Genomic DNA, 71699 nt, shown 5'->3' with positions numbered 1-71699 from the left:
GCCACTTAGGAGTAGTAAGTAGAAAGTAGTTGAGTAGAGTAAGTGTAGCAGTAGAGTGGTAGTAGTAGAGTAAGAGCAGCAGCCACTTAGCAGTAGAGTGGTAGTAGTAGGTGCTATAATGACAGATTATATATAAAAAAGAGTAGTGGCAGCACCCATGACAGGAGATGCAATAGATCATTGAAACTACAGTCTGATCAGCCGTACTTAGCCTTCAGGATGTGCAGCTCAAGCACAAAACGTAGCGATGTCCAATGTGTCGGACAGCCCTTTTCAACACCATACACAGTCTCCTTCAATGTTTTTGTCACCCTTTCCAAATTTTCTAGACCTTTCGGGCTATTTAGTAAAATCTCTGGTCCAAGGATTCGAATCATGTCCTCCAAATCATCTTCATTCCCGATACGTGCTCTACCATCATTATTGGCACCACCTTCGTCGTTACCATCCCAACCACCAGCATCACCACCTTGTTCATTGCCAAACTCGAAATTTATTCGTGCATCAAGCTCTGCTGAATATTGGGACATGGATTCTATGGTTTCGTCGTCGTATTCCTCCTCATCCTCATCGTTCACAATAACCGTTTCACCATGATAAATTCACACTGTGTAGTCCTCAACAAATCCTCGCATAATCAAATGTGATCTGATGATAGTCACACATGTCCATGCCACACGGTTCTTGCAATCTTTACATGGGCAAATAATTGTATCCTTATTCTCTTTCAATGTCGTTGCATGCTTCTTTGCGGCTTCAATAAATTTATCTACCTCTTCACAGAAACCTACCTTGAACCTTAACGAACCATACATCCAAGAGTTCCTGTACTCCATATTTTACAATAACAACAAAACAAACATTAAAGGACTACTTATTCAGATATATATAAAAATAAAACAAATTAATAATTACTTGAGAATAATTGTATATACTTCAGATATATATGAATATAAATCTAATATAATTACATGAAGCATACAAACACACCATGGTAAAGGAAAATTAATTAATGGCCAATTTATCCATAAATAATTAAAATACATATTTATTGATTACAATAAACAATTTCAAAGACAACAATTAGCAACAATTATACTTTATCCAATATCTTTCATATAAACCCTAGTCCAATTTCATCAAACATAAAATTACAAAAACGAAATTAATAAAAAAAACCAAACCCTAGATCTAGATCCACATGCATATGAAACATCCATAAAACTAACTAATTGTTCACTAAAATCAAGAAACATGGACCAAATTAGGGTATGATCTTGTTCCCCTCCCTAATTTATCCTAGTACATTTAAAACTTGGGTCTAATTTGCTTCATAAGTAGCTCAAGCACCATAGAAGAGAGAGAAAAACAAAACTCTAATTACTCACTAACCAACCATTAAAACTTCAAAAAAAGTATGAAATAGTATTTTCTTACCTTCTACAACCTCTCCACCAAAGGATTTGAGACCAAAACCTTCCCCTCTTAGTAGAGCAATTTTTGGGAGGTGCCCAAGGCCTCCCCACCTTTTTTCCACGGGTTGGAGTGAGTGACCCGAGGAGGAAGAATGTGCTGCATCTGTTTTATATGGGGGGCATTTGTAGGGGCGGCTGGTGATTGAGCCGCCCCTATAAATCGGAGCTATAAATACAGGGCCATTTGTAGGGGCGGCTCAATCACCAGCCGCCCCTACAAATAGCATTTCCAGGGGCGGCTAGTTTTTGAGCCGCCCCTACAAATCAGACCCCATTTGTACGGACGGCTCGTAACACCAGCCGCCCCTGCTGTTCCATTTGTAGGAGCGGCTGGTGTCTAGGCACCCGAGCACGTCACTATAAGGACGGCTCCATCACCGACCGTCCCTAAAAAAAAATCGAACTGTCACTAAAAAATCGTTTTTTACGCAGTGGCTGGCCACTTCCCAGTCAGCTTAGCTCCGCCACAGCGGCTGAGCGTGGCCGCCCATCATGGAACGCGCGCCGCAACGAGCTGCCGGTTGAATCAAGACGAGGGGGAGAGAGACCGGACCGCCGGTGGTTGACAGAGTTGGAGATGGCGGCGGCGGACACGAGCCTGGGCGACTTTAGCCGAGCGTACAGGGCCTGACCACGTGCGAGCCGATTGGAAGTCAAGTCGAACCAATCAAGGATTCAAGGGTGAGCAGCGGATGCATCGCATGCGTCGATTGCCGTGGGTGTCCACGCGGCAGTAGATGGCAGATTGGGAGGGTATATGTATATGCACAAAGTATTTTAGAAGTATATGTTCCTGCTATACTGTGCTTTTTATATTTTTTTTTACCATTGGAATTTCCGTGTAATGGATGGCTTACACGAAGTAAAAGACAACGGTAATTCTTGGTATATACTAGGTAAATGCCCGTGCGTTGCAACGGAAAAAAAATAATACCACTTATTATAAAAAATGATACTGCAAGTGTGATGTTTAAAACATCAACTTTACGTAATTCTTCAAAAAAAATGAACAATTAAAATATAACTTAAGTTTTGATGTAACTAAAACAATCAAGTTCATACCGTAACAACCTAGTTCATTATGACCATCTAGCTATTATATCACTTGTCTACGACACCTAAGATAACCCTGTAGTCCTCAAGGAAAAATAGTTCTCCTAGAATTTCCTTGGTAAGCCAATAGCTAAATCATAGTCGTTTGGTAATGCAACGGTAACATTTGTTAATGCAAATATCTATTACTGAAATTTAGATGGCATATTTAGCTCCTAAATCCATGTACAATACAGAGTGCTTTACTTCTTGATCTCCATATACTCACTGGAATTTTAATGTCAAGATCTCCACCATCCTGCTGCTCAATATAGTCTGTCCATTAAATTTAAAAAAATCGAAACCCTCGTCAATGCTATAACACTCTTGTATGCATTGCTTCTGCGGTTACCAACAATGGTTCATTCAGTTTTTATAACTATACCAGATCTATCGATGAAAAAATTAGTACCCAAAAACTAAAAGCTGTCGTACCTGTAATTCTGCAACATGGCATGGACTGCAGCTCGTGCAAATTAATCATTCTGTTATAATATTTCCCGTCCCTAAAATTTCTTACTGATATAGAGAAAATTCATCATTCTATATATTTTAGGAAAAAATCTACTTAACCCCTCACCTTTCATATATGGTCTACTTCACCCTCCAACTTTCAAACCGTCTGTTTTACCCCCCTGAATTTTCCAAAACCGTCTATTTTACCCCCCGGTGGTTTCGACAGCGGTTTTGCTACAGTAACAGCGGTTTGCGACAGTAATGGTGGTTTGAATTTTTTGTTTTCGGTGAATCTTTGAAAAATCACAGTAAATTATAAAATAAAAAAACTAATTTTGTTGGATTCCACATGAGTAGATCTACATAGTGAATATATAATACGGTATGCTTTAGTACAAAATTTTTACTGTAGCCTTAGATTAATTGGAAAATCTAATTTTGTCTGTAATTAATTGGAATAATTCATAGCTGCAGCTTCTATGGTCCAATTGTGGTGAAATTTTTATGGTACGCTAATTATTGTATGCTTGAACTATAGTAAAAATTTCGTGCTCATTGGACTATGTATAACTTAGTTATAGATAAATTCTAATTAATTACAGACAAAATTGGATTTTCCAATTAATCTAAAGCTACAAAAAAATTTGTACTAAAGCATACCGTATTATATATTCACTGTGTAGATCTACTCATGTGGAGTCCAATAAAATTAGATTTTTCATTTTATAATTTTTCTATGATTTACTATGATTTTTCAAAAATTCACCAAAAATAAATAAATAAAAGAAAATTCAAAACCACCGACACTGTAGCAAACCCACCGTTACTGTAGAAGACCGTTGTTACTGTAGCGAAACCGCCACTGAAAACCGCCCAGGGGGTAAAATAGACGGTTTTAGAAAGTTCAGCGGTAAAACATACGGTTTCATAGTTGGAGGGTGAAGTAGACCAAGTATGAAAGGTGGGAATTAAGTAGACTTTTTTCATATATTTTACCCAGAATTATGCAAATAGGAGCCAGCCCCATATCCAAGTGAAAAGTGAGAATAGATTATCTTTCATCAAACTTACAAGTATGAAAGGTGTTATAACAGCAAGGCCGACCGGGCGATGAAAGAGCTGTGGGTACATGTTCATTGCACTATGCTGATAATAACATCACATTAATTGTATATTACTGACTGTATTTGCTTGTAGGATTACTACACCTTGGCGGAGGGAGTACGTAGGGAGGACGCGGATGACATGGTGAACAGAGTCTGTGTTCACCGAGTGCAGGACCTCTTCTATGAGACAAAGCTCCTGTGGAGAAGAATTTACCATGGCCGCAGAGGACACAGAGTCACCAGAGCACAGGCAGTGCACCTGCCCCTGACTAAGGAGCAATACTTGACGGTAAACATGAGATTACATCGTCTGCGATTAATTGCACTGAAATTGATTTATGATTTGTCATATGCTCGTGTACGTGCAGGTGCCTCCTGCTTGGTGTGCGGGGATGGACAACTGTTGGGAGGCTATTGTGGACAAGTGGTTGAGTGAGGAGTACGAGCAATATCACGTCGTACACTCACGTTGCCGTGCGATGATGCAGGGTTCCTCGCACAAACAAGGCCCCACTACCCTCAAGGAATATGCAGCCAGATATGTACGCGGATTTCATTTCGTTGTTGCTATGCTAACTTCTGAATGCATAATATCTTATTGTTGTGCTTCTTCCTGCAGACGCGGTTCCACCCCGGCCAGGAGTACGCCTCGTTCAAGGCATATGCCTTGGCACACAAGGGCAAGGCAAAGGACCCCGACCTCGTCTACAACCCGGAGGACCCGCCCGAGGCATACAGCAACCCGAGCATGCACAGGCGCCTCAGCGAGTACACGGTGATGGCGAGAGAGATCCATGGGTCAGAATTTGATCCGAGCACCGCTGACCTCGAGGGTGACATCGTCATGAGGTTGGGACTAGGTAAGCCACACGGGCGGTACTATATGGGCAACAGCACCATAGACATGGCCAACACTCAGACACTCGCCCAGATTAGAGCTCGGAGCACGAGTTCGAGTCTGGCCATATGCCCACGCTCACAGCCCCAGGTGGTAGCACTCCAGGTTAGTTCTGTTGCATTCGTTGTCCATTCATTTTCTACTCGTTCTTTATTTGCATTCTAGCTATGTGATAAATAATTGTAGGCCCAGATTGAAGCCCTGCAGGAGTCACAGCAGGCCTCACAGAGCCAGCTTCAGGCCCTCGAGCTGTCGCACCAGGCCGAGTTGGCACAGGAGAGGGCGCGAGTGCAGACCCAGCTTGAGGCCTTCCAGCAGGCGCACAAGGACTGGTACGAGTACATGGCCCATTTTTCTCAGAGCATGGGCCAGCCTCCACCGCCTCCGCCGCCACCGATGATACCGTTGGTGCCTCCACCTCCGCGCGACGGCACTCCTGTGAGTCACTTAGATGCACTCTTCACTTTCGTGTCATATAGAGCTACCTTCGACTTATACCTTAGTTTGACCTACCATAGCTTAGACCTTAGAATTTGCTTTGATCCAGATAACTCACATGTGCAATCTCATTCTAGGGACCTTCTACAGCTGGATCGAACAACGATATGCAGGGTGATCAAGACCTGGACTTGACTCCATTTCTCCGCAGGCCTCCGACCATGTGACAGGCCATCCGACCTTGTTTGATAGTTTTGTATGTTGAACTGTGGACTTGGTTGAACTTTGTGGACTTTGGACATATGTTGATGGTGTTTGTGGACTTTGCATGGTGCTTGTCGACATATGTTTGTTGTTGTGAGTGGATGTAACATTTGTGGACATATATGTGATATATATTGCCTATCTGTCATGTTATTATAATTTCCTATGATTTTGTTGCTTATTGTGACTGGATATGCACTGAAACAAACAAAAAAAATTCTGTGGACATATTTTACCGAGTGTAGCACTCGGTAAAACAGAGATTCTGTCAGTTTTACCGAGTGTAGCACTCGGTAAAACAGCGAACATAACCAAATTGGTTCTGATTCTGTGAATTTTGCCGAGGGTGCCATTTTTTACCGAGTGCCGCTTCCCCACTCGGAAATATTTGACTACTTTTTACCGAGTGGGAACACTCGGTAAACATTATTCCTGAAGACTATTTGCGGAATTGTTTTAATCACGAAAATGGTTATTATTTTACCGAGTGTTAGGAGCTACACTCGGTAAACATTATTCAAAAAAATTATTTGCGGAATTGTTTTAATCACGAAATGCTAATTTATTTACCGAGTGCTGCTAGTGACACTCGGTAAACGTCGCTGTTAACGGTCAGTTTGGAGGCTGACGACCGTCAAGTCATAATTGTTTACCGAGTGTCATTGTAGCACTCGGTAACTCTCTGCTCCGAGTGCGCCGATATTAGACACTCGGTAAAATAACTTCACCGAGTCATTATTTGCCGAGTCCACTTTACCGAGTGTGGCACTCGATAAAGAGTTTGCCGAGTGTGTAGCACTATTTGCCGAGTGTTACTCACACTCGGTAAATACACAATATCCCGTAGTGTATGCAAATAGGAGCCAGCCCCATATCCAAGTGAAAAGTGAGAACAGATTATCTTTCATCAAACTTACAATCAAGGTGACTTGTCTGGTCTCTTCATATATCATAATATTCCCATATTGGTCATTATGGCAAAATCCTACTGACTGTTTGATCCCTAAGAGCACCTTCTCCAGCAACGCAATCTCATTGCCTAGCTTATTCAGCTAAAATTGCTTCCTCAAGCCACCACTTGATTCATACAGCACCAAGCGATTAGATTCAAATCACAATTCATACACATTTCCTCATCTAGCAACATGAACTACTGAGGCAATGCAATCTCAAACGTGTTTTCTTAAGATACCACAGATAATATCGTACATAATAAGAGTTCAGACATATAGGTGAAATCTCACCAATGATCACAGACAAGCCCTTTTGTGCTTACATGATGCATGCTCTGATAGAAACCCTTCCAACCCTGAACCCTCCACATCCAAGCCAAGATTATTGGGTCCCTCTGTCTCTATGCATGACTGGTGACAAGGACTGGCCAACACGAACTTCTTCCTTAGTGCCGCAGAGGAGGCTTATTGCAGATGGCTCGTTGGGCTCACAGGCCGCCGTGCGCGTGCTTGTGGCTGTCGTTGCCGCCTCCCTGATAGCAGCAAACTATCCCGCCACGGACATCCTTGTACTGGTAGCCACCACCGACGCCACAACTTTTCAGGTAGCCGCCACAACCTCAGATGTAGGCGATGTGCAGTGGCAGCGATGGGGACGAGGCGAACTGCTAATCGGGGAAAAACAAAAAAAAGGTGCCACACACCCTTTCAGAATACATTTTTTTTTGTGAAAACAGCAACAATAGATAGTATGTACAATTTTTAATACCCAATTATAGGAGTGTAAGCAAATCAGTGAACCCACATATCATAGAAAAGTTGTTGAATCAAACACATTGCTGCAATCAAGGATTCTTAAACGTCCAAATCTATAATTGTCATAGCCATTGGCCAAAGCTAGATAAGAAGAAAATTGCCATTGCACCAGGAGGATTACACAAGTTTTAGATGCAGTTGAAGGTACACACATAATAATTAAGCCAATATAAAATCATGCTAAATAATTAATGTTTATACTTACATGCCTCTAGGTTGAATATAACATGAATAGAACACTTAAAGAAAGCTCCAAAAAATGTACAATAGGAAGATGTTACTGGAGAAGATGCAAGCTCATGGAGAACATACTGCAGGTACATCAGACATGTATACATTCATACAGTGGGAAAGCAGGAAGAAAAAAGTAATGGAACTCTATAACATTAATCTTTATAACAACATGATGATAATTAGTTAATGCAGAACATTACCTCTGCAGAGTCATATTCTTGCAATCTCCGGTCAGCCTTCTCCACATCTCTGCAGCTTGACGCAAAATTGTGTCCACCTTTATTCCTGCAAGTTTTTTATTCACATTTCAGATTTATATTCAAAGTTCAGATTAAATTATTTCAAACTTTGAAGCTGAAAACAAGAACAGTATTTCAAACTTTTTCTATATAACATAGAACCCCAAAGAAGAAATGTCTTCAGGCTGGATAGTCGAAACTTTTTTTCTGAATCTACAAATTTTACCTTGCAGAGTCACATCCAGTTTGTATTCACGTATCTATATGCTTAGAAGCACCATTGAAGAAGCTAAATTCAGATTTCGGCAAACTGAGCAGTCATCTCTAGATAATGAAACAAAAGGGCTATCTCTACCTGGGCCTCTACCACAAATGACACGTTCCTGATCCAGGCATGTCGAGATTGTGAAACTCTCACGGCTTCTTAGCGTGGATATACGTGGGTCGTGCAGATCGGCCATAGAAAGTGTCTGACAACGAGCAACGCAAGAATGAGCCATAATACTCCTCAAAAAGACAATGAGCCATAATAATGGTAAACAATACCCCATTAGCGCAGACGAAGAGCACCTCGACACCATGGCCGTAGGCAAACAACGCCACCATCATTTGGTGCTCCCCACGGTCCTGACAGCAGCCAGAGCACCCCCAAGAACCTACATACACAAATCCACCTAAATCATACACTAATCAGGGCCGTAAGTGGTGAGCGCCTCAATGAATTACTAAGAGGAGCATGTACTCGCCGTTCTTTCTCCTAACAGCTAAGACTTACAGAAGAGCGGAACATAACGCAAATTGGAGACGCCTTGATTGTCAATGAATCTGATAAAGCCTCAATCGGCATGGAGGCGTGAAAAGGGATGATATGGTCACGGGGTCGGTGCCATGATCGGCGAGGGAGGTAGCGACGTTGGCGCGGCAGGCGTCGGGCGTCGGGCGTGCCCCACGACGTCTCGATGTCCCTGGCGGCGCCGGTCTGCTTAGCGTCAACCACCATGGATTCGAAGAAACGTGGCTCTTGCCAACTCCATGCTGGGATCGCTGGCAACCAGAGGGAGAGAGCCACATGGGGGCGGCGAGACTGGGGATTGTGCGTTTTGGAAAGAGAGGAGGCCGGATCGTGCGAGTGACCAGGAGATATCAGATGGGGACGTCGTTGCTCCCAACTTGAGACTGGATCATGCGTTTTGGAAGGAGAGCAAAAAAAATTTTCATGAAACAGGAGGGGCTGATGCCCCTACTGGAATTTTATTGAATATACACAATCAAAATTACAGAGTCTTACAGAGCCAAAATCAAGAAACATAAAAGGTGAGGAAAAAAATAGCTAAGATTATACAAAGTTGTCTAGCCATTGATCTATAAGAGGGTGAAAGCGTGCTTTTGCTCTTAGAATAACTAAGGCAAACTCATTTCTGAAGACATTCCTGCATCTGTGAACCGAGTGCGCTAGATTTCTGAAAATAATATCATTTCTCATCATCCAAATAGCCCAACACATTGTGATGATTATTTCCATGAAGAAAGGGACCCTTAACTGATACCTGAGACTCTCCAGAATAATTGAAATATCCTCTGAATTAGGTATGAGGATGTGTAAGCTGTACCAGCAAGCCATTGCAAAAGGGCAGTGAAAAATCATATGAAGCAAATCTTATTCAATGTTGAGGGTGCAGAAGACACAATTATAATCCTCTAGGTGCATTCCTCTCCTTCTGAGCAGAGCTCTGATGCTCAATCTGTCACTTAAGACTAACCAGAAAAAAAAACTTTTCTTTTATTCTGACAAGCAGATGTCCATAACCACCTGTATGAACGATGAACCTGTCGCTGACCAATTAACTGTTTATATGCCTGTTTAGAAGAATAGCAAGGAGAACCCCAAACATAGGACCAAACGTCATTAGAATGATTGAGTTGTAGGGACTGGAGAGAATTAGAGAGGTCCTGAAATTGCTCAAATGCTTCAATGGATAAAGGCTGTAAAGGTACAGTGGAGACTGCATCACTTAGAGGAATGCATTGGGACTTAGCATATGAGAAAAGCTCAGGGTAAGACTGATGACAGATTCACTACTACAGATTGACTTATCACTATCACTATTTTCACTGCCATAGCGATAAAAGCGTCGGTATGATACTTCTACCATCGGTTGGACCGATAGAGAGGCCTCCTAAGGATGGAAACTGGCAGTTGAAAACCATCAATGCGGAGGTGGTAGTGGGGTTGAATTCCACTGTCATTTGGAACGCCGAGCCGACTGGGATAGGCGTTATGGCCGCCGGCTCTACACAACCATTTGGTGTACCGGCGGTAGTAAATTCAACGTGAGTTATTTCCCTATTTTCCAACTACCCGTAACACAGTTGCATCACCATGGAGTATTGCCTCGTCTTCCCTGATGCTTATATTAACTGCTCCTCTATGCTTCTCCATCTTCAAGATTGGTCTATTTAAGCCGAGGCTGGATGCGCTTCTTGGCAATCCACATACTCCTTCCTCCTTAGATACAGACAAAGCTCTTGAGCCAACCACCTATATTTTCTTCATCGCCATGGCGCTCCTTCTCCAACTCCTCTGGCGGCAACAACGGCGTTGGGAGAAGGATTTCAAGATTGGGTACTACCGGCATCTAGGTGTAGCGGGGGCTGCTCCATCTAGGTGCTAGTGAAAGTTTTGCGATTAAGGAGGTTCACTTATTTGGGCAAGCCAAGGGGTACTGAATGCACTTTGGTGTATCCTTGGTTTGCCCTGCGCATTTCTTGTGCCGATTCACCATCCCGGCGCCCTGGCGATCCTCCTTCCTCTGGAGCAGCAGCGACAATGGCGACGCTTCTCTTCCACGCCCTCTTCGCGACCATGAGACATGAGCACCACCATATCCTAATCGAGAAGGAAGTTACTAAACAAGAAAGGTGGACAAAAAATGGTTTCCTTCATTTTTTTTCCTACTGCTAAACTTACATGTTGACAATTAGTCATCCTATGCAGGAATGCACATGCTCGCGACCATGAGAGGTGGAGATGCTCCTCTTGTTCTCTCTCTCGACCATGAGAGGTGCAGCAGGGAAGGTAAAGCACCTCACTAAGATGCTCCTCTTCTTGCTCTCTCTCTCTCTCGACCGTGAGAGGTGCAGATGCTAGTGGAAGTTTTGTGAGGTGTTGCCTCGTCCTTAGCTTGCGCTGCCTGTCTCTAGACTCGACTATGGGATGTACCAGTACTCAACAGGTCTTTGTTATTGTACAACTAGAATGTAACTAGAGTTATCAATGAAATTGCTGTGATGATTGTTACCGTGTCGTTTATATATAGTTTTTTGCCTTAAAACAATTAATAATTGAAAGGTTGTGATGCTTGTTACTCCATTTTTTGAAGTGTCATAGTAGTTGCCTTGGCTATACAGACGTGAGCTAAAGCACCTCACTGAGATGGTGTTGGGGTGGAAGTATTTGCCTTGGTTTATTAGCAAATTGTCATTATTGCAGCTCCCGTCGCCGTTTCATACGGTGATTCAGCGTTAGTTTCAGATCGCAAAGTGCAGGCAATCAAATGGTCCGCGTCATCTTCCCTGCTCCATCATTCGCGACTCGCGTGGGTGGCCATGGATGTCGCGCAGATCTTGACTGTTCCCTTCCCCGCTCGTGTTTATTAGGGGAGATGACTTGAATAAATTGTATTAAGAAATTGGAAACATGTAACGAGTTTAGAAAGGAATCGTACTTACGTATCATTGAATTAAGGAGAATGAAGAGTTTATCATACAAAAAAAAGAGTTTATCATACAAATCCTGTCATCCAGATATATACATATCAACATTGATCTGCACATAATATACCACATTGATCTGAAGAACCTATCACACTCATAGCGGATCCTACACTCCTCGCTACAGAACACAGCCCACTCCTCCCAACCTTACCATCCTGCGTGGACACCGCGGCCTCCGCTTCCGCACTAATGTCCATCCTGGCAACGCACCGGCATGGCTAGAGGAGGCAGAGGACTAGACTGACCCAGTGCTGGCCGCCCAGCAAAGTCCTCCAACACGAACATGGCCTATTGGAGGCACCATGTCCATATCTCGTTCTTCCACGTCACATTCACCGTCGGGCCCGCTTCATCACCTTTGACCTTCCTCAACCACCGCCGGGTAATGTTGTCATTGCCGGCACCACTATTGGACTTGTGGAGCACAAGGAACATCAACATCATGGCCTGTCGCGGTGGAGCGCTCAAGCATGTCGAGCTACGGCTTGAGCACGGTGCAGTCTTCCACGAATATGGCACGCATCCCAGCGTGAAGTAGGCCTTCGGGTTGCCAACGCTAGCAAGCCTAGCGATGACATTGGCGCGGTACTCGTGGTCGTAGAACCTGTTCCAGGTCCCAAGGTGTATCCCACATAGCAGCACCCGCCGCAGTGGTATGCTTTGTCCCACTACGGCGTCGCCGCACACCCTACGCATCTACGAACAGGTTGCCCGCTGCCAAGATCTTCCATAGGATCCGCTGTAGCCGTAGCGACGCAGCTATCAATCTCAATAGCCATATCCTTCGGGAGCTTCTCCATGGAATGAGGACACGTGTGGTGGCTATAAAAGATGGATCCTCGGGTCGGGGAGCGACGTCACGGCAGAGCAGAGCACTGGGGAGGGGGATCTGAGCGGAGCAAGGTGAGTTCCAAAAAACCCTCTTGGGATTTTATGATCGCTCTATTCTTGAAGGTTCCGCGGCATGGGGATGTCGAATATTTTGGGGAAGTCAATCATCATCCTCCGTGTGAATTGCGTAAATCATGTATGAAAATGGGAAAAAATTAGAATGAAAAAATCTTTTATCTTACTATCTTACTATTACTAATTAGAGGCCCCAACGGTGTGAACCGCGTATGTAAACCGTGTGAACCCCCTAATTTTGCATGTAAATTACCCACCTCTGCCATTACAAAAGATAATTCAAAGCAGTCGATAAGAATAAAATAGGCTAGCGGTTCGTCATTTCGTCTCCCCTAAGATCGTGGTTAGCGTTAGAGGGGCCAAGCCACGTGGTCGAGTCAATTTTCTCCGTCCAACTTCCAACACCGTTTCATCACCATTACTTCCGCTAGGAGCAGCTGATCACCGCATAGGGCGAGGCAGCAGAGGCGATCCACCTTCACTAGGTAGCCGAGGACAACGCCTGTGTCTCCTCCCGAATGGTGGCCGAGAGCAACAGGCGCTACCAGGACCTCCATGTGGCAGTAGGCAACGCCATCCGCGTGCTTTCGCCTCATGCGCCTACGAGGATGACCCTAGCGGATCGCCTCTGCACCATGTCACCGTGGGTCATGGAGGTGACCATGTACTACATTCTCCTAGGGGCCGCTTCGGCCATGGCCTCCGCCCAGCTTTGGCTGGGTGAGGACCTGACCGTGGTGGAGCTGGGGTTCCTAGGAGAGATGAGCTATCGGCAGCGCTAGAACTTGATCTCGCCTTGGCCAATGGCGTCCTGGATGCGATGGATGTAGAGGACATCGTTTGTAATGCTCCCCGTGAGTAGTTTGATTGTAATATGCCTCTGCATTCTAAATAAAAATGTTCATAATATTAGTAGTTATTACTTTGAGTTCATCTCTGTTTGTTGTGACTTGAACATTCCATTTGTGCGCCTTAGAGTTCACAGATCGTATGACATGTCCGTCGTTAGTAGGCGCTAACATCTCCCAATCGTCACTGTCGGTAGCCTTCACCATCGCTTTCATCAATTTCCAAGCCCGCGCTTGAGTCCTACGCATCACTCCCGCACGTATTTACAAAGTTTTTTAGAAATTTGCATTCCCGCATCTAATATAGTTGCTTGCAAAGGATGCTCCCCACCGTATCTTTCTCCTCCTCAGTGCTGCTATTCCTCATCACCGCCCCTGCTCCCCAGTGTCGAACTATGTGACCACCCCTACTCAGCGGCGTGCAAGCCGCCAGTCACCGCCGACAAGCTAGTGCTCCGCGCTGGTATGCCTCACCGGTAGGTAGACAGCACAGATCCACCAGTGACTAGGGTGGTACTCATCACCGCCGTCATCGCTCGAGCTCAATGCCACAAGATCCAAAGGCAATGATAATGCTTTCGCACTTCCCTTATATATTGTTCTTGAATTTTTATTCCCTTCTTCACTCATCTGAGTACAAATGAAGCTTCCATCTGATTATTAATGAGCTCATGAACACATCTCCACAGTCGCTCCTTCTCTAATTCAGGCGACAGTGCCACCTCTTCCATCGCTGTCCTCACTCCACCAGATCCTCATCAAGATGGAGGAGGAGGCCCCCAACAAGAGGAACGAAGTGGCCATCCTCTCAGACCATGTCTTGGTCCTCATCCTCAGACACCTCACCGCCTGCTTCTTATACAGCTGCAAGTGTGTCTGTCACTCTAGGAATAGCCTCATCTCGGGATCCGAGTATCGTAAGGAGCTACCCTAGATTCTCGCCAGATTCTTCTACTGCAGCTAGAAATGCAAACACAACTTCACTAGTGTCAACAGTGAATATCCCTCCTTGTCCTTCTTTCCCTTCCCAATTCATGATGTCATGATCTCAGATTGCTCCCGAGGCCTTATCCTCTTCTGGTACTCTGGGTTTCGCTATGTTGTCTGCAATCTAGTGACTAAGAAATGGTTGCTACTACCGGGTAACAACCATTCTTGTGGTTCAGCTCGCTTGGGGTTCGATCCGACAGTCTCCTCGCACTTCCATGTGTTTGAATATGGGATCAACGATGATGACTCCTTAGGGGTCAACATCTACTCATCTAAAACTAGAGCATGGATCTTTAAAGAATCTAAATGGGGCTTGGGTATTGTAGTATCCACATATGGGAAAGGTGTATTTGTTAATGGTTTTATGCACATGTTGGAGTTCACCCAGATAGTTGCTGTTGATATCGAGGGAAAGACATGGAGGAAAAATCGTAGGCCAACTGGTGATGCACTCTCCATCCATGAAGCTCAGGGTCAGTTGTGTTTATGTACTGCTGATACTTTGAATAGGTATGAGCTTTCAATCTGGATCCTTGAAGACTATGGTACTAGTAAATGGACATTGAAGCATAAGGTGACCACACTGGAGCTATTTGGAAAGAAGAATATTGAAATTGGTACCAAGGTTTGTGATGCGGCCTACAAAGTGACTGCAGTTCATCTAGAATGGAATTTGTTTTTTCTTGTTCGGGAGGACAAATCACTGCTTGCATATGACATGAACCGTAGTAAAGTTCATGTCCTCCCTGCCCGGGCCATCGGCTATCCTAGAAGTACTTGGAAACTATTATGTATGAGCGGCGAACCTCACTATCTTCCTTATGTTCCCTTGTTCATGGAGTCATTAGCAGAGCAGTAAAGGTGTATATGTTGTATTTTGTTGTAATTACGTCATGCCTTTGTTTAGGTACGTAGTTGTTTTGATTATATATATGCCAATTTGGGCTTCGTAACTAAAGGAATAGTGTGTTGAATATTATTAATTGTGCTGCTTTGTGCAGGTGGAGTCTGAGTGCTTTTGAACAATTTTCCTGCATTGGCTAGGAGGAAAAAGTGGGGTTCCATGGTGCATTGCCTACCAATTCGAAGGATGCATTAATTATATTCATTTGTACCTAGCAAGCAGGAGTGCCACATAGGAGGAGCACAGCTATGTTGTTTCGTTATGTAAGCCTATAGAGATCAGTACCTTTAGTTTGCAATCTATGTACCGCTTGTATTAGGACATCAGTTGAGAAAGATATTATGGTAAGCGTCCAATGTTATTGTAAGAACATGGTTTATGGATACAATGATTATATCTGTATGCTTTTTGTCCAGTAAGCTATTAAGGGTTGTTTATTATTTTGTTATCACCACCGCCGTTGGTGGTGCAAACATCCAACACCGTCGTTACACGTATTATGTGGCAGGGATCAAAGTGTATCACCGCTGAATCGTTTAGTAACCCAACACTGACTAAACGACCATCAAAGGTGGATTGTGGTGCAAGGCGACGGTGACCATGACTTTGCACTGGCGGATCATATGTTGAAGCGACGGTGGTGTTAACCTCTACACAGGTGTCTCGGTCATCGAACCGACAGTGAACCCGCAGCGCTGACAGTCGGGTCAAAGTTCAAGGCGATGGTGCTGGTGACCACTACACAGACGGTTGATGTGCCCACACAACGGTTTTGATAGCCTTGACACAGTCGGATCATTTGCCAATGCGACAGCGTTAGTGTACATCCATAGCGGGGTCGTGCTCTAATGCAACTAAAGTAAGGACCTAATCACGAACGGATCATAAGCCAATCGGTGGTGTTAGTGTACACCGCAGTCAGTCCCAGATGGTGACGGTGAAGGCTGTGACCATCACTATCGACAGCTTACTGTCGAGGCCAAAATTGGACTATGATGTGGGTTACGACGTGGCTATGAAAGGTGCGAGTGTAGTAGTGATTCTTTGATTCCAAAGGTCTAACCAGAGAAAACAAGTAGAGCCATTTTGAATATTGATCCTTGCCATTTTTTATAAGAATCCAACATCTTCATAATGTCCTTCCACCAAAAGGAGCCCCTAAGAGGTCTATCTGTTGAGGGCAAGTTATTCCTAGAATAATAATGTTCCCAAACCAATTATACCCAAGGGACTAGAAGCTTATTAAAAAACTTATGTAAATGTTTCATCAGAAGACTTTCATTTTGAGTCTTAAGGTCAAGAACTCCCAGATCTCCTTCAGCCTTAGGTACACATACCAAAGGCCAAACAACCTTTGAGGGCTTTTTATTATTAAGATCAAAGCCTGTCCAGATACAATGCTTTCTAAACTTGTCTATTTATTTGATCATAGTTTTTGGAAGAAAAAAGGTACACATGGTAAATGTAGGCAAAGCTATGAGAACAACATTTACTAACTGTAACCTGCCAGCTTCAGTCAAGAATGATGAAAAATTCACTACTCTCCTCTCACATTTGGATACTAGAGGCCAAAACTGAGCAACTGAAGGCTTGGTGATACTAAGTGGAAGCCCTAGATAGGTAAAAGGTAGGGATTCTTTAGAGCACCCTAAAGTATTAGCCAAGATGTTCAACCTTTCTTCAGAAATATTGATGGATACCATAAAGGATTTGTCAAAATTAACTTGTAAACCAGTAGATTCAGCAAAAGAATGCAGAATGTCTTTGAGGTGCAGAAGCTGGTTGATATCACCTTGCGTGAAAATAAGAGTATCATCTGCATATTGGAGAATTGGGAAATCATCATCATTTGGAAGAGGTAAAGGTAGATTCAAAAGATTGTTTCTCCTTGCAGAATTGAGTACACTTTGAAGATCAGCCGATAAGACAAAATGCAGGGGTGAAAGGGGGTCTCCCTGTCTAACTCCTCTTCTACAATGAAAGACCTTTCCTGGTATTTCATTCAAAAGGACTGAAGAAGTTCCTGAATTGAAAATGAGTTTCATCCAATTGAGCCACTTTAAAGGAAAACCTTTATGTTCCATGATTTTCAACATGAGGCCATGCTCCACTTTATCAAAAGCCTTCTCAAAATCTAATTTGAGGATGATGATTTCTTTTTTAGATTGATGACACATATGTAGATACTCCAGACCCATGCAACACAATCTTGTATAGTTCTATTCTTAACAAAACCATATTGATTCTTATGTATCAGAGATGGCAACACCAACTATAATCTATTTGCCAACAACTTAGTAATTAGCTTGACAAAATTGTTGAGCAAAGAAATTGGCCTATAATCTGAAACCTTTATGGGATCATCCTTCTTTGGTATAAGAGTGATGTGAGAGTCATTGATGCTTTGTAAGCAAATATTTTTAGAATAGAAACCATCACATAAAGAATAGAAATCATCACAAATAATGGGCCAACATTCCTTCAAAAAATATGTGTTAAAGCCATCTGGGCCTGGAGATTTATCAGATGGTAAATTTCTTACCACTACATCAATTTTAGCATGTGTAAAGGCAACTGTTAGACTAGATAGGTCAGCTGTATTGTCCAGCAAAGATGGAAGATCAAAGAGCAGCCCTATAAAATTACTAGTGCCAAGTCTCTCTTTAAAGGTGTTCCAAATCAGAGCTGCTTTATCATTATGATTAAAGAGATGTTGACCATGATCATTGGTAAGCTGAGTAATTAAGTTTCTTCTATACTTGACTGTTGCATTGGCATGAAAGGACTTGGTATTAGCATCACCAAGTGTTACCCACTTCACTGCCCCTCTTTGTTTCCAATAAGCCTTTTGTTGTTGAAGGAGAGAGATAAGTTTTTCTTCCAAAAGGACTCTAACGTTCCATTCTGCAAGTGATAGATCCCTGAAATCTTCCATGAAATGGATCAAATCCAAAGTAAGCTTTACATTAGTGATATTTTGCTTTAGATTTAGAAAGTGTTCTTTTCCATTCTTTCAACACCTTCCTCAAATTCTTGAATTTTGCAGTAATCATTTTTGCAGTATCAGAATGTTGAAAATCAGAATGCCACCCTATTGAAACCTGATTCATGAAGTCTTCATGCAGAAGCCAATAATTTTCAAATCTGAAAATATGACTTTTAGGAATAGCAGTGGAGATAGAAATAAGACATGGTACATGATCAGATGTTTCCATAGTTAGACTAGAGACATTAGTTAGAGGATAATTGAGAGTCCATCTAGCTGAAGTGAAAAACCAGTCCAATCTCTCCAAAAGAGGTGGATGTTGTTTGTGGGACCAAGTGAAGCATTTACCTTTAAGAGGGAGCTCAATTAACCCAAGAGCACTAATGGCCTGATTGAATAGAAACATCTTAGCATAGCCAGCACCTTCCCTGTTTCTATATGCAGGACTACGATAAAGGTTAAAATCACCAACTATCAACCAATCAATATGATCAGGCATATGAATGTGTTTGAACTAGTGAATGAATTCTCTCTTGCCCTAGGGAGTACACGGTGCATAAACATTTGTAAGCACCCAAGTTACATTGTTATGAAGGGAGGTGAATTCAACAGAAGTAGCATATGAGTTTTGGAAAATCATAGAGCCAGAGAGAATAGAACTTTTCTAGATAATGACAGAACCACCAAAGGCTCCAACTGAAGGTAAAAAGACAAAAGAATCAAAGGAAGCAGAACAAAAATTTCGAAGATAAACTAGATCAAGGCTTTCATGTTTGGTTTCTTGCAAACACAGGATATCACAATTATTTTCATCAAAATAGTCACGGATGGCGTTCCACTTTTTATCCAAGTTAATTCCTCGAATGTTCCAAGGCAAAACATTACAATGTTTTACACCTATTATCACAAAAGATGAAAGAAACTAGAAGAATTGGAAAAGCATTAGTTCTTGGCACCCTCAGAAGGGCCTGCTCCTATGTTTGGATCCTTCGCATCTTTGTTGGGCTTCTTAGCCTTTTTGGTAGTGGCCTTGGCTTTCTTTGATGGGCCAGCTTCTAAATCCTTCACCAACTTGGGCTTCTTGCTGTTGGGCTTGCCAATTGCTCCCTTCTATGGCTTGGCGTTGAGATTAGCATCCGAGAGCTTAGAAGGGTCAATATTGCAAAAGGTGGCTCACAAATCATGAACTACAGAAGGAGAGAGGACAGGTGGGTAAGGTGAACAGCCAAGATAATTTCTATCTTTGCAAACATAAGCTTTAAAACATTTTATATTGATTGTGAAGTCTATCACTTCTCCTCAAATCAGCTTCAGAGATAGGGGCTTGTTTACCTCTATTTCCTTTAGGGGGAGTGTTGCAGATAGCTGTAGGTGGAGGTGGAGTGGAGTGTCCATCACTAAGATCCATCAGTTGATCAGCAGTTCAGTTGATATTGGGAGTTTCAAAAGGAGGTTGAGCTTGTTCGGTATTAGTTGCTGCATTGCCATCTAAAGAAGTTTCTGAAGAATTGCAGGTTATGTCAGTAATGACAACTAAAGGCCTGGTAGAAGGAAGAGAGAAAGCAAAAGAGTTCTCATTACCAAAATGTTGCTGAAGAAGAGGCCAAGCTGGAGAGTTGAGGAAGTCCTTGGCCCAGTCATAGGATCTCTGCTTGAGCATCATCAATGTAAAGAAATCAACCCACTAAGATGGAATTGTGAAAGTAGGAAGGCTTTTGTCCACACTTGCAAAATACTTAGCCCAGCATCTGATGGCCATTCGGCTTGGGCCAGAAGTGGAAGAAATGCTAGAATCCATAGTCCCAAAAGTAGTTTTCTAAAGTTCAGGCATGGGCCCAAAAACATTCTTCAAAGAGTTAGGCATAACAGGAGGGATGAAGGTCTGAACAAAACCCAACTGAACCTGATTAAAACCACCCAATGGTTGGTGATCCAATTGAGGCCTATTTTCCTGTTGAAGTTCAAATATAAGATCATCCTCATGATTCTGGTTTGGTGCCAAATTTTGTAGGTTTTCAACTTGCTGCCATTGATCTGGTTGCTATTGAGAGCCATCAGCCTGCTGTTGCAGATCTGGTGCCACGGTAGGTTGCTAATTTATCTGAAGATCAACCTGACCAATGTTATCATTATTACCCAACCGTTGTGGATTTTGCAATCCATTTAACCAACCCAGCACCTCCTCCTCTTGCAATTCTTCAGGCATAAGAGGCTACAAATTACTGAAAACTAGAAAAGGGACAATTTCCACAGGAGGTATGGGTAATTGAGCTTGTGGATGCACATCAGAATTAGTATATGTGTCATCATCCATGGCAAGAACTTGTTCATCAACCAATGGGGGATCTGTTGCCTGGTGTTGATTGTTCTGAATGACTTCCTCTACTGGCATCACCAAATCTTCTTCATCAAAATCATTTTCTGGTCCTACTTGCTGTCCCACCACAGGCTACAGAGGAATAAGATTTGGTGCATCATCAGGTTGAACAACAACATGACCTTGCCCATGAGGACCTAACTGCAGAGCTGCATTCCGATTAGGCCATTGTGGCCAATCTTGATTGCCTTGGTGTTCTAGAAAAAGGTTGTGAGCAGGAGGACCATCAGGGGGTGGTTGTGGGCCTTGACCTGGTTGACCATAACCAAAGAACTCAAAATGATTAGGATCAATATCTTCAAGATCATCTGGTGGAAAATCCTCATCCTGAGGTTGGGCTCCTAACATTGTTGTTGAAATTATCTCACACTGAACCATCCAACTACCAGATTCAGGAGATTCACCTTCAGAGAACCTAAAAAACCAGGGAATGTCATGTAAACAAGTGACTCAAACCTTGACCAAAGCTCTAGCCATATTATCATGATCTTCCTCCCAAACCATGAGCTTGCCAAACTGAGACACTACTTTATTAACCAATGAGTATGACCAGATATCTATATTCAAACCAAGCATCATCAACCACACCTCATGTGTATATATTGTAGTTCTGTTATTCCAAGCTTTGTCATGGGCAATGAAAGAGATGTGAGTGTTGCCAAATTGATGTGGTCCATTGTTGATCATTGCATCTCTGTGTGACACTCGACTGAAGGTGACATAAGCTTGACCAAATGGGCATGCTTAGATTGACTGATATGGCATGCCCATTTGTACATTCAGAAATTCTGCTAGAGTACCATGGATGTCATTGAAGTTCATTTGATCAGCTGGCAGATGATGAATGAAGGCGATAGCAATGTCATCGTTGACACGATGCAGTCGGCCAGTAACAACTCTACGCATGACAAGTCTACCAAGAACCATCACTCGCTGACCCCAAGCGGGCACGAAAGGAGTTGGATCAACAAATCTATACGCCATAGTGTTGGGATTAGGGTTTACTATAGCAGCAAAAGGGGGTTTTAGAAACCAAGTAATGTGAAGAGTAGAATGCGAGTGCTGAATGCCAAGAACATGGTTTACATACTCACTGAACGATGAGAAGTTGATCGAAGGTGTCGATGAGGAAGCTAAAGACACCCCTAGGCGGAGGAGAGGTGTTCAGCTTGTCGTCATCAATGAACTATGGAGCTTTGATCCTCCACAGCCGATGCAAGGGAATGGTGACAGGGGAGGGGATTGAGTGAATACCGGCCAACACTTTAATGTAATCGATGACAGAGTGAAAAATTCACGGCGTGTATGAGTGTTGAGGCCCACTGATTAGCGACTGAGAGGAGCGACTATTATGAGAAGTCAAAGGGGCACCCAGCTCAAAGGGGGAGCGTGCTGATCGAGGCATGAGACAGCAATTTCTAGAAACGTGATCAACGGCGAGACATCTCCAGCAACATGAGTTACATCTAGGCCAAGAATGGGCCGGAGAAAGACAATTAGAGCACAGCTTTAATACAGGCCCATTACCAGGAAAGATACGTTGCGGGTTGGGGATTAGGCCCAAAACACCCGCGTCTGATATAGAAACTGCCTTATTAATAAAGGGCTCGTTAAAAGGATAAATGATTCTCTTAAAAATAGATTTATGATCTGAATTAATTGGCAAATTAAAATTTGAAATTCCATGGAATTGGAGCTTGAAGCAGGAAGACGATGATCAGCAATGGATATAGGGATGGCATTGGCACTAGTGAGATGTACCGATTTGCGTTTGGCAACCTCCACCCATTCTGTAGCTTGTTCAATACACCAATTACGATACTCAACTTTGTAATTTGGACCTCCATTGTGTCAAAGATGGAAGAAGACCTTGAAATCCTGGCACTCAAAAGATCGAAGGTTATAGATATGGAAGCCAACCTAATGGAAAAGCAACTGAAAACCTAAAGACCCTATCATCTAGGTGCACCACTCTGAAATCGCTTGAGAAACCACCAATGATAGCTTGGAGAAGATGTTCAACTAGAGGAACAGAGAGATGAAATTTACAACGTCCCACTGAGAGGACAAGAAGGAAGTCCTTAGCTGATGAAGTAGAGGTGACCGGCGAGTCATAGCAGCGAAGAATCTCAGCCTCCACCACCCGAGGGCGAGTGTTGAAAGCAGTGACAACCATGATCATCAGGCACTAACAGGAACGCCATGGACGGAGCTCTTCATCTCGGCAAGTTCCAAAACTTAGCATAGCATAGTTTTACTAGAAGTGGTAGTGATTCCCTCCCAGGAGAGCAAATTTGATCGTGCATTTTTTGGAAGGAGAACAAATTTCATCATGCGAATTTTGGAAGGAGAGAAAACCGGATGGTGCATGGGGAGAAAAAACCGCTCGCGACCGGGGGGTCCCAATCGCAGGAGGAGGTCTGGTGCTGCCACATCACGAAGAGAGGGGGAGACCGTGCGTGCGTGATTGACGGCGAAGGTACTGCACGTGTTTTTTTCCGCTGGATAAACATGGATCGCATGTTGTTTTTGGTGCTACCAGATAGATGTTGACAATCCGTATGTTTTAGTTATAGAGATAGAGACAGAGATAGAGATAGGGCGTCCATCCGCGCCAGATGCTACCGATGGTTGCTCGCCTACGTCAGCGCAATGATCGTCTCTAAAAAATAGGCGGAAGTGGTGGCTGGTGTGGCCTTATCCATTCGAGCGAGATAGCCTCATCCATTATTCACTGAGCCTCTCAAAAAAATTATTCAAGAGCCGGCTCACCGGAGCTGCTGTTGTGGCGAATTGGAGATTCGATGGCGGTGGCGTGGGGTCAGTGATGCAGCCGCAAAGGCAACGACACCCACCTCACGCACCATAGCGCATCTCCGTTCCTCGGCGCTGTGACGGCAGGGATCTGGCGGCCGCACTCAGGCAACCACTGCGCTTTCGGTGTCCGACTGCCAGCTTGTGGCCCTTCTGCGCTCTTGCAGCCCGCATCTCCGACGACCACTGCGCTTCCCGTGTCCGGCTGCCGACGCGCAAGCAAGGCGACAGCAGGCCTGAGTCCCACACGTGGGATGAAACGGTGGCTTCGAAGGCCAGCGTGTGAGCCGGACGAACAGTGCGTGGGAGACGAGCACGGTGATGGAGACCCGCGCCGTGGAAGGGAGGCGAGGGTGGCCTTATGTAGCGTGAGGACCTGTCGTGGCCTTCTTCACCGAACCTGCTGCAGCCTTCTCCACCAGAGCGGTGAGCTCCGTGCCACCGATGACCTCCACCTATGAACTACACGCGCCGACAAGCCTCCATTCCGAAACAACAAGGAAATATTGCCCTGAAAGCACATGTTGCAAGCGTATGTTTCAAGTATTTCAGATATTTTAGAGGTATGTTGTATGTGTTTCATGCGGATGTTGAAAAGTAGATCGGGATGTTGTATATGTTGCAATAGTTGTACATGTATGTTGCAAGTTTCTGTTCTCAATATTTCATCTGTGTTTTTTCATACGTATGTTACAAGTGTGTTTATTCGGATGTTGCATGTGTTTCACCCATATGTTGCAAGTGTTTTATCTTTATGTCGTATATGTTTTAAAATGGTTTTCAAGTATTTTTTATGTGTTTTTTCAAGTGTTTCAGATACATGTTTCAAGTGTATCTTCTGCCTTCAGATATATATTGTAATTATTATATCTGGATATTTCAAAAGTAGATCCAATGTTATATTTTTTTCTCGTTACCTGTTATCTTACCTCGATGTCTCATTCTCCCGACGCCGGCTGGGAAATCACCGCCCCCATTAAAGATGGCAACGGGGCCCTGATACCCGATACCCGACGGGTATTTGATCCACTAGGGGACGGGGATGAGATCATATCTTTATCCGCGGGCATCTAAATGGGCAAGAATCCATACTCGACGAGTATAGCGGGTACGGGAACGTTCTCTGTTTACCCGTCCCCGTTACCCATTGGGGAACCCGACTATTTAAGCTATCATGCGAGTATTAGGCCCAAAAAAGCTCAACATAGGTATTTTGGTCCAAATCTGAATAGTCATATATATAAAGCATGTTTGGTTGGCTGGTTCGTATCGTTGCTGGTTTGTGAAGAAGTACTGCTGGCTGGTTTGTGTGAGAGAAAAATACTGTTCCGGCTAGAAATTTACGATCGTTTACGACAAGCCACAGCCAAACGAACAGACTAATAGTTTGTGTGTTTTAGGAACCCTTGTTCAATTTTTCATCACCATCTCCGTCAGCAGCACAAGCACGCCTGTCTCACGAGCGCTCGTGCCCTTCGCTTCCTCAGTTCGGTCTCTCTGCCATCTTTGCTCGTCCTCCTCGCAACCTCGCTCCTTCTCCTCGGCATCTCTGAGACTCCGACACTTAACCTGGGTGAAGAAGAAACGTCTCCGATTGCAAAGCTGCGACCCCAAGTGTCCTTGTTTATCGGGTATGCAGTACCCGTCGGGTATCTGTTATCCGACCGATACCCGACGGGTATGGGGATGGGCAAGAATCTATACCCGAGACAGTTAATGGGGATGTGGACATGATGAATTCTCCTTAGCGGGGAAGAGAACGTTCCGGCGATACCCGACGGGTATATCCTCGTTGCCATCCTTAGCCCCCATCCCCTCTTTTGAGTGGCGCGGGCCCCACGTGGGCAAGTGAAACCGGCTGCAGGCTTCACGCTTCGATCACCTCCCTCGGCCTTGTTTAGATCACCTCCAAATTCCAAGTTTTTTCACGCTCTCTCCATCACATCAATTTTTAGCCGCTTGCATGGAGCATTAAATGTAGGTAAAAAAATAACTAATTGCACAGTTTAGTTGAAAATCACGAGATGAATCTTTTGAGCCTAGTTGGTCCACGATTGGACAATATTTGCCAAATAAGACGAAAGTGCTACTATTCATCGGCTTGAAATTTTTTCGCAATCTAAACGAGGCCCTACTCGGAAAAAAAAAAAAAAACAAAACCCCACCCTGCTCCCGATGCCTCCCCTCCCCAGCCTCCGCCTGCCACCGCCCCTCCCCTCCCCTCCCCTCCCCATGCCGTTGCCCCGCCCCTGCCAACGCCGGCGGCCCGACCCTGTCCGGTCATGCCGCCGCCCCTCCCTCCCCCGCCGACCCCTGCTGCCTCCCGTTCAGAGCCAGCAAGACACGGAACACGACGACGCCCCACCACCCACGACGGCGAGGGCAAACAGCCGCCGGCGCGCCCTCGTGATAGGTAACCCCGCCCCTCTCCTCCCCTTCAGACCCCAATCGCTCATCGCGATCTCGCGCTTCGCTTGCACGCGGCGGCATTTACCGCCACACGGATCTGGGCTGGTACTCCCGTTTCGAAGTGTTAATTCGTTAGCGACTTAGCGATTATAGCGGGCGTGGAAATTGCGTTGTTCTGCCACGGTAGATCTACTGCGGATGGTAGTGGAGAGCTGCCGGATTGAGCCCTTCCCCCATCGCCGTCGACGGGGTGGGTAACAGCAGCTTTCCCTCCATAGGAGTCGCGTCGCGTTTCGATTAGAGTCGAGACGCGTCTCACTTCTCAGCACACTCTGCTCGTAATGGTAGTGCTTCTGGACCGTAGGGACTTCCACTTTGTGACCGGGGTCTGATTGAATCCAATTCTTCACTTGATCAATCAGTTACTCCTGGATTTATGTGCTGCGTGGTTTGCTTAGGTTCTACACTTACCTGTGGCGCGTTGTTGATAAGTTGCCAAAAACATTTGTGGCTGTCTCTTGAGTGTGGCGGTCACTGTAAACTAGGTCGTCCAATACTTGTGGAATTTTGTGTAGGGAGAGCTCACAGGTATCCACACTGTAGTGGATTGGATTATCATTTGTCAGATTGTGCTGTTGTGACTTGACTAGCTGTGGATGATTACTGATCTCGTGGAACCATCTGAATTTCAGCTTCCATTATTAATTATGTTTTTGCACTGTAGTTTTTTCACTTGATCATTGTTCCATGGACTGGTTGACTACACTCTGTGTCATCTATTTGTTATGGAAAATGCTCCAAACAATCATCAGAGATACTCTTTAACTATTTTAATCTTCACCTGTTACTATTTTAATCTTCACCTGTTAGGAACGGACTGAAATTCGTTTCAGTGCCTTTTTTCTGCCAATAATCTATGCAGGTTACAAGGAGTGAAAATGTCAGAAAGGGCTTTGAAAGATCTTAATATTTCTCAATCAGCAGACCTGCCAATGTAGATGCCTTTTTAGTTGATATATAAATATTTCTATCTGGAGTGACGCAGATACTGAGGGCGTGATTGGTACCTCGTACACGCCGGGCTTGGCTGGACTGGCAGGGCCTGGTCGGCCAGAGCCAAGTCTGCTGCATACACCAGCTCATGTTTGGTTTTCCTCTTGTTTCAGCCAGGCGCAGCAGGGTCTGGTGTTTGGTTTCAGTGGATCGCATCTCTGCTACTCATAGGCGGGCATCCTTCCTACGTGCTCTTGCGCCGCGCGAGCCAGGCTCGATAGAAACGAGACCTCGCTGTGTTTCTCCTCAACCTGGCTGAGAGAGGAATCTTGCATGCGCTGAGACAGGCCCAAACAATGTTTTTAAGGCGGTAAAGCGAGGCGAGGCGACCAACTACCACCTTACGCTAAAGCGAGTAAGGCGTAAGGCGAGGCGACGCCTTACGGCCATCCAACAGTAGTATAGACTAGAGAACTGGAAGCATGTCATACCTTGGTGTTGTCCTCTCCTGTGCAGCCCGCAGCCCCAAGTGTGCATCCAACAATACATTGCAATGGAGAGACAATTCAGGTTAGTACCTAGGTATTTCATAGGGAATATGGCACCAGCAAAAAAAGAAATTAGTTGAGGGACAGGTAAAGATTAACGAGTAGATAAGCACACTGCCACAAATAAAACCATTACACAAGTAGTTCAACAATAGTCCACTAAACAAGATAACTGGAGTGCTCAGTGAGCACATTCCACAATACTACAATACTAGTGCATAAATAGTCTGGCACAAATACTCTCACAACTCTCAAGCATCATTAAGTCAATAGAAGTCATCCTCCATCACAAAAGGATCTGAATTGCCACCACCAGCAGCAGCTTGATCACTTTCGTCAGCAACAATAGGTGCAATTTCACCATAGTCATCAACTTCCACATCATCAACCAGATATTCTTCATCAGAGTTATCATCTTCCATGTCTTCATCCTCCTGTGGTTCATAAGTCCTCCTAATTGGGGCAGTAGCTGCTGCAGACCGCCTACGAGTATAAGTTCTATCAATATTAGTTGCATCGTCGCGGGGCTGCCCTAGGGAAATTACGACCACGATACATTTGAGATGCACCAACAGCCTCATCAACTTGATCCCATGTAATTTCAAGTCCACGGCCATTATGGACTGGTTCCGCATCCACATCAACCCATTCATTGTTCCAATCAAAGTCTTCCAAACACAAAGGATCAAAGCTGCCTGCTCCTTTCTCATGTCGCTTTTGAAACCTCACTGCCATCTTTCGGTTGTACTGAACATAGACCAAATCATTAAGCCTTTTATGCTCTAACCTGTTTCTTTTCTTAGTATGAATCTACAATGGTAAAAATGCAAACAAAAGAAATATTCAGCAAGCATTAATAGATAGTAGATTTTATTTATTCCTTGAACTAGGATAATTGAGTACTTATGTAATTGACAGATTACTTACTGACTCAAATGTGCTCCAACAACGCTCACAACCTGAAGCCGAAGCACAAAGCCCAACAACACGTTTTGCAAATCTTTGAAGCTCTATGGCTTTGCCACCATATGAACGCCACCATTCAACTAGATCAAGTGACCAAATAAACATTTTCATGTTAGAAATTAGGAAAGACTAAAAATCAGATTGTATAGTCAGTGAATAACTTACTAGGAGACTTGGTTTTGATGTTGTTGATTGCAATTTTGTTGCTGAAGCTACCCCTTAAGTCCTCATATTCCAAAGCTTGGTCATCAATCTTGTTTTGAAGATCTTGGTCAGGCACCATTTTTGAAAGAACCTCAGTAAATGCAGACCTTAGCTTACCAGCCATAACATCATCTGTTTTCAGGTCAAAATACTTGTTTGGGTTCAAATATAGTGCTGCCCCATATAATGGTTGGTCCATTTGATCTTCCCAACGCTTGTCAATGATTATCAAGATACGCTTAAGCAAGTCTGCCTTTCCCCTAGTAGGGAAATTTTCTTTAATCTTTTTCTTTGCATATTCCATACAAAACTGAACCTCTGGCATTGCTGGCCTCTCATCCCCATCAACTATCCTCAACAAAACAATAAGGGGCTGTGATGCTCTCAGGCAGTCCTCAACTGAGTTCCAAAATTCGGTTGAAAGGATGGTGTCATGCACTTTCTTTCCTGCTTCTGTTCTTGCCAATTTGGACTTAGTCCAGTCATCACTTACAAATAGGAATTTCAGAGCATCCTTATGAGTGTGTAGGCTACGCAAAGTGAGGAAAGCAGTAGCAAAACGAGTTACTCCTGGTCTAACAAGATCTCTACCTCCTTGTCTTCTCCCTCATTGCATCAAGAAGCCTCCCGTGCCTATAAATAAAGGTAGTAACTTGTCTTGTACGTGCAATAGGCTTACTAAACTCCTTCATTTTGCCAATGTCCTCTAGCATGAGGTCCAAACAGTGTGCTGCACAAGGGGTCCAGAACAGTGTTGGAATTCTTTCCATAAGAAGCTTGCAAGCTGCCTTATAATTAGCACCGTTGTCAGTGACCACTTGAACAACCTTGTCTCTTCCAATGAGATCAATTCTCTGCTGTAGTAAATCTGCCAACATTGGAGCATCATGTACTTCACTGGATGCATCAACAGACTCCAAGAAGAAAGTCCCCTCTGGACTATTGACTAGGAAATTAATGAGGTGACGGCCCCGCCTATCTGTCCACCCATCTGACATTAGTGTACAGCCATATTGCTTCCAAGCAGCCTCATGCTTCTCCTTTATTTTGTTGACCTGTTCCACAGCCTTTCCAAGCAATGGCACCCTCGCCTCATGGTAGCTTGGAGGTCTATATCCAGGTCCATACTGCCCAATGGCCTCACACATAATCTCAAAGCTCCTTGAGTTGATAGCATTGAGTGGTATTCTACACTCATAGAAGAAATTGGCCACATGCATATTGACTTCATCTCTTTCTTCCTTGGTCCTGATCCTTCCCTCCACACTGCTTTGTGCAGGTCCATTCTTAGAATGCCTTTCCTCAACCACTTCTTCAGGTTTTTTCCGAAGCATGGTAATCACTGACTTCTTCTCTTTCTCTTTTGGTCTAGGTGGTAGATTTGCAAATTTGAGAGCAGATTGCTTCCTTTTGGATGATGTCCCTGAACTTGGATGTTGCACAGTTGTACCAGATGACTAAGAGGCAGCATTAGCATTGTTTTGAACCTCCACCACTTGAACACCATCATCATCATCATCTAGGTTTAGCGCTCTCCTTCTTCTTCCCTGAACTAGTGCTGCTTCCATTTAGCAGCAATTGTTGTTGTTGTCTTCTCACATTTGAGAGCATCTCCATATCCACCTACAAGATGCTCCTTCAATCTCTTGATTCCAGACTTTACTTGAGTTCCACAGAGGATACACTCAACCAAATCTCTGTTGCCAATTTCTGGCCAGAAGCCATACTTCCACCCAGGATCACCAGACCTGGCCTTCCTTTTTGGATCTGTCCTTGGATCATATTCAAGCAGTACCTGAGCCTACACTTTGTGGACTTACAGTGTCTTGTGTTGCCATTTAGATGGACTCCTGTGAAACACGACAAGCAAAGTAATTATTACGCCTTAAAAACATTGGAGATCAGTAACGATCAAGCTTTTAGAAGGTGGTTAAACTTGTTCTTTGAATGCCCTCTAGCTAAATTCATCTGTAGCCTATTGCACACACTTTTGGTTAAACTGTAGGCCAAGCTCTTTTGAACAATTCTGGTCCTGGGTGATTCTGTGCTTACCAACTGGAAAAGAATTCCATGTTGCTCAATGCTTCTGTATGTTGGGCCCTGTTGAGAGCTGGAAACAATGTGTGCTTTGAGAAGAAAATAACCAAATCTCCTATTATGTTCAGTTCCTATCATACTAGGCAGGTCTCCGAAAGCAGGAAAACCCATAAGCTTTGGAGGAGGGACCTGAAGCTTTGAAGCAAATTGCCCTAAAGTTCCTCTAGTTGAGCAGATGCAGGGGTCACACATGGAGCAAGCTCTAACAGGCCAAAGGGTTTGGTGGCTTAACCTCATCGCCATCTGAACACCTTGGGAACTGGAAGATGCTGGAGTGCATGTCTGTGCACTGCTGTTTTAGACTAGATGGTGGCAGTTTAGATTATGTTCAGTTGTTAGTTGTCTCGTCTTTCCAGGATGTTGGATTGTAATGGCATTGTTTTGCTTTCGTGTTCGTGGTAGTTTGGGTGTGCTGCTCAGTTCTGGGCCCTGTATTCCGTCAAGGCCATTTACAGCATCATTTTGGTTTCGGGTGCTAATGTGGGTTGGTGAGACTTTTGAACGCGTTAATCATTGTACCATTTCTTGTAATTTCATTGTTTAGCAGTAATGAAATTTGGGTCACCCTGTTCTGGGGAAAAAGAGAATGCTTTGTATTGCATATGACCTGCCATCTGGTTCACAGATCAAACTAACACTGAGCAGTGAGTATTAGTTCACTAAACACTAAATAATTGACAACTAGACAGGTTGGTATATAAAAAACAAATTGCCGTCCAGATTCCAGACACAAAGTAAAAGTGAGCAAAGCACCGAGCAAAACAAATATAAAGGATGCTGCTGTCCGGTCCGGCTCGAAAGAAGAGGTGTCCGGTCCGGCTCGAAAGAAGAGGCCACAAGCAAGTAGAAAAATACGAGCAGAGGAATCAATCAGTACCTGCTCGGCTCGGCGGACCAGAGGAGGCGGCGGACCAGAGGAGGTGGCTCGGCAGACGGGCAGAGGACCAGAGCACCTGCCGCGGCCCCGCGGGAGGCTGGTCCTCGCAGCTCGGCGGCAGCGACTTCTCCCGGCGGCGCGGGAGAACGCGTCCGTGCGGGCAAGCAGCAGCGGACCAGAGGAGGCGGCTCGGCAGACGGGCAGAGGACCAGAGCACCTGCCGCGGCCCCGCGGGAGGCTGGTCCTCGTGGCTCGGCGGCAGCGACTTCTCCCGGCGGCGCGGGAGAACGCGTCCGCGCAGGCGAGGTGTGGCTTTCGGTTCTTCCCCTGCTCTCCCGCTCGCTGGTAGGTCCGCTTCTCCCGCGCGCTTCTCTCTCCGCGCTCTATTTCTCCCGCGCACCCACTCTTTTCCCCGCCCTTTCTTCCGCCGTTTCCCGCCGCCCAGAAACGGACCCCTGTATGGCGCCCGCCACGCACGATTAGGCGCGAATCGGACGCCAAATAGACGACTTCCGGACGCCATGGTAGTAAGGCGGACGCCATACCAATCTGAGGCGAGTCGTCCGCCAAGTCGTCCCGCCTGTAGCGCCTTGCCGATTAGGTGACGCCAAAGCGACGCCTTAAAAACATTGGGCCCAAAGTCCAATCCAGGAAACCAAACGCAGAAACCTTGCACGAGACGGGCTAGGTTGAGGTGCGGCCAGGCTACCATTCACGCCCTGAGAGATGCCAAGAGAACACTGGAGCATGCTCTTCAACTTGGACCCAGTGTTTCTAGAGGTTCGTTCCCCCTTGCAATATAGCTGTCATACAGTCACCATGGATGCAAGTAGCTCTATCCAATAATGTCTGTAATTTTCTCTCTTCTTGATCTATGACTACCATGGTTTATGAAAGAGTGTGGCTAAACTGAATTTCAGCAACTTCATGCATAATACGATAATAAATGATTACCTTTTTTTTATTGCAGCAAGCAAGAGCAGCACGAGGTAACTGATTTTCACCCAAAAGAGCTCAGGTGTTATTGGTGTGGCATTCCTAATGTGGCTGCATCAGGTAGGTGCATGAACATCTATATATACCCCTGTGTACATGGGTTCTCATTCAGATTCCGGATGCTGCTGGATGAACTTGACACTTTTTTTTTGTAAAAAAGTGATCATATTGATGTTTAATACACTGCAAAATTGCAAATCCTAGCTTGCTGTGCTCTGCTCAATCGAATGTACTAGGGTTTATGCAAATTCTGAGATAAATAAGCATTGTTTCGTGTAGATAATTATTTAGGAATTGTATACAAATATATACATTTGTTTTTCTTATCTGCACAAATGAATTAGACAGAATGTACCAGGGTTTATACAATCTCTGAGATAAATAAACATTGTTTTCCATTGGTGTACGAGAGTTATCTAGGGATTGTACAATAACTCGTACGGATCTGTATATACTTGTAACCAAACGTTTTCTTATCTGCACAAATGAATTAGAAATAATAAACTACGGTATACGCAAATTCTGAGATAAATAAACATTTTTTTGCATTGGTGTAGAGAGTTATCTAGGAATTGTACAATAACTTGTATAGATCGGTACTTTTCTTTTTTGCCAATTATCCAAATCAGACTTTTCGTATCCGCACAAATTTAGAAGAGCATGATTTGTTTGGAGTTTCGACCTGTTTTATTGGTACAAGCTTGCTGTTGAGTCAATTGGAATCAGGAGGAGCCTTGAACAAAGCTAAAATGAAAAAAAATGTAATTGCAAATAGGAGATGAGGATTCATGCTTGATTTTTCTGGAAGTGATGGTTTTACTGATATTTGACGTTGCAAACAGAAATTGCTTAAATGAGTTGTCCTGGAGGTCGTGAAAAGGATGAGTTATCCCCAGTAGCAGATATACTGGCTCAGGATATTCATTAGTTTCCCACGAGGTAAAGCGATATACCAATATATGATCGATTCTGTGCCATATAGAATGTATAGCTTTTGAAAAGTCTGTCTAACATGTGCCTGAGCTTACCAGATCCACAAGCTTATGGATTATATTGTGATAACCAGATCCCTTGGGTATTTAAATTGGATATTTTTTATGCTTTTGAGAAATAGCTTGGCCTCATATTAGCAGTGACAGTGGGTGGACAAATAGCTGAGTGCATAATCCTCTTATAGTAGCTGAGCCATTGCTTCTATAGTGGTCATGCTCTTGTCTTTTATTTTCAATGATAGGATTCATACACAGTTTTATATCTTAGATGTTCACAGTGAATCTTCTCGGTGGCTGTTTATAGTGTAAATAATGTTTCTTTTGATGCTTATTACCTGAAGTCTTAGCTCTCAGTTATACTTCTAAAGTTCTCTTGTACTAAGCACTGATACTTATTGGGACATGTTTATTTGGTTGCAAACAGGAGCAATCGCTAAGTGAAGACAGTAGGAAGGCTGGCAATGAGGCGATATCTATTCAGTTGGATTTATACTTGCATATGTATATTGTTTTGATGTACGCATGTCGTGCTTTCATCTCTTAAAGGGAGTAGAAAACCTGTGTCATTTAGGAATGAGAACCTAAACAATAGTACTGAGTATCGTCACTTAGGAATGAGAACCTAAACAACTGTAGTGAGGATCATCTTTACTTTTCTATCTTATGGATATTAGGAGATGAAAAATTATGTCTGTATGAAATTTTTAAAGTTTGGATGTAGCCAATGTTAATGTGTGCTCTCATTGTTAATGTGCCTTGATTTGGGAGGCATTTCTCATAATGCCTCCATTAATGTTTGAAGGCTTTGTACAGAATGCCTCTAAATAGTATTTTAGGCACTCAAAAAATGTCTTTATATGTTGATATTAAAAGGCATTTTGGAAAAACGTCTCAAAAGACCTTTTACTTTCATGTTTTAGACGGCGTTTTAAAAAATACCTCAAAAGGTTTTTGAGGGCGTTTTGATCATTTTTGGAGGCATCTCTAAACGCCTCCTATAATGGGACGTGCTGTAGTGTATGTAGCTTTGCCCCTGCCAGCCATGCCCGTGTCGTCGCTGCCCGTGCGCTCGTCACTACACAGGCCGCCTCCAAGACTCATGTTTGCAGCCAGTGTGCCGCCGCCACCGGCTGTCATATCTCCTTCTCGGAGCGCACGTCGTCCATGCTCGAGTTGTCGCCATCGCGCGCGCAAACCTCAGTCGGCTGCTTGCTTCGCCTACCCCTGCCTGAAGCAAGCAAGGTTGGAATAGTCCACGATGCCCTTGGCCAACTTAACTATGTTTGTGACCTTACACACGAGGTGTTTGTGGTATTGCCTAGGTGAGACTTAACGAAGGGTAAATGAACTCGTTTAGGGTCTATTTGGGACTGTCCCACAAACTCTGCTTCATAAACTTCAACATAGAGTAGCACCACAAAAAAGGTAGAGCAGCACCAAAAAAAAACTGCGGTGTCTGAAACGCATCTCTTGGTGCTCTTACAATTTCCCCTTTTTTTTAGGCGAAAAACATGGAGCCAAGCGGTTCCAAATAAACCCTAAATAAGTTGCCAGCTCCACTCACCCAACCTCCCAAGTCCCAACCACACCGCCGTTGTCTGCTTTGTTTGTACACACGAGCCCTGACTGTTGGAACTTCCATGTGCCAACTTTACCAAAGAAAGCAAATAACACTACTACAAAAAGCATTTTTAGGGACGGCTGGTAACTCTTTGTAGGGGCGGTTTGGCCAGCCGCCCCTATCGAACCGTCTCTACAAATCATGCATTTGTAGGGGCGGTTCCCAGGCCGCCCCTACAAATTGATTTATAGGGGCGGTTGGTGATTGAGCTGCCCCTACAAATCTATTTGTAGGGGCGGCTCAAGAACCAACCGCCCCTACAAATCTATTTGTAGGGGCGGCAGTAGTGCCAGCCGCCTCTATAATACCTGTTTGTAGGGGCGGTTCAATCTAGAACCGCCCCTACAGTACGTTTTCCCGCAAAAAAAATTCAAATTTACAATTCAAATTCGACCAGAACTATTTGTTTCTGCGTATTCCATCCAGCATCCGCGTTGCCGAACGGCCCGCGACCAACGTTCCGAACCGCGTTCGCGTTGCCGAACGCCACGCGACCAACGTTTCGAACGCGACTACAAGCACAATAGTATTATATAAAGTACAATTACAAGTCCAATTCGTAATGATATATATATACAATCCATCATTAAATATACAAATTTCATACACATTGTTATCAACGTCCTAGAGCTAGCCTTTCAGTCTCACGAAGGTGTTGGTACTAAGGATTTGTACCTAAGTCAGACTCTCGATCATGGTAGGCGCCTCTGACGTGTACAATCTGGTCCAATATGAAGTTGCAAAGGTCACCGACGAGCTCTAAGAGTTGGTCATCCTTGTATGGGTCTCTTTTCATTCCTTTCTCTTCTCTCCACTACAAGAAAACAAGTTTCAGTTTAGTATTTCATACCATTTATGAAGTTTTTATACTACGGGTGAAGAGGTTCAAACTTACCCTTAAGGGGTGTCTCCTGTAGGCACCGGTGTTACTCATCATAGAACATATATAGTATCCACAATGTACACTCCCAGGCCTCTGCTTGGGGCACTGTGTGTTTTGCATATGAAAATATTAGGTAATGCTTTTGACAGCCATGTAACGGAGTACTGAAGAAGGAAGTTACACTTACCGCACATAGTGTTTTTATAGCCAGCTTTTTCTTCCTCGGTGGATCATGCCTTCCGTGATGATGAGAGACATAGAACCTAAATGCCCCGTTCGAATTATTTTAGCAAATACAACTTATTAGTATGCATAAGTGAACGTTACAAGTATGTATACAAACATATAAGCTAATGAGGATTGTCGATATGTATACGTCTTGAGAATCGATATGAAGTCTTTGTATGTCGCCGGGTCCTTATCTATTGAATCAAAGACCCATGCCATGCTCTTCTCGACATCGACGGCTATACAAATCCAGTGGTTGCTGCATGGATTTAATCATAGAACTAGATAAGCTCTTTTACATCGAATAAAATATATCGAACATAGCTTTAAGTTATAGTTGAACTTACTCGAAGTTGTATGGTAGCCATATAGTAGAGTGTTGTTGGAGATTTTTGAAAGCCAGAGTAATGTATGCCGCAACCTTAAGGGACTCTTCCCTTAGCTTCGCACTACGGATGCGCTCTTTCTCCCGAAGAGTCTTTGCAGCTGCTAGCTCTTTGGCATCCAGTGTCCACCGTTTAGGGTAATTAAAATTTGTTTGGGCTATAGCTTGAGGGTCTACATACCCGGCTTTCACACTTGGCATTTGTTTGACAATGTGCACTTGCATTCTACAAATCACGGCGTGGGTTAGTTACAACAAAATTCAAAGATTACATTCATATCATATCGGAAGGACAAGGACTTACAGGCACCACGTGCGAATTAGATTCATCTCCATTTCTCCCAGGTGAAAGCATGTGTGCATGTCATTGAAGTCAAAGACAATTTTCCCGGCTGGGCTTCCAAATGTGCCGGTGGGAAAGCATGCTTGTATAAGGTCTATGCTCGTTGGGAGAACACGCAAGTACCAATCATGAAACCTTCTCATTCCAAGTGGTAGGCGCTGGATGTCCCGGTTTGGTAGGAAGGGCTTGCCTCTTTCATATTTTTTCAGGCAATCCTTTGACCATTCGATGGCATCAACATTTGGATACTGCTTTGCAATTTGGTGAAGTTTGCTACTGACGGCCTCCTCAGAACCCCGTGATGGGACTTTTTTAACTTGGTTTTCAGGCTTGAACTGATCATGGGAATACCACTTGGACACCGACGAGACGTCTTTGATCGGAACATAAACTGGCCTTATGTGGATTGGAATCTTCTTTCGGAGTTCCCATTCAGGCACGTCCTCATCTTCTTGTGCATCACCTTCTTCAGGAGGCACTCGTTGTTCATGTATCAGTTGTGCTTGTTGAGAAGACTGTGGCATCTCATGATGCACTTGCCTGGTACGAGCTGGAGAAGGTTATGGCATCTCATCAGGCACATGCTCGATAGGAGGCGGGGAAGAATGTGGCATCTCAGGAATGTGGGGGTCACGAGACGGTGAAAATATCTCCCCGGCCTCAACAACTCGCTCCAAATTTGAGAGAGGGGGAGGCGGCGAAGAAGCAGTCAATATAATGTCCCGTTTGTGCCAGAGGATGAACTGCCCCATAACGTCTCCGAGTAACACCAGCCCCTCGGGAGTTGCGTAGTCTATCCTCCACTGCATGAACTCGGGCTTCACTGTATGCACCTCGACCCTAGTGTAGTCCGGCGGTATGTTATTATTGTGGTGTAAGCCACCGGGAGGATGTGCAACACCCGTTGCCACCTCCATCACAGTGTTCTGCCGGCCGCTGAGAAACACCAAGGTGCAACTAGTAGGTTCCCGTATGAGATCGACTGAGGTTGTGGCTGCAGTGGAACCTTGGCTGCTAGGAACTTTCGGAGGGCTGCCAACTAATGCCAGTTCTCTCGGTGGCGTCACTAATATACATGGCTCCATAGACATTCCTTGCTCCTCCAACGCCTTCGCAACTAGAGCCTTCACTTAGAGCTCAAGACTAGTCTCCCGGTCTCGGCCATGTTTCTTGTACATGTGCATGTCCTCTTCGAATCCTTGCTTCCAAGTCATCCTTTTCCCTAGCCCCCTGGTGTGGCCTGTGTGCTCCTTGTTTCCCAAGCCAAGGCTAAGCTCGTCCCTCTCTCTGGAAGGATTGAATGAGCCCTTCTCTTTGTCTTCAGCATATTTCAGTATCCTTGATACTACCTCTTGGGTCTCCGGCTTATCAAACTTAAGATTACTGCCGGATGGTTCTGTACTCCTCGCATATATCCAGTTCCTTGAGCGTACCTTCAACTTTATCACATCGATATTTCCAGCAGCTGCGGCCTCTTCATCCATCTTTCTAAACTGCTCTTCCTTGGCATAGTAGCCACCAGGGCCTAGATGATGGTGGTGTTTGTTCCTCTTCGCTAGCTCGGTGTTACGAGCACTGAGCTCCAATGCCTCCGCTGAAGTCTTCTGAGCCACGAGCTCCTCCCATTGACTAGGAGTTATTTTGCCGAACTCGTTGAAGGGAGTTAACCCCTTTTGGATATACTTCGTGTTAAGCTCCGACCTCCAACGTCGCAATGACTCTCCCATCATCCTGATAGCACTTTTTTACCAATTCGTGCTTACCCTCCGGAAATCTAAAATTGACCTTCAGCTGCCTATCCCATAGTGCATTCTTTATGTTCTCTGGTACCTCTTTCCTGTTAGGGATTGCTGGGTTCAATTTATCTCTTACTAGGGCCCCGATCGCATTACGGAATCGTCCTCTTAATTCCTTCGGCTCAAGGATCTCCCCTACTGGCCCAACCTCCGTTATCACATAGCAAGCCTTATCTGGATATAGATTTCCTTTTCTATCCCCTCGTTTCCTCTTAGGCTTGGTAGTCATGGTTGTGTCTTAAGTTTGTGGAGCAGAGGCATCGTGATCCATCTCTGTGGTTGTTGCCTCTGCTCTCCTTTCCTCTACTCCGTCTTGTCCAGCGAGATGTCGCGGATATCGACGTCATCTTTTTTGAGTTTTAGGAGGGACCTGTATATAGGACAGGTCAAAGTATTAGCAAAGGTAACACAGCCAAAGCTTTAGCAAAATTTACAAGCTAAGGCTTCTTCCCTACCTCCTCGTTCGGGTCAAAATCCTTGTCCAAATCTTCCTCTGTTGGCCTCCTTCTTGCTTCAGGTGGGAAAGGATCCTCGGGACTTTCATATCCCTCTTCTGACTCATCATCCTCTTCTTCTTCGCCTTCAGTAGCCTCTCCTTCAGGGCCTTCCTCCTCGTCACACTCCTCATGAGTAAGCATCACTTCTAGATCTTTTTCTACCTCGTTATCGAACTGTTCCTGAGTAAGCTGGTCCTCTAGTGCTTGCTCCTCAAGGGTTGGCTGCTCATCATGCTCGGGGCATCGAGCTGCACGGTCTGTTGTCCGCGACATTATTTCGCGCTTTGTTCTAAAAGATGCAAGAAAGTGTGCTTTAGGTACGCGAGAAGGTATAAGAAATCAAAAAGGTCTATAAACCAAAGTAGTCCTATAAAACAACAATATAAAAAAACAAGAAATAGCAGTGGTAGAGGCCTCAGAAACATGTCAATCATCATCTGATCTTGAACTTGGAGCATCAAGGCATCATAACAGAGAAGAGAGGAGAAGGTAATGTAGGGGCGGCTGCTAATGATGCCAAGTTCCTCACAAGTTCTTGATCATCAGCTCATATTCCATATAATGTATGGACTTGAACAATTTCATCATCGGCAAAACAAAGGAGAGGAGAGGAGAGGGGAGATTTGGCAAAAAAAAGCAACTGCTGCTTAACAAACATAGTGCAGCAGCTGATGGAAAAATACAGGACAACAAGTCCTGGGCGAGTCCTGGGAGATTTGGCAAAAAAAGCAACAACAGCCAACAGTTAGTAGCTAGAAGTAACAAGTAGTAGTAGTAAGTAGAAAGTAGTAGAGTAGAGTAAGTGTAGCAGTAGAGTGGTAGTAGTAGAGTAAGAGCAGCAGCCACTTAGGAGTAGCAAGTAGTAAGAGGAGTAGTAGGAGTAGTAAGAGTAGTAGTAGGAGTAGTAAGAGGAGGAGTAGGAGTAGTAAGAGGATTAGTAGTAGGAGTAGTGGTAGGAGTAGTAGTAGCAGTAGCAGCAGCAGCCACTACACACCAGCAGTATATAAGCAAAAAAATAGAGGAGTGGTAGTAGTAGAGTAAGAGCAGTAGCCACTTAGGAGTAGCAAGTAGTAGTAGTAAGTAGAAAGTAGTAGAGTAGAGTAAGTGTAGCAGTAGAGTGGTAGTAGTAGAGTAAGAGAAGCAGCCACTTAGGAGTAGTAGTAGGAGCATCAATGAAAGAAGAGCAGCAGTAGGAGTAGCAAGTAGAGGGAGGAGTAGTAAGAGGAGGAGGAGTAGAAGGAGGAGGAGGAGTAGGAGCAGGAGGAGTACTAGTAGGAGTAGTGGTAGGAGTAGTAGTAGTTAAGTAGTAGTAGTAGCAACAGCCACTACACACCAGCATAAGCAAAAAAAATAGAGAAGGAGTGGTAGTAGTAAGAGGAGGAGGAGTAGGAGGAGTAAGAGGAGTAGGAGGAGGAGTAGTAGTAGTAGTAGTAGTAGTAGTAGTAGTAGTAGTAGTAGTAGTAGTAGTAGTAGTAGCAGTAGCAGTAGCAGCAGCAGCAGCCACTACACACCAGCAGTATATAAGCAAAAAAAACAGAGAAGGAGTGGTAGTAGTAGAGTAAGAGCAGCAGCCACTTAGGAGTAGCAAGTAGTAGTAGTAAGTAGAAAGTAGTAGAGTAGAGTAAGTGTAGCAGTAGAGTGGTAGTAGTAGAGTAAGAGCAGCAGCCACTTAGGAGTAGCGAGTAGTAAGAGGAGTAGTAGGAGTAGTAAGAGGAGGAGTAGTAAGAGGAGTAGTAGTAGGAGTAGTAAGAGGAGTAGTAGGAGGAGGACGAGGAGGAGGAGTAGTAGTGGTAGGAGGAGTAGTAGTAGTAGTAGTAGTAATAGTAACAGCAGCAGCCACTACACACGAGCAGTATATAAGCAAAAAAATAGAGAAGGAGTGGTAGTAGTAGAGTAAGAGCAGCAGCCACTTAGGAGTAGCGAGTAGTAAGAGGAGTAGTAGGAGTAGTAAGAGGAGGAGTAGTAGGAGTAGTAAGAGGAGTAGGAGGAGGAGGAGTAGTAGTAGTAGTGGTAGGAGTAGTAGTAGTAGTAGTAGCAGCAGCAAAGATAGGATAAAATCATGAAATTTTTAGGACAACAAAGATACTTAAATTATCTACAACTTTTATATTATCTAGGTTCACATAAAAGGTCATTTAAAGCATGAAAACATTTTTCTAACCAAAACTATACCAGCAGGAATTTTTTAAGCACACAAATCAAATGTTCTTTTATGCATTTCAGTACTCTTAAAGACAGGTCATTTAAACTGATGAAGCAATAGTTTAAAGGGTGGGGGCTCAATCTTCAGGGGGAACTTAGAAAGCTTAGGAAAGAAAAAGGAAAAACATGGTTGTTGAATGGTGACCTAAACACCAAATGATCATTCAGACCATCAACTACTAGGTACCACCAGCAGAAATGAGCCAATAGCAGCAGCTAGCTCATAGTTACAAGGACAGATTCAACTTTCATTGAACAACAGACATTTTAAGATAGTGGATAGCTGCAGTTTAGGTAACTAAAAATGTTGGCATGCAACATCCCAAGCAATAAAACAATCAATATTGCCATAACAGCGACAAGCAGTTCTTTGAAAAAAAAAACAGTTCCTAGCTAGATGTCAGTAGCAAATGTCCTAATAATATCATGGTTTAGTTTTGTGTATTGCGGAAGAGAAACCTTTAATAGATACATATCTAGCATACACAGCGGCAGAAATTTCTAGCACAACAATAATCCCTTGGAACCTTAACCCTTTTACCAGAACAGAAAGAGTGCAGGTTAAATCATGATGTACAGCATAAAGAGTTAACAACTGGCACAAAATGGAGGAAATGCTCAACAGATGTATGGCAACCTCAAGAACAAGCCAGCCTACTTCAGAATGACATCTAGCAGGCAAAATTACTAAGAATAGATCATGCAAGATCAAACAGCTTCATGGTTTTCACGAATATAAAAGTAAGTTGGACAGAGAGAGAGCGCTAGAGGAGTTTATTGGGAGTGATGCTTTTTTTATTCTCTATTTCATGTTGGGAAAAAGGTTGACTATTTCGACAGTTATTGGGATGCCTTTACAGTTACTACTACTAGTATTTAGCTTGGGGAACAGTCAATAGCTTTTTTAATTGGGTAGTTCATTATGAGCTATGAGCTCCACTAGTGCTACTTTTAGCTGCTAAGCCACTAATAATTAGCAGCTTGGATCCAAATGGCCTCTTAATGTAACATTAAGTAACAATGAATGAAACTTTACAATAAGAATAGTTTTCAAATACTTTTGACATTTTGCAACAAGAAAAAATATTTATATAAGCAGAGGAAGCATTTTGAAATTAAGGAATCAGATGTACAAAATTTAGTAACATGAAAGCATGATTTCAACACTAAGGGTTTTTTACTTGTGATTTGGTTCAAATACGTACTCCCTATTAATAACATTCTTCAGACAAGTCATTGGCCTTGTAATTACATTCTTCAGATAGGTCATCATGCACTTATTGAACAAATAATTTTGATGCGACAGCAATAACTCTAGAGAGAGAAAAGATTTATATAAGCACAAAGAGCATGTTGAATAAATTAAGGAATCAGATGTCCTAAATTTAGTGACACGTGACACTTTTTAAGCGTGATTTCAGGATTAAGGTTTTTTTCCCCTAGTGATTTGGTTCAAATACTCGCTATAACATTCTTCAGATAACGAGAAAACAATTTTGACGCAGAAAACTTTTGAGAGAAAAGATTTATATAAGCGGAGAGAGCGTGTTAAATTAAGGAACTAGACATGTCCCAAAAAAATAATTGACAACTCTGTCCAAAAACCAACAATCGATGATTCCACACTAGCAGATGTAGAATGAGACAAAGGATGACTACATAATAAAGATTTAGGGATAGAGTTAGAGATTAATAATTATTTAAGGCTAAGTAACCATGGTCTAATGAAAAATTAGGCTCACTGGGGGCTATAGCTTCGGCAGCCCCCCTTGGATCTGCCCCTGATTCCACATAACTTTGGTTCAAATCCTATATAAAATTACTGGAACATGATGAGGTAGCAAGAAGCAATCGTACCCGGTGCCCCGATGCGTGCTTTTCAATCTCGATCGGCGCGTGGAGGCGGGCGCCGGAGCCGGCGTCGTCGGCGTGCGGGGGCTGGGCGCGGGGCGCCGAGAGCCTGCGTCATTGGCGTGCGGGGGCAGGATGTCGGGGGCCGGGCACGGGGCGCCGAGAGCCTGCGTCGTCGGCGTGCGGGGGCAGGACGTCGGGGGCCGGGCGCGGGGCGCCGGGAGCCTGCGTCGTCGGCGCGCGGGGGCGGGCGCCAGGGGCCAGGGGCGCGACGCCGAGCGCCGAGGGCTGGTGTGAGCGGGTGCGGGACCGGCGGCGGGGCCGGCAGCGTGGGCAGCGGTGGAAACCCTAGGCAGCCTGACGGCGTCGGAGGAAGAAGACCGCCCAGACGATGACTCCCGTGCGCTACCCTCCAATTTATACTAGGTATCATTTGTAGGGGCAGTTCCTGATCCAGCCGCCCCTACAAATACATTTTTAGGGGCGGTTCCTGATCCAACCGCCCCTACAAATATTTTTTTTAAATTATAAATTCTATATTTTTTATATCATAAAAACACAATTATAAATTCTACATTTTGTTCAAACTTTCTCAAATGAAAAAATGGACTATGTAAGGATTGTAGATCTTGATGAGATGAACAACCTTGTTATTCAGAGTTTTTCATCTGAGGTCATTTAGTGTCTTATTTGAGCAAGTTTGACCAAGTCAAATTTGGCCAAATGAAAAAACAACAGTTTGACTCTAGTATTATGAACTCTAAATAACTTCAAATTGAAAAGTTTTGAATACCAAGTTTGATCATCTCAGCAAGATCTACAATTGTTGTTTTGGTCAACTTTCCATTTGAGAAAGTTTGGACGGTTCAAATTTGTGATTTTTAAATTTCGATGCCTACAAACTAGTTTTCGGAACCTTAGGTTATCTCAAATTGAAAAGTTTTGAATACCAAGTTTGTTCATCTCATCAAGATATACAATCCTTATATAGTCCATTTTTTCATTTGAGAAAGTTTGAACAAAATGTAGATCAAATTTCACAAGTGTGTGACATAGTTTCAGACAGTCTATATGAGATTCAAGAATTTGTGACTAGTGTTTGATAAAACTTTCTCAAATGGGAAAATAAGCTATGTAAGGATTGTAGATCTTGATGAGATGAACCATGTGAATCATGAGATGTGGCATTATATCAAAAAAAGCAGGAGGTAAACACATCTCCAGTTGGTTTTGTGTCTCCACCACAAATTCATGTAGGTCACTCAGCTCTTCCTTACCAATCGTCTTCTGTGAGATCTTCGAAAAGAAGTAGCACATGCGGGTGATGGTCATTTTCAAGAACTCTGGCTTTATAGCCCTGATTGCAATAGGTAGAAACACTGTCAGCATCACATGGCAATCGTGAGCCTTGCAGTGTGTTATTGACAAGTCCTTCATCGACACTAGCTTCTTCACATTTGCTGAAAACCCAGTCGGGACTTTGATCCTCCTCAGGAAAGTGCATATAGCTCTCTTCTCGTCTGGTGTTAGGTTGAAGCACACCGCGGGCAGAGTGTATTTTCCATTAGCCTCAGGTACCGGGTGAAGCTGTGGCATCATGTTTAGCTGCACCATGTCTTTTCGTGCTTTCAGACCATCCTTTGACTTGCCTGTGTCCATCAAGGTAGCAATGAGACTCTCAAAGACATTCTTCTGTACGTGCATAGCATCAATGGCATGGGGGACCTCCAAGTCTGGCCAATAAGGTAGATACTAAAAGAAGATCGATTGTTTCTTGAAAGGTACGCCTTCGATAGGAGGTGTGCTTCTATCTCTGTTCGTCCCATCTAGATTCTTCTTTCCATAGACGACACGTATATTTTTCACCATTCTGTACACATGTTCTCTGTTATGACGTCTCTCCGGAGGGGGTTCAATCTCCAGGGCGTTGTCATAAAATCTAAAGAACAATTTGCTGCGGTACTTGTGACTTGTCTTTAAGAAGCGTCGGTTCCTTAGGTAAACTATCTTCTTGGATGCATCCAAGTACACCCATGTAGTACCATCCAAGCAAACCAAGCATCCCATCTTCCCTTTGATCTGTCCAGACAAAGCAAACAACGCGGGGTAATCATTGGTAGTAACAAATATTATTGCTCTACATATGAAGTCCTCCTTTCGGAACGCATCGTACATCTGCTCCCCATGCCTCCATAGTCTCTCCATTTCTTGCATCAAGGGCTCGAGGAACACGTCTATATCAATGCCTGGTTGTTTAGGGCCAGAAATAAGAATAGTGAGGAGAAGGTACTTTCTCTTCTGACACAACCATGTTGGGATGTTGTACATGGTAAAGATCACTAGCCATGTGTTGTGGTTGCTCATCCTCTCATTGAAGGGATTCATTCCATCGGTGCTCAGGCCAAACCGTACATTTCTTGGGTCATCGCTGAATTCTTTGTGCTTCTCATCAAACCTTTGCCACTGACTACAATCAGCCGGGTGTGTAATCTTATCATCATCCACCTTGCGCTCATCATCCCACCATGTCATGAGTGCGACTTCTTTAGGGTTTAGGAACATACGTCTCAAGCGGTCGGTCACTGGCAGGTACCACATTACCAGGGCAGGAATTCTTCTCTGCTTTGCATCATTGCCTAATGGAGTGTCCTCTAGGGGCTGAGATTCTTGTACCACCTTTTTTGTACCCTTCTTATTCCTCTTTTTCCCCGTGGATGGTTCGTCCCCACCGTAAAGGTCATTGTTCTTGTACCGGCTGGCCCCACATCGGGGACATTTATTCAATGACTTGAACGTTTCACCACGAAAAAGTATACAGTGGTTGGGGCATACATGTATTTTTTCAACCCCCATTGTCAATGGACTTATGATCTTCTTCGCTTGGTATGTGTTGGCGGGAACTGAGTTTAGTTGTGGCAGCACCCATGACAGGAGATACAATAGATCATTGAAACTACAGTCTGACTAGCCGTACTTAGCCTTCAGGATGAGCAGCTCAAGCACGAAATGTAGCAATGTCCAATGTGTTGGACAACCCTTTTCAACACCATACACAGTCTCCTTCGATGCTTTTGTCACTCTTTCCAAATTTTCTAGACCTTTCGGGCTATTTAGTAAAATCTCTGGTCCAAAGGTTCGAATCATATCATCTAAATCATCTTCAACTCCGACACGTGCTCCACCATCATTATTGGCACCACCTTCGTCGTTACCATCCCAACCACCAGCATCACCACCTTGTTCATTGCCAAACTCGAAATTCATTTATGCATCAAGCTCGGCTGAATATTGGGACAGAGATTCTATGGTTTCATCGTCGTATTCCTCCTCATCCTCGTCGTTAACAATAACCGTTTCACCATGATGAATCCACACTATGTAGTCCTCAACAAATCCTCGTATAATCAAATGTGATCTGATGATAGTCACATCTGTCCATGCCATACGGTTCTTGCAATCTTTACAGGGGCAAATAATTGTATCCTTATTCTCTTTCAATGTCGTTGCATGCTTCGTTGCGGCTTCAATAAATTTATCCACCTCTTCACGGAAACCTGCCTTGAACCTTAACGAACCATACATCCAAGAGTTCCTGTACTCCATCTTTTACAACAACAACAAAATAAACATTAAAGGACTACTTATTCAGATATATATAAAAATTAATCAAAGTAATAATTATTTGAGAATAATTGTATATACCTCAGATATATATGAATATAAATCTAATATAATTACATGAAGCATACAAACACACCATGGTAGAGGAAAATTAATTAATGGCCCATTTATCCATAAATAATTAAAATACATATTTATTGATTACAATAAACAATTTCAAAGACAACAATTAGCAATAATTATACTTTACACAATATCTTTCGTATAAACCCTAGTCCAATTTTATCAAACATAAATTTACAAAAACGAAATTAATAAAAAAACCAAACCCTAGATCTAGATCACATGCACATGAAACATCCATAAAACTAACTAATGGTTCACTAAAATCAAGAAACATGGACCAAATAAGGGTATGATCTTGTTCCCCTCCCTAATTTACCCTAGTACATTTAAAAGTTGGGTCTAATTTGCTCATAAATAGCTCAAGCACCATAGAAGAGAGAGAAAAACAAAACTCTAATTATTCACTAATCAACCATTAAAACTTCAAAAAAAAGTGTGGAATAGCATTTTCTTACCTTCTACAACCTCTCCACCAAAGGATTTGAGACCAAAACCTTCCCCCCTTAGTATAGCAATTTTTGGGAGGTGCCCAAGCCCTCCCCAACTTTCTTTCACGGATTGGAGTGAATGACCCGAGGAGGAAGAAGGTGCTGCTTCACTTTTATATGGGGGTCATTTGTAGGGGCGACTGGTGATTGAGCCGCCCCTACAAATAGAAGCTATAAATACGGGCCATTTTTAGGGGCGGCTCAATCACCAGCCGCCCCTACAAATACCATTTCTAGAGGCGGCTGGTGATTGAGCCGCCCCTAAAAATCATACTCCATTTGTAGGGGCGGCTCGTATCACCAGCCGCCCCTGCTGTTCCATTTGTAGGGGCGGCTGGTATCTGGGCACCCGAGCACGCCACTGTAGGGGCGGCTCCATCTCCAGCCGCCCCTACAAAAAAATTGAACTGTTGCTACAAATCGTTTTCTACGTAGTGTAAACGCGGTGGTATGGTCGGTGGTTGTGGTCATATATATGCAAATCACGTTCCCGTTTTCGGCCTCACATGGGCTGAAAGCTAGCTAGATTATAAAGTGTGTTTGTTTCGCTCGCAAGTGTTTACTTACTTCCTTTAAAAATCGTCGTCTTTTCGCAAGTTTCACTCGGCACAGCATGTGCACACACATATATATACATATTGTGGCATGCACTGGTACTGGAACTGAAAGCACAAATATCATCCATCGCCAAGGCCACGGCCATCACCATCTAGCTTCGCTTAGTAAGTACAGCGAGCATGGTGGGCAGTGCATGGCGACGACGAGGGTATCGGAGAGCAGGAGAGCATTGCCATTCACGGCGGCTGCGGCTGCATTAGTGCTGCTGCTGCTGCCGCCGTTCATCATCACCGCCGCCGCGGCAGGCTCAACTGGTCGGGGCAGCAACTGCACCAGGAGCTGCAGCAACATCAGCATCCCGTACCCGTTCGGCGTCGAGCCCGGCTGCCACAGCGACGGCGAGGACGGCTTCAACGGTTCAACCTGACCTGCGATCACTCCCACCAGCCGCCCAAGCTGTTCATCGGCGACGGCACCGTGCAGGTGATCGCTATCTCGGTCCCCGACGCGACGGTCCGCGTCAACAGCACCCGCGTCGTGTTCACGCACGGCGGCGCGACCGCGACCGGGACGTGGGGAAGCGGCCTGCCAAGGGACGGGCCGTACTTCTTGTCGTCGGAGACAACAAGCAGCGTAGCCGTTCTCGGCTGCGGCGTGCGGGTCGACGTCCGTGGCGGCTGGCACGACCACCTGCTCGGCTCCTGCACTGCCGTGTGCCCACTGGCGGCAGATGCTGGTGGTTCCAGGTCCAGGACAGGCAACAACGCCTGCACGGGCGTTGGCTGCTGCCAGGCAAACATTGTTCCGATCAGCTCTTTCTATAACATCAAGGTCCACAGGATCGACGACAGGGCAGCATCTACAGACTCTGATTACTCTGTCTACATCGTTGATGGCGTTTACAGTTATCCCGGCAACGACAAAGGTAGACCCGAAGCGCTCCCGGCAACCCTAGACTGGGTGATGAGGAATTCGACGTGCTCAGCAAATGCGTCTGCACCTGCATGTCTCAGTGCCAACAGCTTCTGTCGAAACTCCACTGCTGTTGTCCATGGTGGGTCTTATCTATGCCACTGCTCCAAGGGTTACCAAGGCAATCCTTACGTTCTTGATGGATGCCAAGGTAAGGTACAGATATATAGTTTAGAATTAATCCCTTATCTATTCTCATGTGTTCATGTGTATGAACATGGAGAAGTCTTCGATCTCCTAACAACTTGCAGAATTTAATCAACGAACCGGTGCTAATCTCTTGTATTATTTTCTTTAGACATCGATGAATGCAGCTCTTCAGGCAGCATCCATTTATGCTATGGAGACTGCAAGAATACAGAAGAAACTTTCAATTGCCAGTGTCCTGCTGGCTTTCATGGCAATGCTTATGTCCCAGATGGATGCAAAGGTACCTACCTCAATGAAAATCAAAACCAGGATTACAACTTATTCTGAATTTCTGATGCTAATTACTAAGGTTTATTAATTCTTTGATACACTACCTTGTTCGTATCATTTTTTCAGTAAACATGGTAACATAGTGGTGGCACTGCTCCCTGAATCGTCTTAATTCCTTAATGTTCTATTCAAACTACTGACTCGCATAAATATATTTTCCAGATATCGACGGGTCTGTTGATCCAGTGCAGTGGCACACTCATGCTATGGAAGCTGCCTAAACTTTCCAGGAAGTTTCCATTGCGAATGTCCTAATGGAACATATGGGAATCCATTCACAAAAGGGGGGTGCATTACAATCAAGAAATCCTTCACAGGTGGCAAGCCATTGTGTACACCCATCGCATTACATTGTATATTATTACTACATTGTATATAAATTTGTGTCATCACAGGTTTAAATATACTATAGCAGAGCAAACTAAAGCTTTAGAATGATTTGCATCCTAAATTTTTTACTTGAATATGCCTACTGCTTGCTTCATACTCATGAATTTAGCCAACCATACTTTTTTTACTTTATTCAGGTTTAAGCATCGGGCTAGGAGTTGGTGGTGGTATAGGCCTCTTACTTTTGGCACTTGGTGCACCATTCATAGCACGTAAGATCAAACTATGTAAGGCTGAAAGGATGAAAGAAAGATTTTTCAAGCAAAACCATGGGTTGCTACTCCAGCAAAATTGATATCACAGAAGTTAGATATTGGTACAAGGATGATAATTCCCTTACGGGAGATTGAGAAGGCTACAAACAAGTTTGATGCATCTCATCAAGTTGGTGGAGGAGGACATGGTGTTGTGTATAAAGGACTTTTAGACCTATAAGTAGTGGCCATCAAGAAATCAAAGATTGTTGTGCAAAGAGAAATTGATGACTTCATAAATGAGGTGGCAATACTTTCTCAAATCAACCATAGGAATGTTGTCAAGCTTCTAGGATGTTGTCTCGAGACAGAAGTTCCTCTATTGGTTTATGAGTTCATATCAAATGGTACTCTTGAACATCATCTTCATATCAATGGACCAATGTCACTATCATGGGATGACCGATTTAGGATTGCTCTTGAAGTTTCTAAAGCTACGGCCTATCTACATTAAGCTGCTTCAACTCCAATACTCCACAGAGATATCAAGTCATCTAACATATTGCTTGATGATAATTTAACAGCAAAGGTATCAGACTTTGGAGCTTCAAAGTATATCCCGATTGATCAAAAATGGAGTGACTACAGTGGTTCAAGGGACCATTGGTTACTTAGACCCCATGTATTATTACAAAGGAAGACTAACTGATAAGAGTGGCGTCTACAGTTTTGGTGTTCTTCTTATAGAATTGATAACTTGGAAAGAAACCATCCATCTACCGATCAAGTGATGGTGAGAGCATTGTTTCACATTTTGCATCCCTACTTGATGAAGGTAAACTTGTTGACATAATAGATCCTCAAATCATGGAAGAGGATGGACAAGTCCGTGAAGTAGCTGAACTGGCAGCAACGTGTACAAACTTGAATGGAGAAGATCGACCGGCCTACTATGAGAGAAGTTGAGATGACACTTGAAAACTTGAGAGTTATAAAAGAAACATGTTCACCACAATATGTTATTTGAAGGATTTTCCAGTAAACAAGAAGGCGATGTTAAAGTATTATCTCCAGTAACCTTATTATCTCCTATTAACCAATGCATTAGCAACACACGACACCATTGTAATCTGGCAGTGCAACCAACTTGACGATTGCATTGATAGCTAGCCAAATTGTGATGTTGATTAGTTGCCTATTTGGTTGTAAATTTGTTGTAACTATCTCTTGTAATTTAGGTTGTACATGTACTATACATAGCTATAATAAGAACATGATCGTATATGTGGAATTAATCATTATTTTCTTCATTATTGATTCCATGGGAAAGGTAGTTCCATATGCCATGCATGTCAAGTGGGTCAACACACTAGACTCCCCTTTGAATTATTTCCATCTCATGATTCTAAACCATTTCAGTTAATTCACTATGATATTTGGAAATCCCCAATTCATGGTGTATCTGCCTTTAAATATTATCTTGTTTGTTTGGATGACTTTACTTTTCCATTTGGCATACCCCCCCCCCCCCCCCATTTCAAATCCTATACTTTTTCATCCATCAAAGTTTTTTGCACGTATGCCAGCACACATGCTCTATCTAAGAAATTGTCATAATGGCGTGAAATTCAACCCAATTTTATATTTTATCAAGCATGGCATTAACATTTGCATGTCTTGTCCTCATACCTCGCAACAGGATGGCCAAGCTGAACTGACCATCCAAAGCCACAACAACACTATTTGAGCTCTCATTTTTCAGGGTAATATATGTCCCCAACCTCCTACAATAGTAGGTTGTAGAGGAAATTTGGCATTTGAATGTATTTCTAAAAATAGAAATATTCATGTGGTTTTTGAAAGAGGGGTTATCCTGTGACTAAGAATAATCTACTTAGAATGGAATTGGCATGGTAGTAAATTTTGTTGCTTTTATAGTAAATTGGAAACTACATTCACTACTGGAAAAATGTACTTTGCCGAGTGCCTAATACTTTGCCGAGTGCAAAATATCGTGGCACTCGGCAAAGCAATATTTTGCCGAGTGTAGCACTCGGCAAAAATTTTGCACTCGACAACCAGGCACTCGGCGAAGTCAGGCACTCGGCAAATCTAGAGTGCCTGGCACTCGGCAAAGCCAGGCGCTCGGCAAAATTTAGCCGGACCGTGACGGCGGCCACCTACCGTCATATTTTGCCGAGTGCCAGCCATCAGGCACTCGGCAAAATTTGTTTTTATTTTTTAAAAAAAAAACTTTGCCGAGTGCCATCCTTGGGCACTCGGCAATTTTTTTTTATTTTCTGAAAACAAATTTTGCCGAGTGCCTCCTGGGCCCGGCACTTGGCAAAGACATTTTTGCCAAGTGCTCCCCATGGCACTCGGCAAATATATATTTTTTTTAATTTTGGACCCAAATTTTTTTGTGTAGCCTTGTGACAGTATTTAAAGCTCTACTCTAAAATTTGGTGAAATTTTGACTGTTTTAGGTATATTTCATTAATTTATTTCGTTTCGTTGATTTTTTCGGCGTATTTCAAATTTGAATTGCAGGTCCATGGAATAATGGAATTTGGTCATCCAAAAATTGATATTCATGATATTTAGCGTATGTTGAGGCCGTATCCAGGGAGTCACATGAAATCTCGAGCATCTCGTTGACGTAACATGTCGAGTTAGTTGTGGGAAAAGTGAATTTAAATTATATAAAATCCAAACGAAGTCTGAAAATCACGAAACTTGTGAAGGTGTCGTGTTATCGCATGTGGAGGCTGTGGTAAAAAAATGATAAGATTTCGAGCAAGTAGTGACGTCGGATGCCAAAAACCCAGACATCTCCACATGTGATCACTTCGTTTCACATGTGGAGATGTCTGGGTTTTTGGCATCCGACGTCACTACTTGCTCGAAATCTTCTCAATTTTTTACCACAGCCTCCACATGCGATAACACGACGTCTCCACAAGTTTCGTGATTTTCGGACTTCGTTTGGATTTTATATAATTTAAATTCACTTTTCTCGCAACTAACTCGACATGTTACGTCAACGAGATGCTCGAGATTTCATGTGACTCCCTGGATACGGCCTCAACATACGCTAAATATCATGAATATCAATTTTTGGATGATCAAATTCCATTATTCCATGGACCTGCAGTTCAAATTTGAAATACACCGAAAAAATCAACGAAACGAAATAAATTAATGAAATATACCTAAAAAAGTCAAAATTTCATCAAATTTTAGAGTAGAGCTTTAAATACTGTCACAAGGCTACACAAAAAAATTGAGGTCCAAAATAAAAAATATATATATATTTTGCCGAATGCCATGAGGAGCACTCGGCAAAAATGTCTTTGTCGAGTGGCGAGCCCACGAGGCACTTGGCAAAATTTGTTTTCAGAAAATAAAAAAAAATTTGCCGAGTGCCAAGGATAACACACGGCAAAGTTTTTTTTAAAAAAAAAATAAAAAACAAATTTTGCCGAGTGCATGGCGACACTCGACAAAGAAAATAAAAAAAAAACGCCGGCGGCCTAAATGGACCAACCGCCCTCACCCCTCCCTCCAAACCCTATCTTCAGCCGCCCGTGCCCCCGACCCCCGCACGCGCCGCGCCGCCGCCACATCGCCGCCCGCCGCCGCAGCGCGCCTCCGCGCAGCCCGCCCCCGCAGCGCCGCCCGCCCGCCGCCGCGGGCGCCATCTCCCGCCCGCGCGCGCCTCCGCGCCCACCCCCGCCCTCGCCGGCGAGCCCCGCCCCCCCGCGGCCCCCCCCCCCCAGCCACCGCCGCCAACTCCCACCACCCGGTGCACCCCGTCACCTCTCTCCACCAACCGGATACCCGGACGGATCCGCTCCCACCTGGAGCCTGATCCGGTGGGAGTCGGAGGGGAGATCGAAGCTTGAGCAGAGAGAGCCAAAATGGTGAAGGATACGCGCTACTACGACGTGCTGGGCGTGGACCCGTCCGCCATCGAGTCCGAGATCAAGAAGGCATACTACGTCAAGGTAAGCGGCCGGCTCCTCGCTCCCGCCTGCACTGCCGCGGGCGTTTGATCTGATTCCTGTCGCTGCTGCTGGTTGTGTCTGTGCAGGCGAGGCTGGTCCACCCCGATAAGAACCCGAATGATCCGCAGGCCGCGGAGAAGTTCCAGGTATAGGTGTTTTTGCCATTTCTCAGCTTGTGGTATCTATACTTTGCTCAGCTTACAGATGTTGCTGCGAGCTACTCTGCCTGTAGTGTACAATCTTCGATTCAATGGCTCAGCTAACAGATGCTGCTGCGAGCTACTCTGCCTGTAGTGTAGAATCCTTGATTCAATCAGATTAGGGACTTATTTGCTCGACGCCAATGCCCAAAAAGTTTTGGCAGTGCTAACTGCCGGGTTTACTGGTTTAAATAGGTTTTATTAGGTGGCTAGACGTAGTACTTTGCTATTGAACGATTGTTCACTTCAATGATACCTTAATATTGCTAACAGGATAGTCAAAACAATCTATTACAGGAAGTATGATTAATAGGAATCTAGTTCTTAAACAACAATTTTGACGAGTGAACAAAATCTAATTCAGACATATATGACGCATTCTGTTACTGTTTTAGTGTTTTATACTGAAGAGTTGCTCCATATCATTTTGTAATGCACATTTAGATAGTCATTCTTCTTTGTAGCCTACAAAATATCTGGCTGCTGCTTTAAGAATGGAGACATTATACATGTATCATAATGTCATTTTAAAAAGAAAGGTCGCATTGAGACTTTTCATTTGTCTTGTTTTTAGAAATAGGATTGCTCATACTTGAGACGTGAATTTCTCAATTCCGCAACAAACTCCTTTATCCAAAGATAACATCCTCAATGTAGGTTGAATGCTCTTTACTTGTTGCATTGAGCTAGGCTATTTCACTAGTATGGTGTCTGTGACTGTGTGCAGGGACAATTATGATGGCATTTTACTTGTGATTCTGGTGATATTATATACTGACAAACTGTGATATGTGACTCTCTCTCCCTTTATCTGAATATGTGACATAGATGCATGCTTACAGTGAAAACACTTCTACATCACTAATGAACATGTTGCGCATTGCTATGATGATGCCATGAGGTTTCTTATTAACAAGTGATATTACTTGTCAGGATGGTCCTCAAGCTGGCCAAACAGTTGCACATGTCCACATTCACCTCATCCCGAGGAAGAAAGGGGATTTTGAGAAAAATGATGAAATATATGACGCGGTTTGTGGCCCATTTTTCTATTAATCTGGTTATTTTATTACAATATCCAATCAAACAAAGCTTACCCTTTTCCTTGCTATGATAGATTGATGTGAAAGAGAAAGAACTGAAGGAGAAGCTTGATCTGGACATTGAGAGGAAAGATAGAACCATGGATGAAATGGCTCAGGAGGCCAATGAGTACCGTGCTCTTTTCTCCTAGAATTACATGATAGTATAGTAGTTAGTTTCTAAGTTGAGCTGACTGTTTGCTAGAAATAAGGCTTGCTACTTGTCCTTCGTTGTTGCAGTTCAGTTATGATTGCGCACTGACATTGTGATGGTGTCCAGTTCTGGTGTTATGTTCTGTACTGTGGAGAAATAATCATTTGTTGCAAGGAATGCATTCCTAGTGCCAACTCTTTTAGATAGATTAGAAACTATTTTTTTGTGTGTACTACAGAGCGTCAACTGTTTTCTGGGAGAATTATGTCTTTACTGCAATCTTTTTCTTTGTGGAATTGTAAGAGAGGATGTACCATTAGTCACAAATTACCCCTTCAGCAGTTTATGCAGGATTAGTTAAATTAGATGTCCATCTACTGTTAAACAGAATTGATTAGGACAGAAAGATTGTGTTTAGTTCTTTAGTAGCGTGCTAAAGTTTTATTCTTGTGCCAACTGTCCATTATGTTTTGTTCTATGCTAGGAGAATCTTGGTTGACTGTAGCCTTTTCACTGACTAAGTTATTTATTTGGATGATGCTTCTGTTCAAATATCAAAAGTTGATCTGATTCATGAATGCAAGATTCTGATCCTCTCTAGCTGTTGTAGGCCTAGCTAAGCTTTATTCCATGCCCCCTGCTGATGCTTATGTTGTACAGTAAGTTCTTGACAACTCAAATGTTCTGATTAAAATCATGCTGATTGTTTCAGCTTTATGTCTTTTTGTAGCAGTCCTTTGAAAAACATTGATCATAGCTTTTCACTTTTTGTTTTCTTTGTCTTTATTGTTGTCTTATCCTGAAAACTTTTTTTGGGGGGTGGAGAGGTTATGGTCCGTTGATCACAGTTGATGTGATATAAGAATGTAAAGAGGGCACTGGCTTTGCTTTGTCTTGAATGTTAACACTTGGGTCTGCTTTACACATACGTGAGCACATCTCTTGTAACTGGATAGATCTTCACACCCCCCCCCCCCCCCCCCCCCCCCCCCAACTTTTACTGATTTGCGTCTTGGATTTCATTGACTTTAGTCACTTTCATCCTTTCCGTTGCGCTCTGTTTGCTTGGTATCTGGAATTCGAACTTTGTTTTATTGGATTGGATGCCCCTTGCTGCAGGCCATTGTCCATTGTCATGATGGGATGGCCTGGGCTAAATAGCTCTTAATCCATCAAGCTTTGTGTCGCGAATAGCGGTCTGGCACCATTTGTAGTGATGAAAATGTACATGTTGCCAAATGGCCAGTCTACTAGTCAGGATCAGGGTGTTGCTATGCTGTCTCGTGTCGCCATCGGAAGACGACATTGCCGCTGGACTAGGTCACCTGCAACTGCAAGCCTGCGACAACTAGTTTCTGGTTACAATTGTGTGCTTGCCCTGGCGTACTTGACATGTGCAAACAAGTGGTTGCTTTTGTGGTGGGAATCCAGGCTGTTGCAACGGAATGTAATTTTTTTTTTGCAATTCTCGGGGTCTTTGCCGAGTGCCATGGGCAAGGCACTCGGCAAAGATTTTTCAAAAAAAAAAAAAATTCTTTGCCGAGTGCCTCGCCGCGGCACTCGGCAAAGAATTTTTTTTAAAAAAATTCAGAAATTCTTTGCCGAGTGCCTAAACAGGGGCACTCGGCAAAGAAATTATTAAAAAAAAATAAAAAAAACTTTGCCGAGTGCTTGGGCAGGGGCACTCGGCAAAGTAATTTAAAAAAAATAAAAAAAAAACTTTACCGAGTGCCTGGGCTGGGGCACTCGGCAAAGTAATTTAAAAAAAAATTTAAAACTTTTTTGCCGAGTGCCCCTCAAGCACTCGGTAATTTTTTTTTATTTTGCCGAGTGCCCCGATAAAAAGCACTCGGCAAAGACCCTTTGCCGAGAAAAATTTTGCCGAGCGGACTTTGCCGAGTGCTACACTCGGCAAAGCCTTTGCCGAGTGTAAATGGCTCTTTGCCTAGTGTAAAAACACTCGGCAAAGCCGCGGCCGCCAGTAGTGATTCATAGTAAAAATAGTTTAAAGTTTGACCAAAGTTATATTAAAATATACTAACATTTATGATATAAAATAAGTATCAATAAATTAATTATAAAATATACTAACATTCATATTAAATCTAGTTGGATGCATAAAAATTAATACTAGTCACTGTAAACTTAATTAAAGTTAAGCTAGTTCAAATCCTGTTGCATCCTTTCATAAATGGAGGGAGTATACGACATCTTTTCTTTAAACGTCATTACTCATCATTACGAACTAGCTTCGGTCTTTTGGGCTATGTTATTACAAGCAGCACACCGATAACCAGAAGGAAAAGGCATGCCAACTTCTCGAATCTACAGCTATGCAGTTCTGGGCATCTCATGGATGGTCGTTTGGGTTTCACATTGGTCAATAATGTTAACACTCTTTGCCTTTTGATTTTGAGTAGTAGTCATGCATCATTCTTGTCTTGTAATAATCATGGTGTGATGCATGCATGCCTCTTCTTTGGAGATGCTTAAAGCTGGAACAAATCTATTATCTAAAAAAAAAGGTGTATGGTTGTTAAATAATGCAATGCATACTTTAGATTTGGTTGCAAGGGCTGAAAGTTGATCCCTTACGCCGCCTAAGTTACATTCCACACCTCACGCCGCCTAAGTTAGGTTCAGATTTCCTTTTCTTTCATGTTTACACACAACACGGCAATGGCACATACGTACTGCAGGGGCAGTAATATACAAATCACACGCGCGTTCCTACAGTGGGGCACCGAAAGCTGGACTTAATCCTCTCATTACTAAAAATTAAAAAGGCTAAGCGTGTCGTTCAACAACCACGCGGGGGAATCCTGCTGGGATCGATTCACATTCCCGGGTTGCTATATGGTGGCCGCGTGATGCCCAAAACCTGGCATAATTAATTTTAATATGACTTACTTTGCAGGCATCTTATTCAGGGGATTATATATAACTAACTAACACTATAACGCAGCATACTTTTGCCGATACTTTCTATTGTAGGCAAAGACCTTCTGCGAAAAGTTTTGCTGACAGTTTAGAAACAGTCGCGCTAGAAGCCGTCGGCGAAACTTTTGCCGACAGTTAACAGAATCCCCGACACTTTATGTGTAGGCAAACGGTCTACCTACGCCGACAATTGAAACATTTGCCGATAGTTAACCCTTTGCCGACAGTTAAGACATACGCCGATAGTTAAGACCTTTCCCGACAGTTTGTATGTTGGCCAAACCATTTTTAAGGTATTTTACAAACCATACCCTGTCAAAAAAAACTATCGGCAAAACTGCATAGATATAATTACAATTAAAATAATTTGACAAATCCACTTTTGCTCATATAGAAGGCATCACATTGAACAAATTCATTCTATACATACTGGTCACAGACATATAGCCAAATACATGTCCAAAATATAGATGAGTTATTCGCAAACATAGACTTATACTAAATTATTACAAGCTGTAGTGTAATTATTCAAATCAAAAGCAGAAGTGTTGAGCAACACTATGCTATGGACTGATGCATTAGCTATCGGTCTTTGAGCTAAATGGTTATGGCTGGAAGGGCTGCCACTCCAAAACACTTGGAGCAGTTGCTTGCTTGTTCCACAAAAGGTTTGCCAACCCAAAATACTTGCAACACCTCATAGCTGAAGTACCTAACATGAAAAAAAAAGTTAAACTATCAGTGCAATATGGTAGCAATAAAATTCTGAACAAATAGCATGAAACTGTTTTCCAGCAGGAAGCCAATTCTCACACCAGGTCCAGCATTGATTCAAAGATCTAGGCACATTGTTAGCTCCAATACTCTTTGCCACTATTGCCCAAACAGATTTAGCAGTGCTACATTGAAAGAAGAGATGTGAAACAGTTTCATTACTATCACAAAAATAACATGAGGGATCTCCAGACCATTTCCTCTTCAACAAGTTATCCTTGGTCAAGATAGCATTATTCATCATCAACCACATAAATTTTTTGATTTTGGCAGGAATCTTACTTTTCCAGATTTTCTTATGATAAGGGCCAGAGTCATTTCTAGTCATAGCATTATACACAGATTTAACACTAAATTTGCCTAGGGGCCCAAACTTCCAAAGAACAACATCATCCTCAGCTATAAAGTTAAAGTCCTTCAGATCATCTAAAATTTTATTCTAGTCAATCAGCAAATTATCAACTAACCATCTGGTAAAGGAAACACTTTCAATATCAGAGTGAACTTGAGAAACATTCACATTAGGTTGCTCACAGAATTTGAAAAGATCAGGATATAAGATACATAAAGGTTTGTCATATAGCCATGAATCTTTCCAGGTTTGCTAATAAGGTCTTCTAATCTTATCAGGTCTTCTAATAATGGTTTTTAGCAGCAAATATATGGACATATGATATATGGGGGCATTATTCAAACTGGAGCTAATCAAATTGGATCTCCCTGCAATGGACATAGTCCCCCCTTTCCAAATATCAAGTTTCTTAACAGATTTATCAACTAAAGAGGTTCAATCACACACATGAAGACGGCTAGGACTGACAGGGACTCCCAGATATTTTATAGGGAAGGTCCCAACTTGGCAATTAAAAATGTCAGCATATTTCCTTGCCCAGTCATCCTCATCATTAATTGTTAGCACCTCACTTTTTGAAAAGTTGATTTTAAGTCCAGCCATCAGTTCATACATGTATAATAACAATTTCATATTCTTGGCACCTTCAATATCATGTTTCAGACAGATTATGGTATCATCAGCATATTGTAAAACAGCAATCCCTTTTTCAACAATATGATCAGCCAAGCCACAAAATAGATCATTAGATTGAGCCTTATGAATCATCCTAGATAGACCATCAGCATCAAAATTGAACAGAATTGGGGAGAGGGGATCCCCCTGCCTAACCCCTTGGTGACTTTTGATATAAGGCCCCAAAGAATTATTCAATTTCACACTAACAGTCCCCCCTGACACAACTTGTTGAATCCAGTTGCACCATTTTGGGCAGAAGCCCCTAGCAGCCAAGCATTGAAATAAAAACTTCCATTTCACTTTGTCATACACCTTCTCAAAGTCTAATTTCAGAATCACACCAATTTGCTTTTTCCTTTTAGTTTCATGCAAAATTTCATGCAATATCATCACACCACTCATGATGTTTCTGCCTTTCATAAATGCAGTTTGATTGGAATGTATAAGTTTGTCAGCCACCTTTTCAATCCTCAAAGTTAAGGTCTTAGTAATAAGCTTGTATAAGCAATTGAGGAGGCATATAGGTCTGAACTGTTGTATTCTTGCAGCATCAGCTACCTTTGGGAGAAGAGTTATTATACTATAGTTAAGTCTAGAAATGTCAACCTTTCCCTCATAAAAATCAGCAAAAAGCTGGATGATATCATTTTTTATAATGTTCCAGCAGGATTGGTAAAACTCAATTGGTATTTTATCAGGTCCAGCTGCTTTGTTTCTCTCCATTTGAAACAAGGCATCTTTAATCTCAGATTCAGAAAAAGGTTTACAAAGGTTCTCAATATATTGGCTAGTGACTTGTTCCAATTCTTCCTAAAGAAATTGATCAATATGAATATTGTGGTCTTCCTCAGGCCCAAACAGAGTAGTATAATAATCAGTAGCATGTTTCAGAAGGTTCTCATCTCCTTCAATTGTTTCTCCATTATTTTCCAAAGATATGATTGTGTTTTTTATTTTCCTCCCATTAGCAATTTTATGAAAATATCTTGTATTATTGTCTCCTTTTAACAACCATAATTTATGACACCTATTGAACCAGTAGGTTTCTTCCTGATCAAGGAGCTGGAAAAACTCACTAAGGAGGCAGATTTTTTTGGACACTTGTTCTGCATCAAGCCCATCAGTCTCCTCAACTGATTCCAGATAAACTAATTCCTCACTAATACTTTCTCTTTGCTTCCTCAAATTCCCCTGAAGATTAAAGCCCCACCCTTTGAAATACTGCTTAAACAATTTAAGTTTTTGTTGTATTTTGTCCAGAGCCGATTTAGCTCTACAGGGCTTGTTCCAAATTTTTTCAACAGTAGGAAAAAAATCAGGGTTACTCAGCCAACTCATCTCAAACCTGAACTGAATATGCACAGTGGGTTTAGTAGGTTCAGACAACAGAATAAGTGGATTGTGATCAGAAATCTCACGTGGGAGCCTCTTGACTAATGAGTTTGGGAAGATATCTTCCCATTCTTTGGATACCAGGATTCTATCAAGTTTCTCCAATGTTGGATTGTCTTGATTGTTAGACCATGTATACAACCCACCAGACATAATGATTTCTTTTAGTTCATAAAAATTGATCAACGAATTGAAAGTATCAGAGTATTTGAATGATCCACCAGGTTTATTTCTTTTATTCATATATCTGAGGATGTTGAAATCCCCCCAATCAAAATGGGTTCTTTGTTTCTAGAACAAAAAGCAGATAATTCAGAAAGGAAATTCATTTTATTTTCATCCTGAGCAGCCCCATACACAACTAAAAAAATACATTTTACTTTTTTTAATTTTATCCCATAAGTTCATTTGAAGCATAAATTCTCCCTGTTGAAAGGAGCCAACATAAAAAAGATCTTTCCTTACACCACACAGAATACCCCCAGACTTGCCATGAGCAGAGTTATATAAGCAAAGATAGTCTTGATTAGAATCAAAATTTTTCAGAAGTTTTTCATCACAATCATGAATCATTGTTTCCTGAATCCCAATAAAATGAAAAGAGTACTGAATCCCATTAAAAAGAAAGGAATTTAAGCTTCTTTCTCAATTTTCTTTGAATGGAATCTGTGTGTTCTTGCTGTGAGCAACCGCCGCCGCAGTGAGCCCCACCCTCCTAATCATCGCCCCTCAAGCACCACACTACACACGTCTAAAAACTAAATCCCAATTAAGAAGACAGTAGATCGAGGGATGGAAAATGGAGATCGAGATAAGTGGAAGAGAAGCTGACCGAATCGACCGAGAGGAAAGAGTGTTGGGGAGGTGGTCGACCGCGTTCAAATGCGAAAGCCGTCGAGGACCGGGAGACCGGATCTATGCGCCCCTCCCTAGAGATGCAGCTGTAGTCGGCGGATCCATGCGCCCCTCCTCGGTGGGCGGCCACGAATGCAGCTTTCTTCACCAGTGCAGAAGGGGTTGGCGTGGGGGCAGACGGTAGGGGATGGCGTGGTTAGGGTTCCGGCAGGTGGCGGTGCTGTGCAGGGCGGCGACGGCGGGAGCTGGCGTGGGAGGCAGAGGCGGCGTGCACTGGCATGGGAGGCGGCAGCCACGGGCGCTGGCGCTGGCGTGGGAGGCGGCGGCACGCAAGGGGCAGCAGAGAGAGAGAGCAGGGTTGGATTGGCTTTCCCGTTTCCCTTTGCGTGGGCTACAGACTCCGTCCCAAAAGGCTATGACTCCGCGCGTGTATACGGTGAAAAGATCTAAAACCGGAATCTGGGCAAGACCGTATATCCTTTCGCACTTATTCTGTCTAAAAACATTTGCCGACAGTTTTATTGTCCTAAGAGAAATGCCGACAGTTAACCTGTAGTCATACAACATCATTGCCGACAGTTTACGTGACTTTAAAAAGATTGTACAATTACCAACACATAGTGTGTTGTCAAAACCAATCAATTGCCAACAAATAAGTGTAGGCAAATGTGTGTCGTGGTGTAGCGTAATTTGCTTGTCGGGAGCTGTAAACCACTACTGTCTGTTTGATGCAAAACCTTGTAACCAGCCACGTGATTCGCCAATATTCCCTGGCGTAGACTGCTAGAGAGTGTGTTGTGCGAACAATATATATGTATATATCTATCTATATCTCTATATAGTGGGCGAGGCAGGTAGGAAGAGTGGTTCAGTCGTAGAATAATCACTGTTGGAAGAACAAAGCTAGAGACCGCCATCAAGATATATACTCCTGCAGTCCTGCTAGCTTGGTTATCGACGGAGTATATATAGGAGTAGCTAGCTAGTGAGGACGGATCGAAAGACTAAAGTGCTACCTCTAGAGCAGCAATATTGCGCGCGATCATCAAGATGAGGCAGATAGCCATGAGCAGGAGATCAGTGGTGCTATTCGCGGCAGCCGTGGTTGCAGCAGCATCGGTGCTGGCACCACGGCCGGCGTTGGGCGCAGCGACCGACGACGTGGTGGTAGCGTTGCCCGGCTGCACCAGCCACTGCGGGAACATCAGCATCCCGCACCCGTTCGGCGTGGAGTCGTCCAAGTGCTACCTCCCCGGCTTCAACGTCACCTGCAGGAACAGCTCGCTGTTCCTCGGCTACGGCAGCGTGCAGGTGCTGGAGATCTCCATCCCCGACGCCACGGTGCGCATCAACGCCAGCTTCGCCTACTTCCCTGGCAAGGATAAGAACAATAATTTCCTCGGCCCCAATCCCATAACAAATGGTACATGGAGTGGCGCTCTCGGGAAGGGCGGAGTGTACACCCTGAGTTGGAGAAGGAACAGGATGTTTGCGCTCGGGTACAACGTCCAGGTCCTCCTCCTCGAGGGGGATGGGGATCCCAATAATACAACCTTGTTGAGCACCTGCTCTACCTTCTGCAACTGGGACAAGCACAACCGGAGGTGGACAGTTCCTCGTATCACAGACTGCTCCGGCATCTACTGCTGCCAGGCCAATATCATAAAGGAGCGCAGCTCCTCCGGGTTCAAGGTCCTCTCGACGAACGAGGTGGCAGGCCCCAATATGACAGCCAGGATCTGGATAGTGGATTCGGAGCTAGGGCCTATTCGCTTGAACTTATCAGCCGGACAGTATTTTTCTCTCACAATAAATAAGCATTAATCAACTTTAATACTAGCCGAACAAGCCCGTAGGATTTCATGATACTGCATACACCTGGTTGAGTAGACTTCCCGTGGTGCTGGACTGGAAGATCAACCACACAACGTGCCACGGCAATGGGTCCTCGGCGGCGTGCCACAGCAGCCACAGCTTTTGCAAGGGCAGCCATGGTGGTGGTGGGTGTTAGCCCCCGGACCTCCGGCAAGCACTACTACAGAAACTATTTTTAGGGGTGGTTCATAACCCTTTGTAGGGGTGGTTTGGTCAGCCGTTCCTACCGAACCGTCTCTACAAATCATGCATTTGTAGGAGTGGTTCTCGGGTCGCCCCTACAAATCGATTTGTAAGGACGGCGGTAGAACTAGCCGCCTCTATAATACCTGTTTGTAGGGGCGGTTCAATCTAGATCCGCCTCTACAGTACGTTTTCCCGAAAAAAAATTCAAATTTATAATTCAAATTCGACCAGAACACTGTTTGTTTCCGCGTATTCCATCCAGCGTTCGCGTTGCCGAACGCCCGCGACCAATGTTCCAAACCGCGTTCGCGTTGCCGAACGCCCCGCGACCAGCGTTCCGAACCGCGTTCGCGTTGCCGAACGCCCCGCGACCAACATTCCAAACAGCGTTCGCGTTGCCGAACGCCCCGCGACTAGCGTTCCGAACCGCGTTCGCGTTGCCGAACGCCCCACGACCAACGTTCCGAACCGCGTTCGCGTTGCCGAACGCCCCACGACCAGCGTTTCGAACCCCTTAGACTACAAGCACAAGAGTATTATATAGACTAAAATTACAAGTCCAATTCACAAGAATATATACAATCCATCATTAAATATACAAATTCCATACACATTGTTATCAACGTCCTAGAGCTAGCCTTTCAGTCTCACAAAGGTGTTGGTACTGAGGATTTCTACCTAAGTCAGACTCTCGATCATGGTAGGCGCATTTGACGTGTATAATCTAGTCCAATATGAAGTTGCAAAGGTCACCGACGAGCTCTAAGAGTTGGTCATCCTTGTATGGGTCTCTTTTCATTCATTTCTCTTCTTTTCACTACAAGAGAACAAGTTTTGGTTTAGTATTTCATACCATGTACGAAGTTTTTATACTACGGGTGAAGAGGTTCAAACTTACCCTTAAGGGGTGTCTCCTGTAGACACCGGTGTTACTCATCATAGAACATATATAGTATCCACAATGTACACTACCAGGCTTCTGCTTGGGGCACTGTGTGTTTTGCATATAAAAATATTAAGTAATGCTTTTGACAGCCATGTAATGGAGTACTGAAGAAGTAAGTTACACTTACCGTATATAGTGTTTTTATATCCAGCTTTTCCTTCCTTGCTGGATCATGCCTTCCATGATGATTAGTAACATAGAACCTAAATGCTCTGTTCGAATTATTTTAGCAAATACAACTTGTTAGTATTCAAAAGTGAACGTTACAAGTATGTATACAAACATATAAGCTAATGAGGATTGTCGATATGTATACGTCTTGAGAATCGATATGAAGTCTTTGTATGTCACTGGGTCCCTATCTATTGAATCAAAGACCCATGCCATGCTCCTCCCGACATCGACGGCTATACAAATCCAGTGGTTGCTGCATGGATTTAATCATAGAACTAGATAAGCTCTTTTGCATCGAATAAAATATATCGAACAAAGCTTTAAGTATAGAGTTGAACTTACTCGAAGTTGTATGGTAGCCATATAGTAGAGTGTTGTTGGAGAGTTTTGAAAGCCAGGGCAATGTATGCTGCAACCTTAAGAGACTCTTCCCTTAGTTTCGCCGTACGGATGTGCTCTTTCTCCCGAAGAGTCTTTGCAGCAGCTAGCTCTTTGGCATCCAGTTTCCACTGTTTAGGGTAATTAAAATTTGTTTGGGCTATAGCTTGAGGGTCTAGATACCTGGCTTTCACACTTGGTATTTGTTTGACAATGTGCACTTGCATTCTACAAATCACGGCGTGGGTTAGTTACAACAAAATTCAAAGATTACATTCATATCATATCGGGAGGACAAGGACTTACAGGCACCACGTGCGAATTAGATTCATCTCCATTTCTCCCAGGTGAAAGCATGTGTGCATGTCATTGAAGTCAAAGACAATTTTCCCGGCTGGGCTTCCAAATGTACCGGTGGGGAAGCATGCTTGTATAAGGTCTATGCTCGTTGGGAGAACACGCAAGTACCAATCATCAAACCTTCTCATTCCAAGTGGTAGGCGCTGGATGTCCCGATTTGGTAGGAAGGGCTTGCCTCTTTCATATGTTTTTGGGCAATCCTTTGACCATTTGATGGCATCAACATTTGGATACTGCTTTGCAATTTGGTGGAGTTTGCTAGTGATGGCCTCCTCAGAACCCTGTGATGGAACTTTTTTAACTTGGTTCTCAGGCTTGAACTGGTCATGGGAATACCACTTAGACACCGACGAGACGTCTTTCATCGGAACATAAACTAGCCTTATGGTGATTGGATGCTTCTTTCGAAGTTCCCATTCAGGCACGTCATCATCTTCTTGTGCATCACCTTCTTCAGGAGGCACTCGTTGTTCATGTATCGGCTGTGCTTGTTGAGAAGACTGTGGCATCTCATCATACACTTGCTCGGTACGAGCTGGAGAAGGTTGTGGCATCTCATCAGGCACATGCTCGCTAGGAGGCGGGGAAGAATGTGGCATGTCAGAAATGTGGTGGTCACGAGACGGTGAAAATATCTCCCCGACCTCAACAACTTGCTCCATATTTGGGAGAGGGGGAGGCGGCGAAGAAGCAGTCAATATAATGTCCTGTTTGTGCCAGAGGATGAACTGCCCCATAACGTCTCCAAGTAACACCAGCCCCTTAGGAGTTGCGTAGTCTATCCTCCACTGCATGAACTCAGGCTTCACGGTATGTACCTCGACCCTAGTGTAGTCTGGCGGTATCTTATTATTGTGGTGTAAGCCACCGGGAGGATGTGCCACACCCGTTGCCACCTCCATCACAGTGTTCTGCCGGTCGCTGAGAAACACCAAGGTGCAACTAGTTGGATCCCGTATGCGATCGATGGGGGTTGTGACTGCAGTGGAACCTTGGTTGCTAGGAACTTTCGGAGGGCTGCCAACTAATGCCAGTTCTCCCAGCGACGTCACTAATATTTGTGGCTCCATAGATAGTCCTTGCTCCTCCAGTGCCTTCGCAACTAGAGCCTTTACTTGGAGCTCAAGATTAGTCTCCTAGTCTCTGCCATGTTTCTTGTACATGTGCCTGTCCTCTTCGAATCCTTGCTTCTAGGTCATCCTTTTCCTAGCCCCCTGGTGCGGCCTGTGTGCTCCTTGTTTCCCAAGCCAAGGCTAAGCTCGTCCCTCTCTCTGGAAGGATTGAATGAGCCCTTCTCCTTGTCTTCAGCATATTTTAGTATCCTTGATACTGCCTCTTGGGTCTCCGGCTTATCAAACTTAAGATTACTGTTGGATGATTCTGTACTCCTCGTATATATCCAATTCCTTGAGCGTACCTTCAAATTTGTCACATCGATATTCCCAGTAGCTGTGGCCTCTTCGTGCATCTTCCTAAACTGCTCTTCCTTGGCATAGTAGCCATCGGGGCCTAGATGATGGTGGTGTTTGTTCCTCTTCGCCAGCTCAGTGTTATAGGCATTGATCTCCAATGCCTCCGGTGAAGTCTTTTGAGCCACGAGCTCCTCCCATTGACTAGGAGTTATTTTGCCAAACTCGTTGAAGGGAGTTAACCCCTTTTGGATATACTTCATGTTGAGCTCCAACCTCCAACATCGAAATGACTCTCCCATCATCCTGAAAGCATTTTTTACCAGTTCGTGCTTACCCTCTGGAAATCTAAAATTGAGCTCCAGCTGCCTATCCCATAGTTCATTTTTTTATTGTCTAATACCTCTTCTCAGTTAGGGATTGCTGGGTTCAATTTATCTCTTACTAGGACCTCGATCGCATTACGGAATCGTCCTCTTAATTCCTTTGGCTCAAGGATCTCTTCTGCTGGCCTGACCTCCGTTATCACATAGCATGCCTTATCTGGATATAGATTTCTTTTTCTATCCTCTCGTTTCCTCTTAGGCTTGGTAGTCATGGTTGTGTCTTGAGGTTGTGGAGCAAAGGCATCGTGATCCGTCTCTGTGTGTGTTGCCTCTGCTCTCCTTTCCTCTACTCCGTCTTGTCCAGCGAGATGTCGTGGACATCGACGTCGTCTTTTTCGAGTTTCAGGAGGGACCTGTATATACGATAGGTCAAAGTGTTAGCAAAGGTAATACAGCCAAAGCTTTAGCAAAATTTACAAGCTAAGGCTTTTTCCCTACCTCCTCGTTCGGGTCAAAATCCTTGTCCAAATCTTCCTCCGTTGGCCTCCTTCTGGCTTCACATGGGAAAGGATCCTCGGGACTTTCATATCCCTCTTCTAAGTCATCATCATCATCCTCTTCTTCTTCGCCTTCAGCAGCCTCTCCTGCTCTTCCTTCTGCTCCCCTTCCTCCTCATCACACTACTCCTGAGTAAGCATCACTTCTAGATCCTTTTCTAACTCATTATCGAACTGCTCCTGAGTTAGCTGGTCCTCTAGTGCTTGCTCCTCATAGGTTGGCTGCTCATCACGCTAGGGGCATCGGGCTACACTGTCTGGTGTCCGTGACATTATTTCACGCTTTGTTCTAATAGATGCAAGAAAGTGTGCTTTAGATACGCGAGAAGGTATAAGAAATAAAAAAGGTCTATAAACCAAAGTAGTCCTATAAAACAACAATATATCAAAAAAAATGATTAGTAGCAGTAGTAGAGGCTTCAGAAACATGTCAATCATCATTTGATCATAAACTTGGAGCATCAAGGCATCATAACAGAGAAGAGAGGATAAGGTAATGTAGGGACGACTGCTAATGATGCCAAGTTCCTCACAAGTTCTTGATCATCAGCTCATATTCCATATAATGTATGGACTTGGACAATTTCATCATCGGCAAAACAAAGGAGAGGAGAGGAGAGGGGAGATGTAACAGAACCGACCAATTATACGAGATTAAGTAAGGAAATCTTCCGCCGAAGCAGATAATTTAGCAAACTTAAGCCCGTATAACCCGGTAGTCCATGAAACCACGAAGGATTTCAAACCAATCGACATACAAACCAAGATCGTACAAGTTTAGCAATTACTGTCACATGTTACATAAAGTTCGCAATGACAGTTGGATACATCAGAGTTTAGAACATAAAGTTATTACAACCCAAGTTCAAACTAAAATAGCGGAAGCAAATAGTTTTAAAGCCACACATACACTTTTGGTTCAGATACAGTGCCAGTAGGTAGTCATCTCCAACAAAAGCATCAGATGAGAGATATGGAGTCACCATTGCCCTTGGTCCTAGTTGTCGCCCATCGCCGGGTATAGGCAGTTAATGCAATAACCGTAGTACATTTGACCATCTGCAACAACAATGGAAACAACGCCCTGAGTACGAGAAGATACTCAGCTAGACTTACCCGTCTTAAACCAAAATAAAGCGACACCAAGGATTATGCAAGGCTTTCTTTAGTGGGCTAGCTGACTCGTTTGCGAAAAGCATAAGCTATCATGAAGAAACCATTTTAAGTACTTTGCATCATCTTTATTATGACCTATCCATCTAGGTAAGCACCTATACTATAGCAATCACTTGATTAACCATTAACATCCAGTTACCAACTTAGATTTAGCATATCCCATACCATCCAGATAACCATCAGTGTTCCATCATAATTACTACAATGCTGTAGCTCGAGTCAAGTGCTCACTATCCAGGAGCGATGGCAATTCGAATCGATTCCTAACCAGCTAGTGATTTATTCCTCACACAAACCACACTCACCGATCTAGTGAGCTACAGATCACCAATGACACTTTCCAAGTAGCCACGGGATAACAGTCAGGGACCGCACTACCCAGGGACCGCCCGATAGCCAGGACGCACCTACAAAGTACATCACTAAAGGAGATTAACAAAACTAGAACCATATTTTTCTGATAATTATTCTATTTACTAGACATTTTCTAAGATAATAGCAAATACAAGAATTAAAGAAAACCCTATACAAAAGTATCACAAAAACCACATGCAATATTTTTAACAGATAGATCTAGTCACAAGATACCTAGCAAAATTTGTTTCATCAAATTTGGAGCAATATTTTTCGATTTATAAATTTCCAAAGCATTTAAATAAAATCTATAAATCATTTCTTTTAATCCTTCTAAAATTCCTGGTTCAAAATTGCTAGATCCACCCGGATCTGAACACACACACACACCGAGCGACAGACAGGCAGGCTCCCACGTCAGGCAGGCCCCACCTGGCAGCCTCACGGGACAGAGGAGGCGGCGGACCACCGAGATCTCACCGACAGCGAGGTCTCCGGCCCAGTGAAGGTGACCAACGTGCTCTACGGCTCAAGGCGAACTCAGCTGTGCAACAGGCATGGCCAGAGGTGCACGGAGGTGACCTCGCCGGTGTGCATGGCAGCATGGCGGCTTGGCTCTTCGGCAGGAGCGCGTCTCTAGCCACGGCACGGTGAGTGGAGGCGCTCAGAAGCCTCAGTGACGCGGTGTGGTGCTCATGCGTGAGAAAAGAGAGCGAGAAATAGGATGAAGGGGCGAGGTCCACGGAGCGGAGCACTCTGGCGAGGAGGAGCTGACTCCGGTGAGCGATTCATGGCCGGTGAAAGCTTACCAAGGTGAACCAACGCGAGCACGAGGTGCGCAAGGTGGAGGCGGAGCTCAGGGCGAGATGGAGCGGTCGACGGCGAGCTTTGGTGGCCGGACGAGCCAACTCCGGCGAGGAGCGTGCGCGGCGAAGCTGCGCGGCTACGGCTGCTGCTGAGTGAGAGGCAAGGGGACAAGGCAGCAAGTGAGAGGAGCGTGGGGTGGAGCACGCGTCTGGTCGGCTCTTGAGCCGAGCACTGGTCAGAGCACCGCCCTTCGCCGCCGGTGTATGGACGCTGCGTGGCGGCCGGGCAGGTGGGGAAGGCGGGCGCGGCGCGTCCACGCGTGGGAGCGGCACGACGTGGGCCTTGGCCGGTGAAGCTGCTGCTGGGCCAGGGCGAAGCGCACGGCGCGGGAGTGGGAGCGCGCGGGAGCTGTAGGCCAAATCCGCGAGCG

The 71699-nt window shown here is 43.9% G+C and overlaps 3 protein-coding genes, 1 long non-coding RNA gene and 1 pseudogene across 5 annotated transcripts; 3 read left to right on the top strand and 2 right to left on the bottom strand.

The window, feature by feature from the left end:
• Positions 1-7250: 7250 nt before the first annotated feature.
• LOC136472687 (uncharacterized) lies at positions 7251-8720 on the bottom strand. The gene is made up of 4 exons (XR_010762401.1): positions 8542-8720; positions 8327-8441; positions 7933-8017; positions 7251-7347 (listed from the first exon to the last, which is right to left on the bottom strand). It is a non-coding gene; the product is annotated as an uncharacterized lncRNA (long non-coding RNA).
• Positions 8721-27608: 18888 nt separating this feature from the next.
• Positions 27609-30853, bottom strand: LOC136476765 (uncharacterized). 2 transcript variants are annotated; one of them, XR_010763748.1, is made up of 4 exons: positions 30743-30853; positions 28652-30540; positions 28448-28566; positions 27609-28330 (listed from the first exon to the last, which is right to left on the bottom strand). XR_010763748.1 is itself a non-coding variant. In XM_066474712.1 (3 exons), exons 1-3 carry the CDS (start codon positions 29013-29015, stop codon positions 28028-28030), a joined length of 786 nt encoding a protein of 261 aa, XP_066330809.1. In that variant the 3' UTR covers positions 27609-28027. The 2 variants fall into 2 exon arrangements, 1 of the variants encoding a protein (XP_066330809.1); XM_066474712.1 differs by lacking the exon at positions 30743-30853 and having other exon boundaries at positions 28652-29015.
• Positions 30854-48444: 17591 nt separating this feature from the next.
• Positions 48445-51314, top strand: LOC136469436 (wall-associated receptor kinase 2-like; annotated as a pseudogene).
• A 2614-nt stretch (positions 51315-53928) lies between these two features.
• On the top strand, positions 53929-55917 carry LOC136472686 (bifunctional bis(5'-adenosyl)-triphosphatase/adenylylsulfatase FHIT-like). Its single transcript, XM_066470390.1, has 4 exons — positions 53929-54294; positions 54381-54440; positions 55428-55526; positions 55612-55917. The coding sequence occupies exons 1-4, from the start codon at positions 54208-54210 to the stop codon at positions 55726-55728; spliced, it is 363 nt and encodes a 120-aa protein (XP_066326487.1). The 5' UTR covers positions 53929-54207; the 3' UTR covers positions 55729-55917.
• Positions 55918-63786: 7869 nt separating this feature from the next.
• On the top strand, positions 63787-64732 carry LOC136469434 (wall-associated receptor kinase-like 4). Its single transcript, XM_066467632.1, has 2 exons — positions 63787-64514; positions 64612-64732. Exons 1-2 carry the CDS (start codon positions 63787-63789, stop codon positions 64730-64732), a joined length of 849 nt encoding a protein of 282 aa, XP_066323729.1.
• Positions 64733-71699: the final 6967 nt, after the last annotated feature.

Source organism: Miscanthus floridulus, chromosome 8 (genome assembly GCF_019320115.1).
Source record: "Miscanthus floridulus cultivar M001 chromosome 8, ASM1932011v1, whole genome shotgun sequence".
In the NCBI taxonomy this organism is placed as follows: domain Eukaryota; kingdom Viridiplantae; phylum Streptophyta; class Magnoliopsida; order Poales; family Poaceae; genus Miscanthus; species Miscanthus floridulus.
Note: the sequence above shows the minus strand (reverse complement) of the source record. Positions and strands in the feature narration are given on the sequence as shown.

What these genes read in the sequence shown, in the direction of transcription:
- LOC136469434 (XM_066467632.1), top strand. Translation starts at nt 63,787, where the DNA reads ATGAGCAGGAGATCAGTGGTGCTATTCGCGGCAGCCGTGGTTGCAGCA. An exon ending in TTGAACTTATCAGCCGGACA is followed by an intron (nt 64,515 to 64,611) that starts GTATTTTTCTCT and finishes CTGGTTGAGTAG; the next exon opens with ACTTCCCGTGGTGCTGGACT.
- LOC136476765 (XM_066474712.1), bottom strand. Translation starts at nt 29,015, where the DNA reads ATGCCAGAGGTTCAGTTTTGTATGGAATATGCAAAGAAAAAGATTAAA. An exon ending in CATCAAAACCAAGTCTCCTA is followed by an intron (nt 28,567 to 28,651) that starts GTAAGTTATTCA and finishes CACTTGATCTAG; the next exon opens with TTGAATGGTGGCGTTCATAT. An exon ending in GTTGGAGCACATTTGAGTCA is followed by an intron (nt 28,331 to 28,447) that starts GTAAGTAATCTG and finishes TTACCATTGTAG; the next exon opens with ATTCATACTAAGAAAAGAAA.
- LOC136472686 (XM_066470390.1), top strand. Translation starts at nt 54,208, where the DNA reads ATGGTGAAGGATACGCGCTACTACGACGTGCTGGGCGTGGACCCGTCC. An exon ending in AGAAGGCATACTACGTCAAG is followed by an intron (nt 54,295 to 54,380) that starts GTAAGCGGCCGG and finishes GTGTCTGTGCAG; the next exon opens with GCGAGGCTGGTCCACCCCGA. An exon ending in AGGCCGCGGAGAAGTTCCAG is followed by an intron (nt 54,441 to 55,427) that starts GTATAGGTGTTT and finishes ATTACTTGTCAG; the next exon opens with GATGGTCCTCAAGCTGGCCA.